This window comes from Camellia sinensis, chromosome 1 (assembly GCF_055761805.1).
Source record: "Camellia sinensis isolate YWXY chromosome 1, ASM5576180v1, whole genome shotgun sequence".
NCBI lineage: Eukaryota > Viridiplantae > Streptophyta > Magnoliopsida > Ericales > Theaceae > Camellia > Camellia sinensis.
Window position 1 is genome coordinate 124,568,871 of NC_138961.1, and position 72,089 is coordinate 124,640,959.

At 35.7% G+C, this 72,089-nt stretch overlaps 3 protein-coding genes across 5 annotated transcripts in view; 2 read left to right on the forward strand and 1 right to left on the reverse strand.

Moving 5' to 3' along the window:
* Window positions 1-31,642: 31,642 nt before the first annotated feature.
* LOC114279527 (topless-related protein 2) lies at window positions 31,643-36,607 on the reverse strand. 3 transcript variants are annotated; one of them, XM_028221782.2, is made up of 6 exons: window positions 36,355-36,607; window positions 35,495-35,547; window positions 34,408-34,451; window positions 32,567-32,702; window positions 32,330-32,439; window positions 31,643-31,817 (listed from the first exon to the last, which is right to left on the reverse strand). In XM_028221782.2, exons 2-6 carry the CDS (start codon window positions 35,520-35,522, stop codon window positions 31,683-31,685), a joined length of 453 nt encoding a protein of 150 aa, XP_028077583.2. In that variant the 5' UTR covers window positions 35,523-35,547; window positions 36,355-36,607; the 3' UTR covers window positions 31,643-31,682. The 3 variants fall into 3 exon arrangements, with proteins under 3 accessions (XP_028077583.2, XP_028077581.2, XP_028077582.2); XM_028221780.2 differs by having other exon boundaries at window positions 31,643-31,977; XM_028221781.2 differs by lacking the exons at window positions 35,495-35,547; window positions 36,355-36,607 and adding an exon at window positions 34,722-34,860 and having other exon boundaries at window positions 31,643-31,977; window positions 34,408-34,490.
* A 6,237-nt stretch (window positions 36,608-42,844) lies between these two features.
* LOC114279526 (phospholipase A1-IIgamma) lies at window positions 42,845-44,819 on the forward strand. The gene is made up of 2 exons (XM_028221779.2): window positions 42,845-43,494; window positions 43,780-44,819. Exons 1-2 carry the CDS (start codon window positions 42,910-42,912, stop codon window positions 44,485-44,487), a joined length of 1,293 nt encoding a protein of 430 aa, XP_028077580.2. The 5' UTR covers window positions 42,845-42,909; the 3' UTR covers window positions 44,488-44,819.
* A 25,441-nt stretch (window positions 44,820-70,260) lies between these two features.
* LOC114285463 (phospholipase A1-IIgamma-like) overlaps window positions 70,261-72,089 on the forward strand; it is a 19,774-nt gene continuing 17,945 nt past the window's right edge. The window contains exon 1 of the mRNA XM_082913633.1: window positions 70,261-70,352. Within this exon, the coding sequence (XP_082769759.1) occupies window positions 70,261-70,352 (92 nt within the window). The remainder of the gene's footprint in view (window positions 70,353-72,089) is intronic.

Sequence of the window (72,089 nt, forward strand, 5' to 3'; positions counted from 1 at the left end):
CTAAATTACATTAGTTGGACTTATCTACCATTTTGCCACTTAGTAGGCCACTACCTTAGACAATGTTGAAGCTTTATTACACTTGATCACACATCACTCTTCAGCCATATTGAGGCCATTTCGAGAGAAAGAGTGAGAATAGGGAGAATTGGTTTTAACTAGGAGATTACTTAGAGAATTGGAAGATTTGAAGGAACTTGCAAAATTTGAGCTTCTATACCTTGAATTGGAGACTTGAGATAGGAGACTCACCTTTTTAATTGTGAGTTTGAGTTGTTCTTGCATGATTCATGGTAAGGTTAGTGATTTAAGGCATGAATTAGCTTAATATGTTGAATTGAGTAGGAATTCATGCATGCATGTATACATTGTTGAGTTTTAAGGTTTATTTCATGGAAATTTTAACATGCATGTCCATATTCTAGCTTTGGTCCATGAATTCAGCATGTTTTTGGAAGGATTGACTCATTTGTTCATGTATTAGAAGCTTTGAAGTTGATTAAATTCATGCATGTTGCATGTACATCATGTTCTTGAAGTTTTGTTTGGAAATGGGTTCAATTGAACTACCTTTGGGTTTTGATTTTGCAAATTGATCTTTGAAACATGTCATATTATGAGTTTTAAAGTGTTTTCCAAAAAATTAGCCTAAAATGATCGAATTTGATGCTTTAAATGTTGAGTTTCATACTTGGAGACAAATTTGGAAATTCCAGATTGTGGATCCACGCTTGAGCGGGAAACTCCACGCTCGAGCGTACACTCTGAGTTCATGCAGTCCGCTCGAGCGGGGAAAGTAACGTTCGAGCGTGAAATGCGTGTATCCAGTACTTTGCATGTGTTTACAGTCCGCTCGAGCGAGGGAATGCACGCTCGAGCGAGGACTTGTGTCTCACGCTCGAGCGGGGGTCGAGCGCCCGTCGAGCGTGAATTTCAAGCATCCAGTACTTTTGCAGTCCGCTCGAGCGAGGATAGTCACGCTCGAGCGTAGCTCTTTTGTCTGCATGTCCGCTCGAGCGGAGAAAGCCACGCTCGAGCGGGACCCCTGTTTCAGCAAAAATTTGAAAAGTGTTTTAAAGTGCATCTTTGCATCCTCATTCTATCCTAGGCATTCCTAGGCCTAGTTTAAGGCATCTTAATGAGGATAATGCTATAGAACCACATCGAGTCAAGATAGGGACTAAGTTATTGTTTCCCAAACATGCAACTTAGTGTGTGTTCATCCCGTAACTGTGTAGGGTTGGCATCCGAGGACGCTCACTAGCCTATCTGTAGCCCAAAACTCTGTGAGTAACAATGTTGTAAAGATATATTCAATCATGAATATTTTCTGAATGACCAACTGTACTGCTTTCTAAAATGATATTTCTTACTGAATGAATATTTGTCCTGTTTGCGAACTGTATTTGTGGCATCCATAGCAATTAACTGTTATTGTACTGTTACTGCTACTGTTGCAGAGATCTCTGTCGGTTCCCATATTGAAACCACTACTATTTACTGATATGATGGCCATCAACTGACTGTTCGGTCTGTTAAGACCTACTGTACTGTTTTGCTATGGGATGTACGACATATGATTGCTATGACTGAATGACTGATATATTGTTATAATTGACTGTTTTAAACACTGAAAGGACATTCATTCTTAACATCTTTATGCATATGTTATTCACTGGGCTTTAGCTCACTGTTTATATATATATGTAGGTGTCCAGGCACCGGATTGAAGCTAGGAGCATTGGGTTTAACTCCCTTTTTGTCAAGCCAACCACTATGTCTCACTGAGAGGTTCAAAGTCCTTCAAGCTAGGGCTTTTTGGGGTGTTTTAGATTCATCCTTTCTATCTCTGTTTTTGTATAGACTGATTATACCTGTACTGTACTGTTCTAATAGGGATTAGGTCCCTGTCCTGGATGATTATATATGTATGTATATACTATTTTGGTTCTGAATGTGAATATGTATGAAAAGTCTTTTTTTGCATACAGACTGTCACAGCTCATTGGACATTTTTTATTACTATTTTGGCTTCCGCTAGCCCCTGTACTCTGTATTACTATTATTACTATGAAGCAGGCCTTCGGTAATCACGGATTACTGGCCAGTTACGGTGCTAAACCCATAGGAGCGGGTTTGGGTCGTGACACTTTTAGAGTGAGAGAAGGGTTAGAAAATGAGGTATTTTCAGCCTCAAAATGATAAAAAAAAATAGAGTTTTTAGACTGCTAGAGTGCCGCACGTGTGGCACCCATTCCCGCACATGCGGGGCCCCCTTTCCCGCACGTGCGACCTTCATCCCCGCACGTGCAGGGCTCTCTCCGCACCTCCTTTCGCACGTGCCTTTTAGACAAAATGGAACACCCTCAAACTCCCATCTTCTTGCACGTGCGGCTTGACCTCCTGCACGTGTGGCCCAATCCCGCACATGCAGTCCTGGGCCCCCGTACGTGCGGCCCAATCCCGCACGTGCAGTCCTGGGCCCCCGTACGTGCGGCCTTGGCCCAACATCCCAGAAAATTTTTGCATCGCTCCCGGGCACTTCGAACCTGACCCCACGCTCTCTAGAACTGGTGAAAATCGACAACCAAATAAAACAAGATCAAGGACTCTACTTAGAGAACTATTTCCCATCATTTTGAATCCAACAAAGTAAGAGGAGAACGGGACGACGAGGGAAAGAAAGGCAAAGAAAAGAGAAGGAAGGACTTGGTCGTCACAATCTTCCCACCTTAGGAAATTTCGTCCCTGAAATTTAAACAAACCATCAAGCTAAAGTATCCTAGCAACAATAATCATTTTAACAACATTCTCAAATCACAACATCTATGTTCAACCAACATTTACCCTTTTCCTTTCAACATCATTTCATCAAAACAACATTTGTTACACAAGGCATATGAATAAAACACTTATAGCAAAATGTCATTCCTTCACAACCTCATGCTCAATTTAATAATACATACAACAACATGTAATCAACAATTTAACACTATCCCCTTATCACTAGGGGACATCACAATTAAAATAAAACAATTAGGCATGCTCAAAAAGGTTTGGATACTTGGAGCGGACCTCCGCTTCCCGTTCCTAAGTCGCTTCCTTAACCTCATGGTGTCTCCACAAAATCTTCACTAGCGGTATGATCTTACCCCACAATACATGCTCCTGGGTATCTAAAATTTGAACCGGTCGCTCCTCATAAAAGGCATCATCGTCTACCTCCAAATCAACCCAGTCTAGCACATGAGAAGGGTCGGGCTTGTATTTCCTAAGCATAGACACGTGAAACACATTGTGAACCCCCGAAAGTTGTGACGATAAAGCTAACCGGTATGCCACCTCCCTAATCTTCTTCCAATATCTCGAAAGGCCCAATGAACCTCGGAGACAATTTACCACTCTTACCGAACCTCATCAAACCTCATCTAGGTGAGATCTTAAGGAACACATGATCTCTTACTTCAAAGGATAAAGGTCATCTCCTCTTATCGGCATAACTTTTCTGTCGGCTTTGAGTTGTGGCCAACCTCGTCTGAATGAGAGCAACTTTCTCGGTTGTCTCCCTAACAATCTCTGGACCCAACAATGGTACGTCCCCTACTTCGGCCCAACAAACTGGTGACCTACAAGGGCGGCTATACAAGGCCTCAAATGGTGCCATCCCGATATTGGCTTGATAACTATTGTTGTAGGCAAACTCGATCAACGGTAGGTGCCTTTCCTAAGACCCCTTGAAATCTAGGACACAAGCTCTAAGCATATCCTTCAAGATCTGGATGGTACGTTCCGACTACCCATCGGTTTTAGGGTGATTAGCGGTGCTAAAAGTTAACTTAGTCCCCAATGCCTCTTGAAGGCTCTGCCACAACCGAACGGTAAAACGAGGATCCCTATCTGACACAATGGTTACCGAAACCCCATGAAGCCGAACAATCTCCCTAATGTACAACTCTGCCAGGTGCTCAACTGAGTCGCTAGTACGTAAGGGAATGAAATGTGTGGACTTAGTCAACCGATCGGCAATTACCCAAATGGCGTCATTGCCCCGCTGCGTTCTAGGAAGCCCAACTACGAAGTCCATGGTAACGTGCTCCCATTTCCACTTGGCTATAGGCAAGGGTTATAACAAACCCGCTAGTCTCTGGTGTTCGGCCTTCACTTGCTGACAAGTAAGGTACTCGCACACAAAGGACGCGACATCCCGCTTCATACCCCTCCACCAAAACTAACGGCTAAGGTCTCGATACATTTTGGTGCCTCCCGAATGTACCGCAAGGCGTAAATAATGGAACTCCCGAAGCACTTCCTCCCTACAAGATTCGAGCATAACCAGACGATCTAGGTAGCGCACACTCTGATCCGAGTGAATGTTCAAACCCTTCTCTTCCTTTCCATTGGAGATCTTATCTCGAATCACCTCTATTTCATGGTCTCCCTGTTGTGTCTCTACAACTTTGCTAATCAAAGTGGGTTGTGTACTCGATGTAAACAGTGTTGCACCCCCTTCGAACTCACCTAATTGTAATTCAAATCTACCGACTTCGCCCAACATAACCCACTCCCGAATGGCCACACTCGCCAAGCTACTCACAGTTTTTCGGCTTAAGGCATTGGCCACCACATTAGCCTTCCTCGGATGATAGTGTAACTCAAAATCATAGTCTTCTAAAAACTCCATCCATGTTCGTTGTCTTAGATTCAAATCTTTCTGGGAGAACAAATATTTCAAGCTCTTATGGTCGGAGAAAACTTCAAACTTCTCACCATACAAGTAATGCCTCTAAATTTTCAAGGCAAACACTACTGTTGCTAGTTCTAGGTCATGGGTAAGGTAATTATTCTCATGAGTTTTCAAATGACGGGAACCATACGCTACAACTTTTCCCCCTTGCATCAAAACACAACCAAGCCCATCCCGAGATGCATCACAATAGATAGTATACCCCAAACCTCTCTCCGGAATGATCAACACTGGTGTCGTAGTCAATCTAGTTTTTAGCTCTCGAAAAGATCTCTCACATGCCTCGCTCCACACAAATTTAACCCCCTTTCTAGTCAGCCTAGTCAAAGGTGCGGCTAGTCTAGAGAAATCTTTTACAAAGCGTTGATAGTACCCCGCCAATCCCAAGAAACTCCGAATCTCAAAGACATTCTTAGGTCGCTCCCAATCTTGTACAGAATCTATCTTCGAAGAATCTACCGCACCCCTTCACTTGATACCACATGACCCAAAAACTTCACCTCAGTGAGCCAAAACTCGCACTTCTCAAATTTGGCATACAACTGATGCTCCCTAAGTAAGTCAAGCACTATCCTCAAATGAGCCTTGTGTTCCTCCTCGGAGGTCGAACAGATTAGGATGTCGTCCACGAAGATGACCACAAAATGGTCCAAATACTCCCTAAAAATACGGTTCATTAAATCCATGAAAGAAGCCGGTACGTTAGTCAACCCAAATGGCATTACAAGGAACTCGTAGTGGCTATAACGCGTGCGAAAGGCCGTTTTCTGGATGTCCTCCTCTCGGACTCTCAACTGATGATATCCTGACCTTAAATCTATCTTCGAAAAGCAACAAGACCCTCTAAGTTGATCAAACAAGTCATCTATTCTGGGTAAAGGATATTTGTTCTTAACGGTAACTTGGTTCAATTTACGGTAGTCAATACACAATCTCAACAACCCATCATTCTTCTTTGCAAAGAGGGCCGACGCTCCCCAAGGTGACGTACTAGGGCGAATGAAGCCCTTGTCTACAAGCTCTTGGAGTTGAATCTTCAACTCATGCAACTTCGCAAGTGCAAATCTATACGGCGCCATAGACATTGGTGCCGTTCCAGGCACTAAGTCGATGGTGAACTTAATCTCTCGATGGGGTGGCAAACTAGTAAGGTCCTCGGGAAATACGTCCGGGTATTCATACGCTACCCTCGGCAACTCAACTCGAGTCTCGTCACTCTCATTATCCAGAAGTGTAGCAAGAAGACCACTAAGTTCATCCCTATTACATGGATCAAATATTAGCGACAAGACCCGATCAACCCGGTCCCCCAGAAAATAAAAACAATCACCATTCGGGGTGCACACTATGACCCTTCGCAGAAAATAATCAATCACTGCCCGATACGAAGACAACCAATCCATGCCCAAAATAACATAAAAACTTGACATGTCTAACAACACAAAAACAAACGGGAGTCTATGCCCGACAACCTCTATCTCACAACCACGACATTCCCGATCTAAGTCAACTGTACCCCTAACTGGAGACTCTACTTTGAGTGGAGACACTAATCGTGCCATATCTAATCCCAATGCAAATGCGAATGTAGTAGATATGAATGAATGAGATGCACCCGTATTTATCAACACGCTGGCCAAAGAATTACACACAATAAAAATACCTCTCACAATCGAGGGTCCCAGCAACTGCTCTGGCGCTGTAACAGCATGTACGTGCCCCTGTGGTCTTTGATCAACCTGCTCATCCCTCAAAGCATAGGTCTGCTGTACTAACTGAGCCGAGACGGCTCCCTGATGAACTCTCGAAGCCTGAACCAACTGAGCCTGCTGGTGGCTCTGTGTCTACCTAGACCCTGAAGCGCCAGACGCGTCTCCCAACTGAAGGCAAGCTCTCCTCATATGCCCTGACTGACCACATTGAAAGCCAGTAGGCCCCTGTCCTCTACTTTGAGACTGAGACTGGCTCTGGGATCGATTAGGTGGTGGTGGCGGCAACATCTACTGTCCTCCTCCCTTCTGTGGACACGCAAAGGCCTTGTGACCCGGTTGGCCACACTTGAAGCAAGAAAACCCACTCGGTGCACCTCTCCCCGAGCCCACACTAGGCAAGGGAAAAGTGGATCTAGACTGTTGCTGCTGGGGCTGGGATTGGGATGAAAAGGTGCTTTTAGTCTTCTTATTGGGCCTATAATCTCCCTGCGATCCATGGCCCCTAGACCTCGAATTTCGAAGTCTCTCCTCTTCGGCCTCCATCGTAATCTCCACATGTGCGGCCGCCTCCACAAGGCAATCATAATTCCGGATCATGTTCCCGGCAACCTTGAATAAAATCTTCATCCTTAGCCTCTACTCAAACTCAATACAACGGCATTCCTCCGTCGCTACTAGTTCCGGTGCAAACCGGGACAAATTGGAGAAGGCTGCTTCAAACTCGGCCACAGACATAGTAAGTTGCTTAAGGTCTTTGAATTCCTGCCTCAACCTCTCCCTAGCCATGGGAGGTAGATACTTGTCTTGGAAGGCCACCACAAACGCCTCCCATGTTGGTGCTACTCAGCCTTTGGCATACTTCCACCATTGGCCTGCGTCGCCCTTGAGATAATAACTTGCTAGGGTTACCCTCAACTCGCTGTCTTCTATATGAAGCATTTCGAAAGTCTTCACGGTTTGTTCTAACCGTTCATCTGCCTTCTTTGGATCAGGGCCGCCATGGAATTCATTCGGCTTGGCCCTTAAAAACTCCCTCGTGAGGAAGCCAGCTCTAGTTTCTGCAATATTCTCCCTTGCTTGGGTCTCCGCCCTCAAAATGTTCATAGACTCCCTCAATGCCCCAGCCATCTCCCGGGCTAGAGCCCCTATTGCGGCTTGACCGGCTTGCCCTGGCACCTCTGCTTGCCCTACTTGTTCGGCCATGTCAGCTTGGCCTAAACCCTCTTCTTGTACCGAGACCTTTTGAACCGGTACCTTATATACACCTTGGCGACCTCGACCTCGCCTTCCACCCCTACCTCCTCGAGTTCGAACTCTTACTGACATCCTAATTAAGGAACAAAATAAATAATTTAGCACATAATTCCAAATGTGCTTACAACTTACCTCACACGTTAAACTATAGCAATTTTACACATACTCTATCACACAATAATTTAATTCACTCCACATAAGCAAGTAGTCACATAAACACATACAAATTATCCTTTAGTGATGAGATTTGTCCCATCAGAAACCAAGAACTCTTAATAGAATGAGTATTGATCAAGTACCCTTCTAAAAAAGTTTCAAGGAAACTAATAGGCGCAAATAACATCCCAAAAGTCTAATCCCATATCCACATAGTCACATAAGCATACTATCACATGGTCACAAATAAACAAGACATTCCTAATCATGCGAAATGAACCCATTGTGGTATAACAACCACATCCCGCGAGCCCCAAGTATTCAAACCCAGTAGCTTTGATACCAAGTTATAACACTCCGAAATAATTCGACATGAAAAACATAAGATATTAGCCAAATCCCACTACATAAGATCAAATGTTTTACAAAATACTCTCACATGCGGTTATACATTCATTGATAAACTAGTACATGAATCTATAGCATGTAAAATCATCAAATCAAAACGCATAAGGCCCTCAGGGCTTACAAGTCCCAAGGCAATAGCCTGGCTACACAAAATAGTCTCTTGGACCCATACACATTAGCCCTTGGCTTTACAAGAATTTACACAAAAATATAAGAGCAAACATTCTTCACAATCATGTCCGCGCCATCAACTCAACGAAATCACACATCCAATATTGCGGCTTGCCCTGGCACCTCTGCTTGCCCTACTTGTTCGGCCATGTCAGCTTGGCCTAAACCCTCTTCTTGTACCAAGACCTCTTGAACCGGTACCTTATATACACCTTGGCGACCTCGACCTCGCCTTCCACCCCTACCTCCTCGAGTTCGAACTCTTACTGACATCCTAATTAAGGAACAAAATAAATAATTTAGCACATAATTCCAAATGTGCTTACAACTTACCTCACACGTTAAACTATAGCAATTTTACACATACTCTATCACACAATAATTTAATTCACTCCACATAAGCAAGTAGTCACATAAACACATACAAATTATCCTTTAGTGATGAGATTTGTCCCATCAGAAACCAAGAACTCTTAATAGAATGAGTATTGATCAAGTACCCTTCTAAAAAAGTTTCAAGGAAACTAATAGGCACAAATAACATCCCAAAAGTCTAATCCCATATCCACATAGTCACATAAGCATACTATCACATGGTCACAAATAAACAAGACATTCCTAATCATGCGAAATGAACCCATTGTGGTATAACAACCACTTCCCGCGAGCCCCAAGTATTCAAACCCAGTAGCTTTGATACCAAGTTATAACACTCCGAAATAATTCGACATGAAAAACATAAGATATTAGCCAAATCCCACTACATAAGATCAAATGTTTTACAAAATACTCTCACATGCGGTTATACATTCATTGATAAACTAGTACATGAATCTATAGCATGTAAAATCATCAAATCAAAACGCATAAGGCCCTCAGGGCTTACAAGTCCCAAGGCAATAGCCTGGCTACACAAAATAGTCTCTTGGACCCATACACATTAGCCCTTGGCTTTACAAGAATTTACACAAAAATATAAGAGCAAACATTCTTCACAATCATGTCCGCGCCATCAACTCAATGAAATCACACATCTTTACCTGCACCAAATCCCATAGGGGTGAGCATAAAGTCCAGTAGAGAATTCTCACAAAGTATATACAGTTATGCTTTTCCCTCAACATAAAAATAAATGTAAATGCAATGCCATGTCAAGGTTAATAAATGAGGAAAATATTCATTTCCATTCACTACTTCAAAGTCACCATGCTCTCAACATTATCTTGTAATCTCATCAATTTCAAACTTTCAATATTAATTCAATAGGGGCGGTAAATACGACACTGGTAATCCCTAGCCTGGTGTCTGCAAGTAGACTCTACGAGTACTACCAAACTGTCATTTTTACCGGTATTAACCAGAAGGCTCGACACCTATCCGCACAGTTTTTTGGTTTTTCACCATGGACACTCAGGCCAACTTATCAAGTTCAACTACACCTCCTATCTGGACTTACCACGTATTTACTCCATTCACATCACCGTAGTTCTCATTACAATATAATCCTTCTCAAGGTAAACGTTTTTCAATTCATTTCATGATGTGCAAGAATGACAGTAATTCAAATGAGAACATGATGCAAAGTATAATATTTCATAACGTTTCTCCTTTTCAAACATCCCTACAACAATCTTAATTTACCACTTTTATCATTTCTTCTTCTCAACATTATTTCACGAAGAACCAAACCATCAATCCATAGCAATAATAAACTTCTCATCATGCCCAAATCTCAACAAGCTAGCCTCTCAAGGCAATATAATGTTTTCAACAAAATTCCAAGATCTTACAATTTCCATATTATTGATACATAGTCATTCATCAATTTCCAATAACACATGTTCAAATATTTTTAGCAATTATGCTACAATAACATTTCATTCATCTTCATGACACAAAATAACAAGGATTTCACAAGTAACCACATGTTTTCTCAAAATCCCCAATTTCTAGGGTTTTTCCCCAAGACAAACACTTCCCATTTCTTTGTGAAAAACCTCATCAAAGCATATTTCTTAGATCAACAAGATGGAATCCTCAAAGATTGACCAAAATTTTGAAAGTTTAAAGAAAAACCCTCTTTTTGAAGAAAATCTCTACATTTTAGAAATCACAAAGTTGAAATCATCAAAACTAGAAGAAAGCTTTTAAATCATCATCAAAATGGCAAAACTAGTATATATAACTTAAGAACCCCTACCTCAAAGTGTTAATGGAGAAATGGAGTAGAAACCCTAAGATTCAAGAATGAGAGGGAGCTTTAATCTCCACCACCACAAGTGGAACTCTTGCTATAGATCTTCAATGTTGTGAGAGATGATGATGATCTACCCCAATGATGTAAGAATCAAAGGTTTTTGGTGCTTTGGTTAGGGTTTGTAGAGAGAATGAGGAGAAAAAAGGCTTTTAGAGTGAGAGAGAAGGGTTAGAAAAAGAGGTATTTTCGGCCTCAAAATGATAAAAAAACAAAGTTTTCGGACTACCAGAGTACCGCACGTGTGGCACCCATTCCTGCATGTATAGAGCCCCCTTTCTCGCACGTGCGGCCTTCATCCCCGCACGTGTGGGGCTCTCCCCGCACCTCCTTCCGCACTTGCCTTTTAGGCAGAATGAAACACCCTCAAACTCCCCTCTTCCTGCATGTGCGGCCCAATCCCGCACGTGCGACCCTGGCCTAGTAGCCCAGAAAATTTTCATATCGCTCCGGGGCACTTCGGACCTGACCCCACGCTCTCCGGAACTGGTGAAAATCGACAACCAAATAAAACAAGATCAAGGACTTTACTTAGAGAACTATTTCCCATCGTTTTGAATCCAACAAAGTAAGAGGAGAATGGGACGACGAGGGAAAGAAAGGCAAAGAAAAGAGAATAAAGGACTTGGTCGTCACAAAAGTTGTCTTAATATCCATTTGATGTATCTCTAAATTATATGACATTGCTGTAGCAATAAGCATTCGAATGGATATTATTCTTGTCATAGGGGAATATTTGTCAAAATAGTTTAGACCTTCCTTTTGTCTGTAACCTTTTACCACAAGTCTTGTCTTATACTTGTCTATTGAACCATTTACTTTCATTTTTCTCTTGAATATCAATTTCTACCAAAGTGGTTTAGAACCGGGTGAATGATCCACCAATTCCCAAGTATGATTTTGTATAATGGATAATTTCACTATTAACAGCATTTTTTCACCAAAGTGCTTCGGGACCTGACATTGCTTCCTTAAAGCTCTGAGATTCATTTTCTAACAGGTATGTCAGAAAATCTGGGCTAAAGGATTTTGATATTCTTGCCCTCTTATTTCATCTTGATTTAACATCAGTTAAATCCTGTTGGTCGAGATCATTACTAGTCTCTTGCGTTTGATTGTCATTAGTCTCTTGACTTTGTGTATAATCATAAGTTCTTTCTTGTGAACTTAATTTTTGTCCTTTCTTGTAAGGAAAAACATATTCAAAAAACACAGTATTCCTTAACTCTATAATAGTGTTCACATGTATATCAAGTATTTCTGATTTATAAGTCAGAAACCGATATGCACTACTATTATGCGCATAACCAATAAACATACAATCCACTGCTTTTGGTCCTATCTTAGTCTTCTTGGGAACATGAACTTCTACCTTTGCCAAACACCCCTACACTTTTAAGTATTTGTAGGAAGGTGGTCTACCATTCCATAATTTATAAGGAGTGTTGTTAGTTTTCTTGTGAGGTATCCTATTGAGGACATAATTAGTAGACAAAATTGCTTCCCCCCACAAGTTCTATGGTAAGCCTGAACTTAGTAACATGTCATTTATCATTTCTTTAAGGATTTTATTCTTTATTTTAGCAACTCCATTTTGTTGTGGGGAATATGGTGCTATAGTTTGGTGAATAATGTCATGTTATGCACAAAATTCATTTAAAGGTTCATCATATTCACCATCCCTATCTCTTCTAACCATTTTAATGGTTTTACTAAGTTCTTTTTCAACTTCAATTTTATAGAGTTTAAACATTTCCAAGACTTCATCTTTACTTCTAAGTAAATATACATAACAATATATTGTGCAATCATCAATAAAAGTTATGAAATACTTTTTACCTCCTCTAATTTGAACAAATTTAAAATCACACACATCAGTATAAATTAATTCTAGCGGTTCAATTTTTCTTTCAACCGATTTAAATAGAGCCTTAGTTAGTTTATACCTCACATTTGTGATTAGGATCAATTTCAAATTTTGGTATATAGTTCAAACCAATTAGTCTACGCAAACTATCAAAATTCACGTGTCCTAATCTAGCAAATTCACGTGTCCTAATCTAGCATGCCATAAATTTGACTCAAGAATATAAGCAAAAGATGTGTATTCTTATTAATAATAGATTTTAGTACAACAGCCATTACATTTAACTTGAAAAGACCATCGCTTATGTATCCCTTACCCACACATTCCACTCTTTGTTAATACAAACTTATCAGACTCAAATACAAGCCTAAAACCAATTTTACTTAATGAAGAACCAGAAACTAAATTCTTCCAGATGTTTGATACATGTAGCACGTTGTTGAGGGTAAGTTCTTTTCCTGATGTCATCTTCAAGACAACTTTCCTTATCCAGCTACAGCAGAAGTAGGCAAATTTCCCATTAATAGTTGTTCACCATTTGCAACCTCATTATAAGTGGTGAACATCTTTTATCCTCGTAAATGTGTCGAGTTGCTCCAGTGTCAACCTACCATTCCTTGGGATTTCCAGCCAAATTAGTCTCAGATACCACAACAGAGAGATTAATGTCATTTACCCCGTTAGAGATGTAATCTAGTTCTGTCACATTGGCTTAATTGGTAGTCTTCTTACTTGTACTTCCGCGATCTTTCTTAGGGCGTCGACAATCAAAGACACGATGTCCAGTCTTGCCACAATTATAGGATTTTTCTTTGAACTTTTTATTGCCACTGCTGTCGCCTTGTTTAGAACAATCTCCAGCAAACTTCCTTTTCTTGTTATATGGTTTGGGCACTTGGCCCCGAGAGTAAAGACATATCCACTAATGGATTTTGAATCTTTAGTATCGAATATCCAATTCGCATCACAATAACCTTCCAATAGTGCAGGATATCGAGTAAAGTTTAAACCATGATCATGGATAAATCTTAAATATCTAAGAACCCGAATTATTGCTTTCTAATGATCTTTTCCGAGGTAACTAGTGTACCTACTCAATTTACTGGCAGCATAAGCTATATCAGGACAAGTGTAATTCATTAGGTATATTAGGGTTCCAATGATTTGGGAGTATGTGAACTGAGACACCGCATCTCGTTTATTTTTCGATATATAAAAACTGATGTCTACGGGTGTTCTTGCTACATTCACATCATCCTTGATATATTTACCAAGAACTTTCTCAATATAATGAGATTGTCATAATACATATCTATCAGATGTTTTAGTAATTTTCATTCCTAATATGACATCTACGACTCTCATATCTTTCATATCAAATTTTTTGTTTAGCATTTGCTTGGTTGATTTGATCATATTTTGATTGCTTCCAATAATAAACATGTCATCCACATAAAGACAAATGATGACATAACCTTTGTTAGTGTTTTTAATATAGAAGCATTTGTCATATTCGTTTTTCTTAAACCCATTAGTAAGCATAGCGTGATCAAATTTTTTCTGCCATTGCTTAGGAGCTTGTTTTAACTCATAAAGAGATTTTACAAGCCGACAAATTTTCTTTTCTTGCCCTGACACTACAACCCCTTCGGGTTACTCCATATAGATCTCTTCATTTAGTTCACCGCCTAAGAAATCTATCTTAACATCCATTTGATGTATCTCTAAATTATACAACGTTGCTATAACAATAAGCATACACATGGATGTTATTTTTGTCACAGGAGAATATGTGTCAAAATAGTCTAAATATGCCTTTTGCCTGTAACCTTTTGCCACAAGTCTTGCTTTATACTTGTCTATTGAACTATCTGTTTTCATTTTTATCTTAAATATCCATTTTTACGCAAGAGGTTTAGAATCGGGTGGAAGATCCACAAATTTCCAAATATGATTTTACATAATGGATTCAATTTCACTATTAACAGAGTCTTTTTCACAAAAGTGCTTCAGGATCTGACATTACTTCTTTAAAGCTCTGAGATTTATTTTTTAACAGGTATGTCAGAAAATTTGGGCTAAAGAATTTTGATATTCTCGGCCTCTTATTTCGTCTTGGTTCATCATCAGTTAAATCCTGTTGGTCGAAATCATTACTAGTCCCTTGCGTTTGATTGTCATTAATCTCTTGACTTTGTGTAAAATTTTAAGTTCTTTCATGTGAACTTAATTCCTGTCATTTCTTGTAAGAAAAACATGTTCAAAAAACACAGCATTCCTTAACTCTATAAAAGTGTTCACATGTGTATCAGGTATTTCTGATTTATAAGTCCGAAACCGATATATACTACTATTATGCGCATAACCAATAAACACACAATCTACTATTTTTGGTCCTATCTTAGTCTTTTTGGGAACATGAACTTCTACCTTTGCCAAACATCCTCACATTTTTAAGTATTTGTAGGAAGGTGGTCGACTATTCCATAATTCATAAGGATTGTTGTTAGTTTTTTTTTTTTTTGAGGTATTCTATTAAGAGCATAATTAGTAGACAAAATTGCTTCCCTCCACAAGTTCTATGGTAAGTCTGAACTTAATAACATGACATTCATCATTTCTTTAAGAGTTATATTCTTTCTTTTAGCAATTTCATTTTGCTTTGGGGAATAGGGTGCTGTAATTTGATAAATAATGACATGTTGTGCACAAAATTCATTTAAAGGTGTTTGGAAAGTTGCTATTTTAGTTTATGACTATTTTAGTAGATTAAAATTTTTGTGTTTAGAATGATGATTAGATTTTTTTGCAAATAGATGTGATATTTGTGAGAAAAAAAATAAAATGATTATAAATTTTAATTATTTTAATTTATTTTACTTTTTTTATAAATTTTAGCTAAAAAAATAACCTAAACCTAAGCCTAAGCCTAAGCCTAAGTTGTCAAACACCCCCGGCTAGGTCCTAACTTCTTGGAGTGATCACATTTTTATTCCCACCGCCACCTCGTGTTTTGAAAATACCAAAACTAATATGTACATTTTAGTTCCTACCAACTATTTTTTTTTTACTTTATCACCACAAGATTACAAATACAAACTACACAATTTTTGTCTTTTGACAAAAACCTCCAATTAATTAATGTCATAAAAAAAAAAAAAAAGAATACTCTTGTGTTGAATATTGTTTACTTGAAAGTTCCACGAAATCTATTCATATTGTACTTTGTAATTTTTAGGTGGAATATTGTAAGGGGAATTACAATCTACCAGTATTTTGAAAATATATTTATAGGTACAAGAAAAAGTTTAAAATTTTAATTATTAATGTTTGTAAAATTTATCATTGATGTGTAATTTTTTTTAAAAAATTTGCATTGAACTATAATTTTCCCAATATTGTACTTTATTATCATTCCGTTAATTATTTAAACACTTCATTTTAAGCTGAACTAAATTTATTCAAATTAAAAAATTTAAGGAAAAAATTAATAAAATTAAAACTTAAAAAGATTAAGGTGATATCCTACATAAAAAGTACAAAATTTTGTTTATCACAAAAAAAAAAAAAAAACTTTTTGCAAATCACAAAAAGTACAACTTTATTAACAAAAAGCATAATTTTGTTATTCATAATCTTAGGAGTGCATAATATAATTTCTCCATTTATAATTTTTACTATAAAAATTGTAACTTTCAGTACAAAAATTCGTAACTTTCACCGCAAAAATCATTACTATTCTTACAATTTGCACCTTTTTTTGAATGCGTACTATAACATTCCCCTATATTATTTATTTATTTATTTTTATCTCCCATTCCTTATAAATTATTTCTAAAATAGAAGTAATCATGAGCATTCACACCGTTAGGCGGTAGAATATGGCATCAAAAGTCTGGGAATAGTTAATATTTTTAATTATTCAGCACATAATAAATAGATTGGATCAGGATGCTTTCTCATATATATTTTTTTTCCTGCAAAATAATATTAATATAATAATTCAACGATTCAAATTTAAGTACAATCAAACCACGTCTTTTTAGAGTGTGTAGTTTAAAATAAAAATAAAAATATTTAAATATTATTTTGCATTGATTTCAAACTTAAACAGTTAAATTATGTCTTTTGTTTACGCGAGCTTTGCATAGAAGAATGGCAGATAGAATGGATATGGATGCATGAACTATGTGCTTGTTATTATTATATTCTTCAACATGAGGTCCTGCCTAACCTTCCATGAGGCCTATGACGAAAATTTAATGGGAGACTTTTTATATTTAAATGTAAATTTAAATAATATTTATCAGTTTTTGTGTGTAGTAATTTATTATGTAAAATTCAATTTTCTCTTTGATTCTTGTAACTAAAATTTTAGTAAGTTATTTAAAGCCTTTACAACAGTTATGAAATGAAAAGTGTCATAAGTTACTCAATAAATGAAATTTATAGATTCAAAGTGAAGATTATCATTAAAAATAAAAGAAAAAAAAATCAATAGTAACCTATGAAATATGTGCACTTTTGACAAAAATTATTTATTTCATCCATATAACTAATTACATCACTATTAATACTATTATTATTTGAATTACTTCATTATAGGAATGTCAAGCCCGAGACAAATAGTAGTAGCTTATGAAGGCATTTTGACAAACATATTATATTCGTGCCGAGTATTATTAAGAATCGATACTTTGTATGGTCGCTTTTATATACGTATTGGATATGCAAAACACATATTTAAAAAAAAAAATTCTTAATTTTTGTTGTACCTCAAATGTACTTAGTATTTACCCAAGCAAGCCGTACCTCATTCGAAATAGTGTTTTCTTTTAATATAGGGGTAAAATTAATTTTATTGAACTTTTGTTATTATTATTATTATTATTATTATTATTATTATTATTATTAAGATTAACATGAATTTAAAATTAAGTAATAGTTTGTAAGTTATTTAGTATAATGACATTTAATTTTAGTTTATACTGTTACTTTTGACATTACTATGAATTGTAGGTTGAATCGTACCAAAGTAAATCATTTAACTAACTTTTGCATTACTATAAATTAAAAATCAATACTTTTTTATAACCATACCTAGTCATACGTGTACTTATTTTAAAAAAAATTTATGATATTAACATACTCATAACGTAATTTATCATACATTATATGTTTTCATCAATAAAGATTTTCTTTGTCAATAAAAAAATAATAATAATAATAAAAAAAAAAAAACATACTCATATCGTATCAATTTCAGTACCTGAACCCACACAAGTGCTACCAGTTTCTCCATTTTTAATTTAATTTATTTTGTTTTATTTTTTACCTCTTTGAGAAGCATTCTTTATGTATAGAAAAAAAAAATTACGAATTCAAAAAGTTTATTATGAGAATTATTGGAAAAGTAATTGTATTTTATGGAATCAAATTTAATTTATTGTAGATCACAGTTAAAATGAGTATGGTTCACATTTTAAACCATGGATATTTTTTAAGTATGTAACTTTAGTATAAGATGGTTTTGTGTACCGAAAAAAAAGAGGAAAAAAATGAAGAGGAAGAGAGATTTCGACTTTTTTTAGTCATTTTATTTTGTATATTTTTATTTTTATTATTTCATATTTTGCTCAAGTTTCTGTTTAATACATTTAACCTAGATGTACAAGTGGAGCTGCAAACGAGTCGAGTTGAGCTGAGACGAGATGAGTTTTAATATATTTGTGTTTGTTTATTAAAATTTTAATGAACTCAAACTTGAACTCAATAAAAATTTAACGAATCGAGCTCGAACCGAGTTGGTTTAGGTTTGACTTGAGCTCGACCCTGTTCACGAGCCTTAACGTGCCAAAAAAATTATAAATTCATACTTCCGTATGAGACTAAAGTTATAATTAAAATTTTGATTATACAATTATATATATATATATATAAACATTCTAAAAAAAAATTAACATTTTATCAAAATAGTAATGTCTACCACCGCTATTATATAAATGCATTATCTATAGTTAACTATTATTTACATTAATATTTTTTAAATATATAAATAACATATTTATCTTATTTTTTATACATATGTTTACGTTATTTAATATATAAATAATAAATATTAAACGAGCCGAGCTTATGAGCTAAATTTTAGAATATTTGGACTTGTTTATTAAAAATTTAAAGTGCTTAAGCTCGAGCTCGAGCTCGAGTTCTAATGCAAAAAAAATTTAACGAACCGAGTTCAAATGAGCACTTACCAAGCTGAGTTCGAGCTGTTCATGAATGGTTCTGTTCATTTGTAGCTCTACGCACAAAAGAACTTTAAAAATTGACTATTTTTTTGTAAAAAAATGAAAGAAAGAAAAAAGAAAAATTTAAGACTACCAAATCTAGTCTTCCACACAACAAAGCACTCACTATACGACCTGCCAGGTCAAATATTTCCTTTTACATTACATTTTAATTTGGAAAAATTATATCGGTAGTCCCTATATTTTGATCTATTTTGGCAAATATGGTTAAAAGCTAGTTTTTTAATTTTGACTTTTTTGAGTCACATCATTTTTTTTTTTGCATGTTTCTGTGTGAGTGAATTTCTGACCACACTGTCAAATTAGTACTTAGCTGGAGAGCACTGACAGAATAGATTAAGCCCAAACGACCTGCAACAGAAAGAAGAGATTTTTGCGGTGGTTCGTCTACCTAGGGGCACTCCGACGATCAAGTCAGTTATCTCTTAAAGATATCAAAAATGCTTAATTCACTATTCAGAGTATAAATTGCGTACCTTAGACCCATTGGGTGTGCCTTTCTTTTATAGCCAACTCAATCCTAGTCCCAATAGAAGCCTAGCTTTAATGGACTTCAGCTCAGTGCTTATCCTGGACTCTCCAATAGATAAAGATAAACTCCCTGAGAGCTTTATCCTTATCCAAGCTGAGGCCCTTCATCATTCTAGGACTCTTGTCCCTTATCCGCTTATCCCGGACTCCGATATCTTTGGAGATAACCTCGGCTTAGCCGAGATCACCTCGGCGTTACGACCAGGACACGTGGTATCCCGGCTGACACGTCGGCGTCACCTTGGCCACGTGTTGGTACTCAGAAAATATATCCCCACAACTGCCCCCTAGGTTCTATTACCTTGGCATCCTGAGGTGATGGAACCTATATCGTCATATCGTATAACATGTCGGCTATTTTGTTGTATCATCCATTTATCGAGGTCATAATACGTCGGCTTCACACGACCAGGTCCTGTAGTCTATCTCATCAACACTTTTAGAACCAATAACCTAGTTTTCTTCGAGTTTAATAGCCGAGATCCTCCTACCAGCCGAAGTCATTGCTTCATTAAACCAAGAACTCCAAGAGTTTTATCACACGTATGAGCTGTCACACGAAATAAATTAACCGTTTTTGCTGCGCGTCTTCCCCTCACTGGATCCTACTCGATACGAGCCTGTAAGTCGTCTTGTGTCTGGGTGCATCGTCTGACAAGCACGTTGCCCTAGACACATTGATGGTATTTTGCCGCCATTCTCCGCATTTTGATCAAAATCAATTCTCTCTCTCCATCCCTTCACTTTTTGCATCACCGTTTCTGAAGCATCCAACTTTTTCTCTCTCTCTAATCTGTCATTGTTCAAGTTTTTCTTGCTCTGCTCACCTCCTCCGGCGTGATTTTCACTGCTCCATCGCTTTTGTAACCATCATCTGACTTCGGCGATCCTCATACCGGCCTCACTTTCTCTGGTAAGCCACTATTCCTCCTGGTTTTCAGTTCTTGATTTTACTGTGAACTTTATTGTTTTTTTTACAAACTTGCTTATGTCTTTGATCATTTTTAATTTGTTCCTTGATTTGCACCACATGTTTGAGTATGTTTGCTTCGTGATTCTGTTTTTTGCCCAATCCCTTCTTAAATATTCACACACTACTCACAAATTTGTTCACTTTTGCCACTGTTCTTGGCCTCGCACCCTTGTGCACACTTTGTCACAATGTTCTTGATAGTTCGTCACTGTTCTTGATTCTGAAACACGTTCTTGTTTTTTATTTTTTGTGTCTTTTCCAGATTCGTGCCTTCAATCTTCGTTTCCGTAGATCTAGGTTTGAGATTTGCTTGTAGAACCCACAAATTTTTAGAAAAAACTAAAACACATTCCCCTTAAGATCCCCACAAATTCTTACCCCAGCTCATATTTAGGTTTTAGCCGAGGTCCTTAAAAAACTATCACAAAACACTTTTTTCCGAAATCCTACACCTTCCCCTCAGGCCGACATCATGGGTATGTGGAAGCATAGGGTAGACACCCCGATCAAGTTAGAATACTTTAGACGGGAGTTTTCCATCCCTGCCGACGTCCACCTCAGGTTGGCAGGAGAGGAGGATTCTATTATGCCCGATGTGAACCTCATGCCTTTCCCAGTAATGGCCTTTATCGAGTGTGGATTTAGGTTTCCACTTGACACCTTTTTCCGAGAAGTCTTTCATTACTATAAATTAAACCCAATGCAGTTTGCCATCAACTCTTACCGAGTTATCAACGGTATAATAGCCTTAGCCAAACAAGAGAATGCTAGGGTTACTCTTGCCGATATCCAGTACTGCTACACTATGTGTCACCTGAAATTGGAAAAAGGCCACATCTATTACCTCAAGCTGAGGTCCACTGAGTACAAGCTCATTGCCGACCTCCCAGACTCAAACAAGGGTGCTGGAGATGATTACTTCATCGTCTCGGGCAACTGGGAGTTTCAACCAAACGATGACCTCCACCTTTATCCCCTAAGCAGAACAGTTTTCGGGGAAGGAGATGGTAAGAGCCAAGTGTCACCTTTTCTTGTTCTCTTTTTAGAGTTTTCAATACTTTGTTCTAACGTCTGTACTCTTCTTTTTGCAGTTCTTCCCCAGCCACCAAAGGGCTTTCGCAAGTCTTTCTTCCCCAGCAAGGACTTGAAGAAGCTACTGAATTTGCCCGTTCGCAAGCGGAGAGCCCCTCTGCTACTCAATTTCATTCCTACTTACAAGTCGGTTCTTCCCGACGTTTCAAAGAAGAAGAAGAGTCAGTCTCTTCCGTCTGCCACTACTCCTCCAGCATCCTCGTCATCTCGGCCAAATCAAGGGTTAACCTTTGATCCAGCAGAGCAGCCATTTCCTGAATCAATTTTTCCATTCTATCCATTTTGGCAGTAGAGGACTCCTCTATTTCATCACCTATTGTTCTCACCATCTGATTAGACTTGCATTATACTTTATACAAAAGATTCACAGGTATGCATATACTAAAGAGCATACATATTCAAATAATTTGCAATGTAAGCAAATCACAAACTTACAACACATAATCGTTCACATTAAAACATTTAAGCGTATTCTCGATACTTTCAAATTCATACTCATCACATGAATGCATCGTAAATCTTTTCTAGACGCTTATTGCTCATTTGGACAAGTGTGTGAGTTATTAACTCATGCTCTGATACCACTTTGTCATGACCCGAACCCACCCCTATGGGTTAAGGACATAACCGATCAGTAATCAAGGGATTACCTACGGCCTCAAACCAAACAAGACATAGCTCATTAGAGCAAAGGGGCCAAACGGAAGCAAATTTAAAACTTTTGTCCATAGAGCTGTGCTTACGTGGCACATCATAACAGTCCATATATACATATCTGTTAATAACTCACATCAAAGGGATAACAACACAAAGTTCTGTACATACTCAAGATCATTCAAGTCTTAGTCAGCCCAACCAAAACTTATATACAAAGGCAATCCAACATTCTCGCCAACATAACAAAATGTAACAAAATAGCAAAAGGGCAAAAACAAGTCTCGTGCGTGAGACGTATGGGCTGACTCTTTAAAACCTTGACTGTTTCTTACATATTTCACCGAGGCTGGGTTTGGACGTTCCTTGGCTCACCTACATAGACATGAATGAGCGTAAGCGAAAGCCCAGTGAATAATATCAATTAAGGAAGATACATGAACAATCTTTGAAACAGTTACATTAGACGGCCTTGGGCCCAATTCATGTTTCTATTTGATGTATTAATCGACTAAAGTTCTAGACATATCAAACGGCCTCGGGCCCAATTAATTCATACCCGACGGCCTTTGGCCCATCCATTCATGTCTAATGGCCTTTTTGGCCCAATCGTTCAGATCCGACGACCTTCAGCCCAATCGTTCATATTCGACAGCCTTCAGCCCAATCGTTCATATCCGACGGCCTTTGGCCCACTCATTCATATCTGACTATCATTCATGTCAGACGGCTTTTGGTCCAATCATTCATATGTCAGACTATTATTCATGTCAGACTATCATTCGTGTCAGACGGCCTTTGGCCCAATCATTCATGTGTCAGGCTATCATTCATGTCAGACGGCCTTCGGCCTATTCATTCTTTCATTCATGGAAGACGGCTTTAGGCCCAACCATATGGTATAGCAAACATTTGTCTACAATTCAAATTAACAAACTTATAAGACTTATAGGGAAATAAGTAATTGGACAAATAACATACTTCAAAATATCTTTATTAAGATATTACTCATTGTGTTCTGCCGGTGGATTTGCCTTGGAGCTCGACTCTACACATTACACAACACATATGGGTCATAATCAATTCAATCTGTTCTTAATTCATACATCCCTCTTAGGTTTCTTTCTTATTCTTTTAATTCATTCATAATGTTCAATGCATGCCTAAGAGTGGTTAGAAGTGAAAGAGAACGGAAAATGAAACACAGAACACTCTTACAAAATTTCTGAAATAGGGGTCCCCGCTTGAGCGTGGGTTCTACCGCTAGAACGGACTCTCATGGTCTGCAAAAGTACTGGTTACCTCATTTTTACGCTAGAGCGTGAATTCGGACGCTCGAGCTGAGGGTCACACTACATGGCACCCCGCTCAAGCGTGAATATCCCCGCTCGAGCGGACATCCATGTCTGTAAAAAGTTCTGGGAGCTCACATTTCACGCTCGAGCGTCGGTTCCCCCGCTCAAGCGGACATCATGAATTCTGGGTTTTCCAAAACTGTTCTTGAGGCTCAAACTTGCATTCAAACTCAAACAACTTGCATACCACGACTTATACTTCACATGCAAACCTTCTAACATGTTACAAATGCTAGATTACAACATTATGAAGCTTAATTTCCATGAATTACTTACACACACACACACGATTCATATCAAACCCATCATCAATACTTAAATTTCATGCATTCAACACTCATGCTTCTATGAATTGCACTTGCATGTGAACTATGACTTCCATTTTCAACTTAGATGATACAAATGATGATCAAAAACATGAATTTTAACCACAATTCTACATGGATCATATTTTTCATGCTCAATTATACCACTTCATGGCAAATTCTTACATGTATGTACATATAAGCTTTAAATTCTTTAATTTCATTTCAATTCATGTTCTTGATTACCCAACTAGCTTGAATACACAAATTTACAAACTTATACTCATGAATCCATGCTCAATTGCTCTCCTAGAGGTTCAATTCTTCCAATCTATAGCAAATTCTTGAGTTAGTCCTCAAGATTTCCAAGTTTCAAGATCAAAGCTCCAATCCTTCCACCCTCTCTCTCTAACTGACCCTCACTCTCTTTCTTTAGAGTGATTTTTCATGGTACTGGACGACAGAATGAGTTTGATGAGTTTGATGCTCTCAAAACTGTTGTCCGTGCTCGGATTGAGCCTATTTCCATGGTAGACTTAACTTCTCTTTTGTGTTTTGAGTCTCTTCATATAGACTTCAAACAGAGAAAATTGCAATCACATGAAAACACAGTTGCCTGTGTGTCAACCAGTGGATTTTTTTCTTCAAGAGGAAGACGATCCTCTTTTCGAAGCCAGAGAGGAGGATTTTGAGTCTCTTTTCATGGTACTGGACGACAGAATCCTCGAGGTAGAGGCCAATTCTATTCATCTGCTAAAATTTGTCAAATCTGTGGCAAAGACAACCATATGACTCTTGATTATTAGCACAGACTGGATATGAATTTTCATCAGACTGTGCCTCCACATGCTTCAGCTCAACCTTTTTCATCACAGTCTGTTTCTGAACTCTCTTCTGTTTATCCTTCACCAAGAGCTTATGTTGCTTCTGTTCCTCCTCCTTCTCTATCTGAGACTGCTCCCTGGTACCTTGATTCGGCTGCCTTTGATCATGTTACTCATGATCTCTCCAATCTCAACATGTCACAATCCTATATTGGTCCTGATCAGATCATAGTTAGAAATGGCACTTCTGTTCCTATTCATCACACAGGTAAAGGTCTCCTTTCCACTCCTCATTTTTCCTTTAAACTCAATAAACTTCTTCATACTCCTATCTCTTCCAATCTTCTCTCTGTTCATCAACTCACCAAAGATAATAACTGCACTATTACTTTTGATGCTTCTTCCTTTGTGGTTCAGGACAAGAACACCAAGGCCATTTTGCACAAATGCTATAATGCTAATGGCCTGTATCACTTTCCATCTCTGTTGTCTTCTTCTCATCATCCTACTGCTATGCATACTTCTTCAGCCTCATCTACTGCTTTCTTGACAAAGACCTCTGCATGTGCTTATGAACACACTTGGCACAAACGATTGGGCCATCCATATCAGTTGAAGTTTACTGCTTTAAAGAAGCATTTGCCTTTTACTTTCAATAAAACAAAGTCTAATCTTAGTTCTTGTACACATTGTAGTATGACTAAGAGTCATAGACTTCCCTTTAAACTGTCAAATTCTATTGTGAATAATCCATTTTCTCTCATTCATAGTGATGTATGGGGGCCTTTTCATTCTACTTCATTTGAATACAAGTATTATGTGCTTTTCATTGATGATTATAGTCGCTTTACTTGGCTTTATCCTCTATGTTACAAAAGTGAAGTTTTCTCCAAATTTTTAGAGTTTAAAGCCTATGTTGAGACTCAATTTTCTACTAAACTTTAAGTATTAAAGACTGATGGTGGCACTGAATTTGTGAACTCTTCCATGACTAAATTCTTAAAGGCTCAAGGAATAGTACATCAACTATCTTGTCCTTATACTCCCCCACAAAATGGTGTTTCTAAACGGAAACATAGACACATTGTTGAGACTACTATTGCTTTGCTTCACCACTCTTCTGTTCCCACTAAATTCTGGTTTGATGCAGTTGCTACTGCTATTCATCTCATTAATAGAATGCCAAGTGTCAAATTGTCTAACAAATCTCCTTTTGAGCTTCTCTATCATGTCTTACCTGACTATTCTTTTTTGAAGGTCTTTGGCTGCCAATGCTTTCCTTGGTTAAGACCTTATACTCATTCTAAATTGCAGCCTCGATCCTTTTTATGTGTTTTTCTTGGCTATCACTCCTCTTATAAAGGCTATAGGTGTATGGACATGACCATAGGTCAAGTCTATATTTCTAGACATGTAGAATTTCATGAAAATGTTTTTCCTTTTTCTACTTATTCATCTGCACCTACTCAATCTTTTTCTCATCTTCACTCTTTCTTTTGGCCTGCATCTACTATTTCTCAACCTTCATCACAGTCTGCTGTTGCTGCTACTTAGCTTTGTTCACCAACAGCCCCTTTGCTTTCTTCCTCTGGAGCTCCTCAGCTCTGTTCTTATATACAGACCTTCTGCTGTCCCTTCCAAAGTTCTTCGGCCATGTTCATCACCAGCACATATGTTTTCTTCGTCTACAGCTCCTCAAGTTTGTTCTCCTATCAGATCTGCTGCTGTTCCTTCTACAGTTCATCAGAACTGTTCATCTATCAAACTTTCTGCTCAACCTTTATCTAGGCCTTCCTCCCAGCCTATTGTATCTTCTCCACTTATTCCACCCATTGATCAGCCATCTTCTCACCCTATTCCTATTGATTCTCTTTTTATTCATTTGCCTTATCTACCTTCTTCAGCTTTACCTATTCCACCTTCTTCTTCTTCTACTAATTTTCATCACATGCTTACCAGATCTAAAACTAAGGGTCTTGTAGCTTGTACTACTCCTTCCTTTATAGATATTGAACCTTCTTCTCATCAACAAGCTCTTGCTTCACCTCTTTGGCATTCAGTTATGCTTGAAGAATATAATGCTTTACTTGCTCAGGGTACTTGGTCTTTTGTCCCACTTCCTTCTACTAAGAAGGCTATTGGTTGTAAGTGGGTTTTTCGAATCAAACGCAACAATGATGGCTCTATTGCCCGATATAAAGCTCGGTTGGTTGCTAAGGGATTTTTACAACAAGAGGGCATTGACTATACTGAAACATTTAGCCCTATGGCTAAACATCCCATCATCAGGGTTTTGCTTTGTATGGCTTTACATTATCATTGGCTATTAAAGCAACTTGACATCAGCAATGCTTTTCTCCATGGCACTTTGGATGAGGAAGTATATATGACTCAACCACCAGGTTTTGTTAGCTCTTCCTGTCCCCATCATGTGTGCAAGCTTCAGAAAGCTCTTTATGGCCTCAAACAGGCTCCTCGAGCTTGGTACTCTACTTTCTCCAAGTTCTTGTTATCTCAAGGGTTTGTAAATAGTCATTGTGATAACTCTCTCTTTATTCACAAGACTTCCACTACCATAACAGTACTTCTGGTGTACGTAGACGATATTTTACTTACAGGCAATAGTCCCTCTCATCTTCACGCTCTCATTCAGCAGATGCACTCTGCTTTTGCCATGAAGGAATTGGGTGATCTTTCTTATTCCTTGGGTATTTTTATTCAAGCTGTGGGTGACTCTTATTTTTTGTCTCAATCTAAATATGCTTCTAACATTCTTATTAAAGCTAGGATGACCTCTTGTAAACCATGTCTTACTCCTATGTCCATGAAACCTGTTGATACTCCTGCTGCTAATCTTCCCTTTCATCAGCCTGAGTTATACAGAAGTTTAGTAGGTGCTTTACAGTATCTAACTCTTACTCGTCCAAATTTGTCCTTCGCTGTCAATCAAGCTTGTCAATACATGCATGAACCCACTAATGCTCACTTTGCTCTGCTCAAACGCATTCTTCGGTTTGTTCAGAGTTCACTTTCTCATGGCTTGACTTTTTGTCCTAGTTCGTTTAAGCTCCAGGCCTTTTCTGATTCGAATTGGGCCGGTGACACTGTTGATCGCAAATCTACCTCTGGATATTGTGTTTTCCTTGGTTCTAACATCATCTCTTGGTCTGCTAAAAAGCAGCATACAGTCTCCAGATCAAGCACAGAAGCTGAGTATCGTTCTCTTGCTCATGCTACGGCTGAACTTGGTTGGTTACAAATGCTCCTTCATGATCTTTCTCTACCTCTTGTAACCACTCCTATTCTTTGGTATGATAACTTATCTACCATTACCTTAGCTTCAAATCCTGTGTTTCACACAAGGTCCAAACATATCGAAGTTGATTGTCACTTCATTTGAGACAAAATTGTTTCCAAGAGGCTTCTTCTTCACTACATACCCTCTGCTGTGGAAATTGTAGATGTCTTCACCAAACCACTGTCTGTTGCTCGGTTTCAGTATCTTCAGTCCAAGCTGCTGGTCACTTCTCCTCCCATCAGCTTGCAGGGGGATGATAAGACTCCCTCAGCATTAGCAGCTAACTTATCAAGTCCTACACCAGCTCACTCTGCATCAAGCTCAAGATAGTTAGTTAAGTAGTTAGTTTGTCAAACCCAAGTTAGTTAGTGATTGGAGTTTGTTAACTCAAGTTAGTTAGTAGTTAGGGTTTGTTATGGTTTGTTAGGAGTTTGTTACATGGCATCTGTATAAATATACATTGTATCTGATCATAAAATAATAATAATTGAGATTCAATTGTTCGTCAAAAAGGTTTGCCTCACAAGGTGGCTATAATTTTTTAACAGCACAAGTAGGCCATTGATATGAATTTCAAGGGATTGGCCTAATGAGTACAATTTGAGATTTGGGGATGTGCTCCTTTTAAATCCTAGGTTCAATACTCACTAGCTGTAATAAGTTTTTGGGACTAGTCTGTACAGGGTGTTTGTTCTGATTTTAAATAGGACGCTTGTATAATCAAAATGTACATAAACTGGTCTGGACACCTAATTATAAAAAATAAAAATTAAAAAAAAAGCAAAAAGAAAAAAGTAGGCCATTGATGTGCTACATGTATGCTAGATTAATTTTCTATTTGCATTATGAAACATTGACTGAATGAAATAGTTTTTTTTATCGACTTCATGGAGTATGCTTCCCACCATTTTCTCTCTTTTTTGTTGCTTGGAAACTAGTGAGCGTTACGCATTTGTATACATTAAATCACTAATTTATGCAAATGCAGAAGTTTCCGGTTAAATCACTTTGTGCCCACCATGTGGTGGTTTTTTGTGTTAGATTATATAAAAACTACCGTGCACAATTAAAAAAGGAAAAATTGGTCTAGGGTCCCTCTCCTACTTTTCGTAATGGAAGAGATCCACAAAATTATTTTTTGATGTCTAAGATCCCTAAACATATATCAGAGAAATTTCAGTCCTTTATACTATCTTCATCATCTGACCCACCGCCACCCCAACAACCCAACTCTGAGTCCTCATCTTCCAACACTTCCCAAGCTTTACCTAGTGGAGATTCCCACTCCCAAACTCACCGATCTCACACCACTCTCACCCACCACCACCACCATCGCTGGAATCTGACCCATCACCACCCCAAACCCACTGCCATTCTTACCCACAACCACCGCCTCTAGAACTCTTTCACCTCGCCGAGCTCCAACTCACTTCAGACTTCGATTCTGACCGACTCAACGCCCTCCACATGCTTGAATGTTGGCTCATTTCGAATCCCCCCATAGCTGCCGCGGCCATGGACGGAAGCGATGAGGTGGCCTGTTCGGCGGCAGATCAGGTGGAGGAGGCGCTACAGTCTGCAATTCGCCGACTCCATTTTCAACGATGATTGATGTAGCTAGACCCCACATACGATCTCTCTCAAGATATCGTCTTCAATTTTCTCTGCTTGCCATTGGGATGGGTCCTCCATGTGCTCCTCGCTGAAAATCATGCTCAACACCCACTTTTTCCATGTCATCGAATATGTCTAGAATAGATTAATCGGAGCAATGTTGTGGCAGAAGATTAGAACCTTCTCTTTCCTGATGATGCACCGAGGTATAAGGCTCATGACGAATCTCACTTTAGAACCCAACTTCAAATCGAACTTATATTTCTCAAGATCATCCAACACTTCCATGCAAGAGAAGGCTAAGTGAAGGCAAGAATTTCTCGAATTTCTCAAATTTCTCTGGATTCAACCCAGAGAAAATTCAAATTTCTCTGGGTTCATGATAACGGATACGATAGATGAACTACATAAATTTGTTCCATTATCACTGCTTCGTATTCATGGCCTGGACCAAACACCTCTCTGCATCTGTTTTTTGGAGGCTCCTCGGTTAGAGAAGTTGCCTTTCTTCCTCACCTTTGAGAAGCAAGGAAGTGAGTTGAGGTAGGGGAATTCTTATGTTCAAAAAAAAAAGAAGGGCAGAGAAATTTAGGAAGTTTAGGGAAGTCCAGAGAAATTTCAATTTTCTCTGACTTAAATTTTCTCTGGACCAATTTTCTCTGAATTGATGTTGAGGGACCTTAGACATCATGAAAATATTTGATGTCTTTTATAATATAAAATCATAATATCAGGGACCTTAAAAAAAAATACCCCATCAAAAAATCATGTGGATTATAAAATTTATAATCAAAGCAATTGAGAGTTCTTTTTATTTTTAGTTTTATTTTAAATCTATGGTATTACTGTTTATGAGTATTTATTTATTTATTTTTATTTTTATTTTTTAAAGTGACATATCTACACAAATTCAGGTATGGATTTTATATAATAGTATATATTTGTGTATGTATGTCAGTGTGTTGTGTATAGAGAACAAACCATGAGAGCAGCTTTTTTTTTTTGATAACTCGGTATCTAGTTCAATAGAACGATTAATCTATAGAAATAATTCTATCATCCACTAGTGGAGTGCTCAATTAAAATCAAGACAAAACCCTATACAGACTAAGTCCAATAAATTGTTTGCAACTAAAAAATTTTGAACCCAAGATCATAAGAGCTAATGGTGGTGGTGGTCCAATTATTTAGTAGCCAAAACATGAACTTTTTGTCGATTAAAATTTTAGTAGCAAAAAATGTAAGACTTTAGATGACCAAATATTTAATAATCAAAACAAAAACTCTGTCAACTAAACTTTTAGTAGCTAAAAATGTGGGACTTTAGGCCACTAAAAGTTTGGTCGTCGAAAATGTACTAATTTAATTTTATGTTCAACCTTTTGGTGACTAAAAATTTAGTCGAAAATTGAATACATTTGGTAGCTTTACCGACAATTCTTCGATGACTACTTCTGCAACCAAATAATTTAGTCGCTGAAACCCTTCGGCGACTAAAAATTAACTTTCGACGACCAAAAATTTAGTTGCCAAAAGTGAAAATTCTCACTACAACAAAATTAAATTTTTATGATTTGCAATGTATGTCGTAAAAACTTTTTCACGGCATGCACACAAATGCCGTTATATGACATGCCGTAAAAAGTTGAGCATCCTTTATGGCATGGAGATAAAGTTGTAAAAAGTAATAAATAAAACATCAATGACATACTTTGTATGTCGTATATAATTTTTTACGACATTTTTGTCATGCCATAAATTATCATACTTTCCATGGCATAATTTTGCATCTCGTAGAATGTTATTTTTAATATATTTATAGCATATTTTATATGCCGTATATAATATTTTACAACATTTTCTTGCATGTCATAAATCATCACTTTTCACGGCACGATTTTGTATGCCGTAGAAGGTTATTTTTAATATATTTATGGCATACTTTGTATGCTGTATATAATCTTTTACGACATTTTCTTACATGTCATAAATCATTACACTTTTCATGACATAATTTTATATGTCGTAGAAGATTATTTTTAATATATATATATATATATATAGAGAGAGAGAGAGAGAGAGAGCAAATTCAAAGTTTATTATATGTATAAACTCAATATATGAACACACAATATCATTAAAATGTCTATTTTAGTACTTTAAAAGCAAATTACAAGATCAAATAGCAAATTATCTGTATAAATGAAAGCAAAAAGATTATATACAACACAAGCATTATTAGGAGTACTAGAGAAAGCTAAAGAATCAATTAACTTGGCCACTACAGAAAGTCCCTGTCCCAATACCAATGGTAAGGATTTGACGAGCAGATGTTGCAGTTGCAGCAGCAGTAGTAGCAGTAGCAGTAGCAACAACAGCAACAACAGTAACAACAACAACAACAACAACAAGTGCAAGCACACATTTTAGAACAACAAACAAGCACCCAGCTTCCTGCAAAGCTAGGGCAAACTCAACAACTTACAGAAGATTAGTATTATAAATGTCCAACACACAAAGATTAGGGTTCCTACATGTTAACATCAATTGGAGACTTCTTTTCCAAATTATCACTTTGATCTTAACACTCCAAATGGGAATTTAAAAATAAAAAAAATAAAAAAAAAATTAATATTTGACGGCGGCTAGTTGAAGATTAGTATTATAAATGCCCCAAATCAAACAAGAAATAATCTGGTCACAATTAATTTGTACATGTCCATAGATATCTCATATCATAGGTATGTATCACATCATAGAATGCTAAGATAACAAGCAACAAGGAAAGAAAAGGAAGAAAATGAACCTGAAGCAGCATATAACAATTTGCCATGTCCCATATCTTGAATGGCTTTGAAACCAATTTATATCGCATCCCCACTTGCCAGAGCGTTATTTCACCAGTAGCAAAACCAACTGTTTAAAAGAGAATCTACATCAAATATGGGAAAGAAAAGGAAGAACTCGTATATTTATATAGCAAGAGCTCAACCATTGAAATCATTGGTGGTATGTTCAAATCATTGATCAAAGACCATCATACCAAGAAGCAATGTGTGATGACAAGGAAGAAAATCCATGCTGTTAACAGCAGATCCTTGATGCATGGTACACGCTACTGTTCTTGGCAAGTCATCCAAGGACCCAGTGGCATGTTGACGAGATGTTGGATATGTAACCTGGCAAGAGGAGCACCATTAGTAATGAATTCATTAGTAAGAGGAACCTGTTCAAAAGAATAAGTGAATCACTTCAAAAAAATAGTCACTGAGATATGCATAAACAAAAGTTGACAGCGAGGATCAAATATAGAGGATGAAAGGTCATGCAATCAACTGAATATCTTTTATGCTGCCACCTGTTGCAGCAGAGCAAAGTACACAACAAACAGTCCACCAGCATAGCATCTACAATATTCCTATAAGATGCAAGCAAGAAATTATAAGCTTCTCAATAGTTCTTTTCCATGGGATGGAAGTATTCAGGTTGCCTCTATGATTAGAAAACCAAAATAATGAATATAAAAAAACTCTTAAAACCTCTCATCCCACCCGAAAAAAGGAAAGAAAAAACTGAGAAAGAAATAAAATTAACAGTGAGTAAAAAATGTAGGTCTTAACAGTTAAAAGCCGTTAAGAGATTGTACTGCATTTTTCAAATGTTACATAGCATCTAAATATTCCTATAAGGTGCAAACAATAAATTATAAGCTTCTCAATAGTTCTTTCCATGGGAATATTCAGGTTGCGTCCATGATTAGGAAACCATCATAATGGATATCAAGACATCTTAACACCTCCCAACATTGCAAAACTAAAAATGCTGTGATAAATTTAGAACTTTCATTACAACAAGAATTGAAAAACAAACTTGGCAAGCACTTCATAGTGTGGTTCATCCTGGCTTTCATCACAGAACAAAATCCTGTCCAATAGTAAACGTCAAAGTATATTAAAAGTACTGGCATAAATTCAAGAAATAGACAAACAAGATGTCTGAGGTACTAACATCATCAACCTAGGGCTCATTAATAGTCATCAAGGTGACACAAACATAATGGTTATCCATGCTTTTATGATCAAAGTTTCTAATCCCTGTAGAATTCTTGTGCATAGTTTCCCAAGCAATGATTTCAACAAAATCAAAGCCCATCCTAGTTCACTTGCCTAGTGTCAGTAAATCAGCTCTATACTGATTCATTTAAAAAGTCAACTAGATATATTCATGGAAGCCAAGTGCATCAATATTAAGAGCACTCAATCTACGCAGGCACTTCCTAAAAGCCGCTGCACAATATCAATTGAGCCAGTTGTGGGTGTTCAAACAGTCTGATGCAATAGATACGCCTCATCAAAAAGGGTAAAGACAACAACCAAATAAAGAGAGGACGCAAAGGAAACGAAAATTATTAAACTAATAGTATATTATCCACTTAGAAGTTAATATGTTATTAAAAACTGTGCTGAAGAAAATTAGAATTTATCCAAATTATACTTAGAAGTGTTTCACAATTTCACAAGGTTCAGGCTGGTGTGGTAAAAAAACTCAAATGGCCTATCTTAGAAAGCACAAAACTGGGCAAAGATAAATGAACCTACAAGTTTGCCCCAGCCACCCTACAGATCTAGAAATTTGCCCAATCTGCTTTCTGTCACAGTAGGGAATTGAGTTGAAAGGCCTACCTTTTGTTAGCATTCTCCATTAAATTCTTGACCATAAATTTGAATTCTCCAAATTTTGGAGCAAGGTGAGAACAGCTTGCAAGAAGAGATAAGGGAGCCACTTATACTAGAAGACAAGACTCGAGCTGATGAAGAAGATGGCTATGGTCCCAAAGATCAGAGCCACAAAAGTAGTTCTACGGAGCATGATTGGATGGTTTACCTTAGTACCTTTGTCACGGTGCGTGGTTCTTATGCATTTGGAACCTGTGTAAGTGCCAATCATTTAATCAAACTTCATATTCACTAAGGCCTCGTTTGGGAATAGGCTAATTTAGTAACTTTTTGGCTATTTGGCTAAAAAGGTAGGTAAAAAAACATGTATGTTTGGGATGACTTTTTAGCTAATTACGAAAAGATGTGCAAAAAGTAGAGAGAAAAGAGAATCTTTGACTTTTTGGTATGAGTTATTGGCTTTTTGGCTAATTTGGTAACTTTTTGACTAATTGGCTAAAAAAGTAAGTCCCCAAACGGGGCCTAAAGCTGAAAGAAACAGTTGGAGACATTACAAACCAAAGCACAATTCAGAACAAGTTTCTTAGAAAAGTAGAATTTTTTGGTGGCAATTCTGAGGTGTCATAATTTGTTGGTTTTCAGGCAGGTTATTCATCACCTACTTAATCGGCCATGAGGGACAATGTCGATCTATCACTAGCAGAGGTTTGTTAAACATTAATTTTCCTTCCTGTGAAAGAGGTTATCCTGGACATATTTCCATTATTCACAAATCCTATCAGAAAAACCATAATTACAAAGGCTAATGAAACAATATTCATAGATGAGGATGATAAATGGACATATCTAGTTTCTGTTCATTCAGAATAAGTCAACACAAGGCAAATTTGACTGCTCAACTTTGAATATTAAGTTAACATTAGTTTAATTTTATAATCAATAACTTCAATCATTGCATATCTAATCTCACAGGATTTCCTTCCAGCACTGGAACTATAATTTATGCATGTATTCAGGTTATCAGCATTCACTCCCCCAGTTCCCTGGAGATCCATATGGGTTAAAAAAATCTCTCTGAAGTGTCAACTATTGAATTATATAAAAATCTCAAAACACATAAATCTCATAACATACACCAATAATTGAGTGAAATGAAAGACCAAAAAATTTAAAAACTTATTCAAACAGACTTAAAAACATGAAAATAAATACACAAATAAAATAGATGCATCAATCAGAAATGGTAGAAATGAACAATTCAAAATTCAGTGGAAGTGTGAGAATACACTCCTAACCTTGAATGCAGCCGAATCCAGAGACCATAGAAGAGCATAATCCACTGGCACCTCTGTCATATCATCACCACAATTATATGATCATATTTGTTTTAAGGAAATTGATTATAATTTTGGATGAAATTGTGACAAATTTGATAAAATGAAATGTTGAAACCACAAGAATGAGTCCACAATAAACTTCAGACCAAAAGGCAAATCAAGAGGTTGCTGTGACTTGGACGCAACAGACAACGCCAAATGGGTACAGATAGAGAGAGAGAAAGAGAGAGCAACAAATTGAAGCTTTAAATTACAATTACATTGAAGTGAACGCCAAACAGAATTGCCGCACACGGCTCTGCCTCCACTCCATCCATAAATGAACCAGATTTTTCAGCAAATTGTTACAATAAATGAAGATTATTGATGAATATCATTTTCCTAATATCTAGTCACAAATAGTAATCCTCTACACACAAAATACAACTAAAATCCAACAGACAACAAAGATAATAAAACTTTAAGTCTTCAAAGTCTTCAAATCCATTCATAAAACAAGCAAAGGAAACAAAGGTCCATAAAGTTTTTCAGAGAAACAGAGAATTTGTCAATCACTACAACTAGAAGAAATTTTGTTAAGGAAAAGGCATGTGCAGTGTGCACAAGAAGCATGAACATGAAATAGGAAAACTGGAGTGAAATTTAATCGAGATTCCATCAACAAATTATTATACAACAAATTGCTCAAACAACGAAATTCTTAAATAAAATGCACTGGTTTCATTATCTGACCAAACCCGACGGGAAGGAAGAGTTTGAGAGAGAGAGAAAGAGAATATGAAACTGAGAGAGAGAGAGAAAGAAACGGTGGTGCTCACCTTAGTAGATGATGGTGCTCGCTCCCCTCGCCGGTGCAGATGGTGGAGGCGGTGGAGCTTTAAAATCTCAAAATCGAAATTGCCAATCGCTCTGAGATTGGACCGGAGATGAATCACCAATCGCTCTGTGATTAGATCAAACGGGGCTGAAGAAGGTTGATTCGATCGATTGAGAGAGATTAGGGTTTAGAGAGGGTTGAGATATAGAGGTCGAGAGCCAGAGAGCGAGTGAGAGAGTAACGAGTGAGAGAGCGAAAGGGTATGTTTGGTTTGTGTTTGAGAGATGTGTTTTAGAGATAAAAAGTACGAAAACATGTTTGGTTTGGTTTTTTTTAAAAGATGTTTTGGAAAATTATTTTGAGATAGAGTTTTGGAAAAAGTGATTGATTTGATGTGTGTGAGAGAGAGATTTGCTTGGAAAACTTGTTTGGTTTACAAGTTTTGGGAAATTTTTTTGGGAAAATTTGTTTGGTTTGGTTATTTTTGAAAACTTATTTGTAGAGAAAATTTCCCAAATTTTTTTCAAAAAATCAAACCAAACGAGCCAGTTTGGAAAAAATTCTCTACAAATAAGTTTTTAAAAATAATCAAACCAAACAAATTTTTCCAAACAAATTTTTCAAAACTTATTTGGTTTACAAATTTTTCAAACAAATCTCGCTTTCATACACATCAAATCAATCACTTTTTCTAAAACTCTCTCTCAAAATAATTTTTCGAAACATCTTTCGAAAAAAACCAAACCAAACAAATTTTGGTACTTTTTATTTCAAAACATGTTTCTCAAATACAAACCAAACAAGGCCATTGCTTTTTAGTTTTCTGTTTTAGATATTGTGGGTATTTGGGAAGTGAGTTTTTATGTGGGTTTTTTTAGTTGTAAGATATTATTGAAGAAATTTTTTTTGGTGTTTGAAAAGATAGTTGGCTTTTTTTTGTGGTTAAATTTGATGTTTGTGAGAGAAAAAATAAAATAATTGTGGAGTTGAATGTGATATTTTATTTGGATTTATTTTTTTTAGTTTTGCAAAAAGTTTGCCTTTTAGTGGAAGAAAAATGTTTGGTGGCTACAAATTCTGTGGCTCAAATGGCTTGAAAATGTCAAAACGACGTCGTTTTGGCATTTTTTGGAGTTGTTTTGTACTCAAAACGACATCATTTTGGCATTTTCAGGCCATTTGAGTCACATAATTTATGGCCACCAATCATTACCCTTAGTGAAAAAAATCAAAAAAAAAAAAGCCAACAGACAAACTTCTCAAACACCACCAATTGTAAGTTTTTAAATATTTCAAATAATTTTTTTTACTTTTTAAATTCAAATAATTTACATATATTAAAAAGAAAAATATTTTTAAATTTTTTTAAAAAATCAGTAAATTCAAAAAATATAAAATTTAATACATTTTATATATATATTATATTTTATTAATTTTTTTTACAAATATTCTATTTTTTAGTTGTACTCATATTAGGCACATTTAAAAAGTAAAAAATAAATAAATTGTTAAAAGAAGGGAAAATATCAAATCAAAGTAATTTTAAAAAAATAATTACAAATTAGTGAGTAGTTATATAAATATTAATCATTAAAATTATAAACTTTTCAATCAATATGTAATTTTTTTCCCCAAAATCCAACTGGGTGCAATTATCCCTTAAAAGAAACACTAAATTATAAAATAATATATAAATTATTTTTTACGTTGTCCTCAATTACAAAAATTTAAAGTAAGAAGCTTGGTTGGAAATTGTTAGCTTTTTTAAATAAAAAAAAAATCAGATTGAAATTTTTTTTTAAAAAAGTTTTTATGACATGCTAATACATGCCGTGTAAAGTTATAATATTTTACAACATGAAATGTATGTTGTCTTAAGTACAAATATTTTATGACATATTTTTGTATGCAGTGAAAACATACATTTTTTTCGGCATGCTTTTGCATGCCATAAAAAAATTCGGATTGAATTTATTTTTATTTATTTTTTCAGAAGTTTTCACGACATGTTAATGCATGCCGTGTAAAGTTGTATATTTTACAATATGAAATGTATGTTGTCATAAGTGCAAATATTTTACGACATATTTTTTGTAAGTCGTAAAAACATACATTTTTTATGGTATACTTTTACATATTATAAATATATGAATCAACGACTTATATGGTATGTATTCTGTTATTGACAAAACATTAACGACTTGTAAAAAAAACAAAAAATCGTAGAATGTACTAACTACGACATGCATTTAATGCATGTCATAAACACAATGCCGTAAATAGTTAGTTTTGTTGTAGTGTCTTGTAGTGATTTCGTGAGATGTATAAATGAAAAAAATAATATTGTTATATATTTTTTATTAAAATATATATTTACCTTTGTTTATTCCAATTTCTACTCATTATTTATTTTAATTTTACTCGTTTTAATCTTAGTAAAAAAAAAAGTTAATGTAATTATGTCAAACTTCTAAAATTAACTATATTTTCTTAAACTCAAAGAAAACAAGTATAATTTATTATACCTCCGTTTGAGAAGTGGATTGATTTTTTGACTTTTTGATTTTTTTTAACTTTTTTAGCCTGGGCTAAAAAGCTTGGTTTGGGAAGGACTTTTTGACTTTTTTTGCCTGGGCTAAAAAGCTTGGTTTGTGAAGGACTTTTTGACTTTTTTTGTGAGAGAATAGTGTAATGATTAAGGATTGGATGTGATGTTTTGTTTGTTGTGGCTAAAATAACCTATTTTTTCTTTTGTGACTAAAATAGCCCCAAACCTTTGTTTATTCCAATTTCTACTCATTATTTATTTTAATTTTACTCGTTTTAATTTTAGTAAAAAAAAAAGTTAATGTAATTATGTCAAACTTCTAAAATTAACTATTTTCCTTAAACTCAAGGAAAACGAGTATAATTTACTATTTTTTTTTCTATGCATAACTTACAATAATCATGCAAAATGATACCCAATCTATTTAAAATGGCGAGTCCATATATGAAATTCCTTTGCCAATTCATCTTTGAAACCTACAATCTTGATTTAAAAATAAATAAATTACGTTGATCACAAATGAAATTAAAAAAATACAATTTAATATAATTATATTAATCTTTTGTTTTACTAAGGCCAAATTGATCATATTTTTTAGTGTAAAAAGTATGACAAAAATATTTTTTAACAATACTAACGAATGATTAATAAAAATGAGACAAAATATTTATATAGATTAAAATCTTAAAAGAGTACATTCTAATTTAAGAAGAAAAAACACAAAAAGAAAACAAAAAACAAAAACATAACTTTACCACCACAAGACTTTAAATATAAGGATAAATTGCAGTAAATTCTCTCAAATTATGACTCATTTATATTTTGCCCCTTAAATTTCAAGACTCAACAGCTAACCTCTCAAAATATTATCTTATGACAGTTAACCCTTTTTGTTAGTATTCTGTTTAGAATTATGGAAAATCAGATTATGTATAACATACATAACACATTTATTAAATTTTGAAGGCAATAATTAGGGATGGCAATTTAAAACCGGCCCGACGGGGACCCGACCCCCCGTCCCCGATAAAAGTGGTTTTTCCCCGAAAAATACCCCCAACGGGACGGGGATGGTATTTAAAATTGAATCCCCGATCAAATTCGGGCCGGGGACGGGAATCACTTTCACAGCCCCGGACCCGGCCCGTCCCCGGCCCCGTTCCCCGCCCCGTTTCTCCCCCGAAAATCTATTATATATCTATAATATTATCTCTGACTCTAATCTATTATATATCTTTGAATCTAATCTATTATATCTATTATATATTTCTGACTCCAATCTATTATATCTATTATCCTATCTCTGACTCTAATATATTATATAATATCTCTGACTTATATATCTCTGATCTCTCAAATCTTCTATTATATCTATTACTATTATATTATATTATCTCTTCTCTGACTCTAATCTATCATATATCCTATTATATATCTCTGATCTATCTTCTATTTGATCTGTCTCTCTTCTCTCTCTCTCTCTCCTCTCCACAGACGCCTCTCCGTCGCTTCCTCCTCTCATCGCCTCATCCGTCGCCTCTCACGGCCATCTTTCTCCGCCAGGTCACCGTCAGATCTGAAAAGATCTGAGAAGATCCGTCATCTCGGCTCCTCCCTCCCACCAGATCTGTCTATTTTATTTTATTATTATTATTTTTTTTTGATGATGTTACCAGTTCATGGTATTTTTGTTGATGAAACTGATTTTGTTGATGATCGATGATGTTGGTGTTGATGATCGATGATGTTGTTGATGATGATAAGCTAAACAGAGACGGGGATTTTCCGGGGTCGGGGAAACCCGATCCCCGTTGGGGGCGGGGCCGGGGAGGGTGAGGGGTTCCCCGCCGGGGATCGGGGCCGGGGACGGGGAAGTTTGTACTTTCGGTGATCGGGGACGGGGAGGGTGATCCCCGGCCCCGCCCCGCCCCGTTGCCATTCCTAGCAATAATGCCCTTATTTGGTGATCATGTTTGCAGTTTGCTACTAAAATAAGAGAGAAAAAGTACACATAAAATCACCAGATATACGTATTATTATCCTAAAATAATTAATAATGGGTATTGTTGACCTAAAAATTCAATAAATGTGTCATGTGCTTTACCCAGGAAGTGGGGACGTTGCTGCGCAGCCCGCGCAGCAGCGTCTGCCGTGCAGTGATTTGGGCCCATTTTGGGGCCTATTTTGATAATCCAAACCGTTCACATTTTAGAATATGCCAAATCGAGCATGCATGCAAAAAATCAAGTTAATCGGATATCGTTTACCCATTCATCGACTCACATTTGTATCTACAAAAATAAACACAAATGTATTTTAACTTGATTAAAATGAATACAAATGTGAGTGGATGAATAGGTAAACGATATCTGATTAACTTGATTTTTTGCAGGCATGTTGTACTTGATGTATTCTAAAATGTGAACGGTTTGGATTATCAAAATAGGCCCCGAAATAGGCCCAAATCGCGCACAGTAGACGCTGCTGCGCGGGCTGCACAGCAATGTTCCCAGATCTGATTTTTTTTGATAAAATTATAACAAAAAAGATTAATTGTAATAAGATAATATTTTGAGTGGTTTAATTGCTGAGTTTTGAAGTTTAGTAGATAAAGTGAAAATGAGTCATAATTTAAGGGAATTTTCCTAAATATAAAAGCTTTTGATGAAACCTCCTATAATGTCACAAAAAAATAATAAAAATAAAGTTTTTTTTTATTATTATTTTATTTAGATAGTTGTTTCAAAGTGAAAACTGTATTTGAATACTATTTGCTTGCAAGCTCCACGAAATATATTCATTTTGTACTTTGTACAGTGTGTATTGTTTGGTGAGTTCAAAAGATTAAACTTGAAGCATCTTTCTACTTTGAAACTTCAACGCATGGACATTTGGTTTTCTCAAATATTTCCCCTTTTTAATTTAATTTAATTTATTACATTTTTATACCTTCAGTTAGTTGACAAGATATTATTCTCGGTGATCCATTTCTGTACGTTGTAATACAGAAAGACAAAAAAATGATAACATGTTGTAATGTTATATACATACTAAGTTGTCAGTAATTTTTTTTTACTCCTAGAGATAAATGTAGCAAAATCTACATTAATAAAAAAATGTAGAACGTTGCCATTATATTTTATGATAAAAAAATAGATAACGATTCTCTTCCATTGTTTCTTACAGTGAGTGATGTTAATCTAATGACTCAAATTTAAGATTAAAATAACACTAATATTAAGCACCTTACAATAATGCAATTTTACTTCAATTTTAAACATAAACAGCTGGATAATAAGTGTAAGGCCATTCTAGGGAGATCTATTGCAAAGACTCTAAATCCCAAAAGAAAAAATAGAAAGAAATCTATTGATGTATAACCTTTTCTATGTTTTTATTTATTTATTGATAAGCAAAAGTAAGTGATTAGTAGTTAAGTTAGTACCTCGGTAGAGTTAACACTTACACCCATGCACATTATAAGAAAATCTTACCCTTCCATTCCAGTGGAACCCAAAGTCTCTGTCTTAAGAGAGACTTGGTGCCAAAGGGCTAGCTAACTAGGTTAGAGAGATAAAATGAATAACCACACGTTTGTGCATATTCCCAAATAAATTTGAACGAGTATGACATAGTCCAGGTCTACCTCAAGTTAATTACCAAACACATTCCTGCACGTAATTCAGAAAAATCAAACTCATTGCGACTGAGCCAAACAAATTATTGTTCTATTTTTGACTAAAACTACTTATCCAATTGTTGAATGGGTTGAATCATCCAAGCAGCCTCCTTCTTGAATACATGAGACGGTCATTTTGACAAGAATCTATTAACCAAACAGTCATGCATTGAGACTAGACGTACCAAACAGTCAATGCAACCAAACACAGTGTACCATGGTACCTCTCAAGCACACTATATAAAGCATGCAGCCCAACCACAATGAGTATAACTTTCATATAAACAAACTGATATACAAATTGGTTTAGAGAGAAAAATAGAAACAAGATGGACACCAATAGCAACATTGCTAAAAGATGGAGGGTTCTAAGTGGTGAAGAAAACTGGAAGGGCCTATTGGACCCTCTAGACATTGATCTCCGGCGGTATATCATTCACTATGGAGAAATGACTCAAGTAACTTACGACAACTTCATCTCTGATAAGTTGTCAAAATATGCAGGAAGCAGTAGGTATGCAAAGACGGACCTCTTTGCTAAACTGGGTCTAGATCCGTTGATGTATCGCGTGACTAAATATTTGTATGCAACATCGTCAACGCAAGTCCCCGATGCATTCATCTTGAAGTCTCTATCAAGGGAGTCATGGAGCAAAGAATCGAATTGGATGGGATATGTCGCTGTGGCCACAGACGAAGGGATGGCTAAGCTGGGGAGGAGAGACATTGTGGTTGCCTGGAGAGGAACACACCAGGCCTTGGAATGGGTTAATGATTTGCAAATTCTTCTCGTTTCACCTTCAAAGATACTTGGAGAGCAAGATGATGATACTAAGGTGCATCAGGGATTTTACTCTATCTACACTTCAAATGATCCAAGATCACCATTCACCAAGACTAGTGCTAGAGACCAGGTAATTTTGATAAACTATTTACTATATAAGCTTATACTTCTGCAGTAAGGAAAAACATACCCAACCTAAAAAAGTTGATCAAAAAATGAATCATATAAAGTCTCAAACTTTGTGTGATGTGAGCACACTGCGAAGACATCTAGTGCACAGCACTTCATTTTTCAGATAACTTTTTCGGGCTTCCTAACATTGTAGTTTAAGAAAAGATAGTACATAATAATTTCTTAATTTGCAGAACAATGCCAAAACTAATATTGTTGTTTCATCATTTATAATATATTTTAGGTTCTTGAAGAGGTCAGAAGGCTTGTTGAGGAATACCAAAATGAGGAAATCAGCATAACTGTAGTTGGTCACAGTTTGGGTGCAGCAATTGCAACCCTAAATGCATTTGACATAGCTGCCAACGGATTGAACATTCCTAGTAACCAACCAGACAGGGCGTGTCCTGTGACTGCCTTTGTGTTTGCTAGCCCAAGAGTTGGTGATTCAGACTTCAAAAAGGTCTTGTCTGGGCTAAAAAATCTCCGTGTTCTACGTGTTCGTAATGCCCTAGATATTGTTCCAAAGGTTCCATTCATAGGCTACAAAAACGTGGGTGAAAAATTAGCAATTGACACTACGAAGTCAGAGTACTTGAAGAAACCTGGAACTCTGAAAAGTTGGCATAACTTGGAAGCCTACCTACATGGTGTTGCTGGTACACAAGGATCAAAAGGAGGGTTCAAGTTGGAAGTTGATCGTGATATTGCGCTTGTTAACAAATTGGTGGATGCTTTAAAGGATGAATATTTAATTCCAGCTTCGTGGCGGGTTGAAAAGAACAAGGGCATGGTTCAACAGGCGGACGGCACTTGGAAGTTGATGGACCATGAACCAGATCATCTCAAAGATGATTTCTTGAACTCTTGGAAATTGATGGACCATAAGCCAGATCATCAAGAAGATGATCTCTCAATCTTTACTAAGGCTGAGAAAATTATGAAAGCTTAAGAAGATGATCTCTCAATCTTTACTAAGGCTGAGAAAATTATGAAAGCTTAAACTCTACTATGTAATTGAAGTTGTTTCTATGCTCTTAAGTAAATGTTTCCTTAAATTAAGTTTTATTAACGTAGTTATGAGTGTATGTTGGAATCCTGTTTAGTGGTTTAAGTCTTGGTTTTGATATTGTTGTCAAGATTTCCTGAGGTTTGCTTGTCGCTCTTTAGGTCTTTGTCTTGAGCTATCTTGCATACTTTGTTCTTTTTTCTTTTTTTCTTTTTTGTGGTAATAAATCTCACTTACCCCAAAGAAAAAAGTTGGTGGTGGGTATGTTACATTCATCCAATGGACATGATCGTATTTAACGAATCATATCTGTTTGGTGTTGTGTTTTGCTTTTTCTTTTTCTTTTTTTTTTTTTTGAAAACACAAAAAACTTATTTGGCAAACTTTTTTTTGTGAAATTTCCGGTATCATACTTATCCTCGAGCAAAAGTGCTACCTCCATTTTAATTAGCAATTTAGGCATGCAGGGCACTTGTATGAAATACATGTAACTGAACTTCATTAAGGACATCCAAGTATTGCATCCCACATATATATATATATATATATATATATATGTGTGTGTGTGTGTGCGCGCGCGTTTTTGGTGCAAATAAAAGTCTATTGATGCAGAACAATGTAGTAAAATTCATGGGATGTTAAAATTTAATTTAAGAACATCATGCATTTCGCTACACGTAAGGGGGAGGGGAATGCAAAGTCATGCCTAGGCAGGGGAGGAATGCCCGGTCATTAGGCTAGTTGAAAAAGTGACCTCTAAAATGGAGAATTTATTTTTTTAATCTAAAATCTTAAGAAAATTTAAATTCAAATTGTTGTTGGAGAGATGTTCTTAGTCACGAACTAAACGATGCAAAATTGGCCGTCACAGATAGTTTTGCCGGTGGACTACTTGTTGTCGCAACTTTTTGCGAAGTTAATTTCAGTTTTTAGAGACGAAATTTAGTTGTAAGTAATTAGACCCAAAAAAGTATTTTTAGAGACAAATACAACTTATTTTCACTTAAAGTAACAATTGCAATGATGTTTAGGACGTGTGATCTTTTGGACTTTGCAAAATTTACAATAATATTTGACCCAATGCTACTTTATCTATTTCAAATGCTGGCTTCATATTTATTCTATTATGTGAAATTGTTACTATCTAATTTAAAAGTTTAGTGATTAGAGAAATGAAAATTTTATTATTTATTAAAAGGGGAGGCACACATATTGTGTGCAAAGAAAAAATACTTGTAACCACTTTGTAATTGAAGAGATATGATCTTTTTATATAAAAATAATAATAATTGAATTCATTGAAAATCTTGTTCTAAAAGTGGAGTTAATAGTCGAGGTGTTTATAGGTCAGTTTGGTGTTAAATTTGGCACTATGCAATTTGATTGGTTTCAAATTTTTGAATTCAGAACCAAACTAATCATGTACTAGAACTAACCCAAACCAACCTAATGTAACTTCGGTTGGTTCGGTTTAAAACCAAGTTCCATTATATTAAAAATAATTGAATATATCAATAATAAATAAGTAAATAAATAAATCTTTAACATTGAAATAATTTTTTTTTATCGGTAAAAAAAAACTTTATTAATTACTTCAATAGCAATCAAAGATACAATTAAAAAAAAAAATGATGATCAAAGATACAATTAAAAAAAAAATGATGCAAAGAGCATCAAAGCTGACAAACTAATTCCAACAAAGTTCGCATTTGAGAGAGAGCATCAATTTGCATGCCACCAAGTTGGTAAGGAACCAACCCAAGTTGACACACAACACACTGGAAGCATTTAAACATGATATAAATAAAAAGTAAAATATTATTTAAAACTTGAAAATCAAAATAAAATAGTTTAAGTAAATTATATAAAAAATAATAATCATTAACAATAAAATGTACTTTGAGACATATATATAACCCATGTTTGAGAGAAGTCCACAAACATGTGGTGAAGCAAACTCGTTGGATTAAGCTGCTAGTCAATACATTTTTGAACTTTTGTTTCTTACTGCCGTATAATTCCAAGTAATCTCTTGCTATGGTCATGACAATAATTTGAATTTTGGTTGCATAACGCTATAAAAGGGGGGATTTGGTGATAGCCCCCTCACTATCTAATTTGTCTTTCAAAAAGACAAGAATTATATAAGTACTTTCAAAACCTCCTAATATTTTAAAATTTGTTTCTTTTACTATATTACCCTCATATCTATCAGCTCTCCTATTAAGTCATCTTCACTATATATTTCAGAGTAAAATTTTACTCTGTATAAAAGTAAAATTTTACTCTGTATGAAAGTAAAATTTTACTCTGTATAAAAGTAAAATTTTACATTCTGAAACTAAAAGTAAAATTTTACTCTGTATAAAAGTAAAATTTTACTCTGAATAAGAGTAAAATGTTACACTCTGAAACTAAAAGTAAAATTTTACTCTGTATAAAAGTAAAATTTTACTCTGAAAAACTAGTAAAATGTTAGACTCTACACAAAAGTAAAATTTTACTCTGTATAAAAGTAAAATTTTACTCTGGCTCTGTCAAATGAAAAAAACAGAGCATTGTCAAATGAAATTAGATTAAAAACAACAAAAATAAATAAAAAACAAACAAACAAACAAAAACAAAACAAATTAATCAACAAATCAACATATCTAATTGAGAAGAAAAACTTCTAAAACTCGATCAACAATCACAAATCTCAATGAAAAGAATACATGTGTTCAACAACACTCATACACACAAATATATATATATATATATATATATATACATATTCAAAACTCAAATCTGTGTTTAAAAAAATATGTATAACCAAACAACTCCACCCGCACTCTTCTCCACGTGGTCATTGCGAACTCAATGGATCTTCAAATTGCAATAGAAGCTTCAAATTGAGTCTAATTTCGCTTCAAGATAGCAAACACAAGTCTGATTTCGATTCAGTTAGCGAAGTCGATCTGCAAGTCGTTCGAACTTAGAACTTGCAACCTTTAAGCCAGATGCAAACTGAAATCGCAATTCCAATTAGAACTTGAAATCCAAAGTTCTCATCGAAGTTGACTCAAAGAACAACGAGTCACAAGAGAGAACCCAAGGTCAGATCGCGAAGGACTCCAGTTCGTAATCGCGAGTTCCAGAAGCTTGAATTCGGGTTGATTGTCGAATCGGATCAATTTTGCGATGAAGTCCTTGGTTTCTTAACAGACGCAAATTAGATTAAAGCTTCAAACTAAGCTTCAATTCAAATACACAGGTCAGGTTGTAATTGCTTGAACCAGGTCAGTGTTCTAGGTCAAAGATTGAATGAATCTTAGGCTTAGATGAACTCGATTTTGGCTGGCCAGAGTCATAGAGACCAAGAAGGTGGAGAGAGAGTGGGTGGAGAAGGTGAGAAGATTTTGTTAAGGGTTTAATAGTCTGAAAAAATATTTAAATAATAAATTTTGTCCTTTATGTAAGATTTTATAATTATGAAGGGGTTTAGAAAATTTAATTTTTTTCTTAGTCCTTTTAACAATGAAAGGAAGGTAAATGGGGTTTATAGCCAAATTTCCCTTATAAAAGTGCCTAACTCTTTCAATATAATTTTTTTAAATATATATTGTGGGGACATAAATTTTGAATGACGACACGTGGCCGATGTGTCACTGAAGTGCCAACCGGGGTGCCACGTGTCCTGGTCATGATGCTGAGATGATCTCAGTTAGGCCGATGTTATCTGCGAGAATACCGAAATCCGGAATAAGCAGATAAGGGAAAAGAGTCCTAGAATGGGAGAAGACTTCAGTTTGGGTAAAGATAAGACTCTTAAAGAGTTTATCCTAATCTTACTGGGAGTCCAAGATTAGCAGTAATCCTAAGTCCATTAGAGTTGGGTTTCTATTAGGACTAGGATTGTGTTGGCTATAAAAGGGAGGCACCTCCATGGGTCTAAGGTATGTCTTTTATGCTCTATCTAGTGAGTTAAGCATTATTGATTATCTTTGAGAGATATTTTACTAACTTGATCGTCGGAGTGCCCTCGGGTGGATGAACTACCGCGGGATTCTTATATTTCTGTGGCAGGTTATTCAGGCTTAATCTATTCTGCCGGTGCTCTCCAGCTGAGTTCCCCCTTTTGATTGTGTAGTCGAAAATCAACACCCACAATTTGGCGTCGTCTGTGGGAAATAAAGGAGAATAGATGGCGAACGACGGACAGAATGAGAAGGTTGGGGACTACACCCGTACTGAGAGTGGGAAACATATTGACCTTGACGTCGAAAAAGACAATTGCAACGAAGAGACTCGTGATAAGAATCACAGAGGAAAGGACGTCGGCTAGGAGGGCAGCGTACCGAAGAAATCGGATCGGAGCAAGTACTATAACGAGGACGACCTCCAAGTACGGAAAGATAGATACCTGCGGAGGGATGATGAGATGAAGGGAATAGCGGACAAATTGGCAGACCTACAAATAATCGTCAATTTCATGATGCAGAACAACGTCATGCAACCATCGTTCCCGTTACAAGATACGCCGATTCCAACGGCCAAGAAAGGTGCCCAGAAAAGGGCGCAGACAATGGTCCTACAGTCCCTCAGCATGGCGGGACCAAGGAACATTCTCACCGACCTTCGCGAGAGGTCGGGTATGGAGAATTCCAGAAGACAAGATCTCGGCCTAGATGATTAAGTCCGAGAAGAGAAAAGCTCAGCCTGAGTTAAAGACTCTTTATATAAGGTCCACAAAGGAGTAGGTGGAAACCATGCAGAGGACTGGAGAATGATGCTTGGGAGTTCGAATTTTCAAGCCAAGATCGGTTTAACACTTGTTGAAATTTTTAAGAAAAATTTACAAGTTGAAGTTAAACTGAGGTCATGTTTAACACTTGTTGAAATTTGAGAAAAATTTACAAGTTGAAGTTAAACCGATGACATGTTTAACACTTGTTGAAATTTTAAAAATTTACAAGTTGAAGTTAAATCGAGGTCATGTTTAATACTTGTTGAAATTTTAAAAATTTACAAGTTGAAGTTAAACCGAGGTCATGTTTAACACTTGTTGAAATTTGAGAAAAATTTACAAGTTGAAGTTAAACTGATGACATGTTTAACACTTGTTGAAATTTTGAAAATTTACAAGTTGAAGTTAAACTGATGACATGTTTAACACTTGGTGAAATTTTAAAAATTTACAAGTTGAAGTTAAACCGAGGTTATGTTTAACACTTGCTGAAATTTTAAGAAAAATTTACGAGCTGAAGTTAAACTGGGGTCATAATTAAAGGAATGAATGATATAGGTTCCGTCACCTCAGGATGCCGAGGTAATAGAACCTATGGGGCAGTTGTGGGGACATAAATTTTGAATGACGACACGTGGCCGCGGTGTCACCGAAGTGCCAGCCGGGGTGCCACGTGTCCTGGTCATGATGCTGAGATGATCTCAGCTAGGCCGAGGTTATCTGCGAGAATACCGGAATCTGGGATAAGCGGATAAGGGACAAGAGTCCTAGAATGGGAGAAGACTTCAGTTTGGGTAGAGATAAGACTCTTAGAGAGTTTGCCCTAATCCTACTAGGAGTCCAAGATTAGCAGTAATCCTAAGTCCATTAGAGCTAGGTTTCTATTGGGACTAGGATTGTGTCGGCTATAAAAGGGAGGCACCCCCATGGGTCTAAGATATGTCTTTTATGCTCTGTCTAGCGAGTTAAGTATTATTGGTTATCTTTGAGAGATATTTTACTGACTTGATCGCCGGAGTGTCCCCGGGTGGATGAACTACCGCGGGATTCTTATCTTTCTGTGATAGGTAATTCGGGCTTAATCTATTCTGCCGGTGCTCTCCAGCTAAGTTCTCCTTTTTGGTTGTGTGGTCAAAAATCAACACCCACATATATATATATATATATATATATGTTGGGTTAGCAGGTTGGTTTGATTTAAGTAAGTCCTAAACCAAGAACCAACCTAATCCTATTGGTTTGACAATTTGAAGATCTAGAACCAAACCAATGAATTCAAAAACCAACCCAACCCAACCCAACCCAAGAGGTCGATTTAATTCAATCATTTGGTTCACTGGATAATTTGAATACCCTAATTAATAATACAAGAATTTTCGTATCTGTCCATATATCATGGTCTTTTAAATGGTTAAAAACATAATCGTAAATTGTTGCTTTTGAAAAATAAAAGTACACACAACTTCATCAATATCAAATTGGTTTCTCCCTTGTTACAGTAGTTATTAGTAGAGGTGCAAATTTGGCCCACTGGCCCGTGGCCTATTTGAAAACGGCTCACAGCTTGGTGCTACCCAACCTGACTAGGCTCATCTAAGCCCGAGGCCATGGCCAATCATTTTGAAGCCTGGCCCGGCCTGTGGGCCAACCCATCAGCCTGCTTAAGGCCTAATGTATTTTTTAGTGAAAAATAATAAAATTTTAGTAGAAAAATTTTAAAAAAAACAAAAAAAAAAATCGTCAGGCCCACGTAAGCCAGCCCAAGCTTGAGTCCAGGCCCAGGCCCAGGCCCACTATGCCTACCCGAGTCCCGACCCATTGGCCCGAATATCCCTGGGCTTGGGCCAAATTTTTTGGCCCGTGGCCCGACCTGAATTTTGGCAGGAGCCTACAAAGCCTGACATGGGCCGAGCCAGATTTACACCCCTATCTGCTTAGGACCCTAGGTCCTTTGTTTTGAAGCCTAGCCCAGCCTACGATTTGGCCTAATTGGCTCGAAAAATAAATTTTTAATAATGGTTATCTATTTTATTTAATGATATAAATTTTTGTAATATTTTATTTCATTTTGAAATAAAAATTATTCATTAAATATTATCTATTTAATTTAATGATTGTAATATTTCGTTTCATTTTGATATATATAAAATTATTCATTTCATTTCAATTTTTTTTATTTTTTTTTATTTTTGCAGGGAAAGACTATGTACGCACCGTATAACTAAATTTAAAAAAAATGATATAATTTTATACTTTATAAGTCATAACTACAAAACATAACATAACATAACTAAATATTTCACTAATCATAACTAAAATAATGTCATAATTTAAGAAGAAAATTAATTATAACTAAAGTATAAAATGACATAACTTGATACCTAGTCATAACTATATAATAATAATAATAATAATAATAATAATAATAAGTCATAACTAAATATCACCCGAGACACAACCAAATAGCTCTCATAAATCATAACTAAAACAATATCATAACAAAAGAAGAAAATTACATAATTTCATATTTTTTTTAGTCATAACTAAAAAAACATAAGTCATAATAACTAAATATCTCATTAATCATAACTAAAATACTTTAGTACAAATTTTCTTTTATTTTTTTATCCCTCATAAATAATCTATCTATATAATATCTATCAATTATTTTTAGCCAAAAAAAAGGCCCACTAAACTCGGCTTGCGGCTCGAGCCTAGGGCCGTGGCCTAGCCCCAGCCCTATTTTGAGTGGGCTTGGGCCTAGATTTTTGCCACGCAAGCTGGCCTGACCCAACCCTAATATCGGTTGGAACCTGCATGGCCCTACAATGGGTCGGCCTGAGCTTGAGCCCCGGTGAGACGAGCCAGTTGGATCGAGCCAAATTTACACCCTTAGTTATTAGGTAGGCCGGTTAAGATCTCTTAAAAAAATTATTGAATACAAAACTAAAAATTAAAAAAATTAAAAACTTTTAATATATTTTGATATTTTGTTGTATTTATTAATTTTTAAAGATTTTTATACAAATTTTAATCTTATGTTATTGCCATTTGTGCTCAATCCAACTACTTATGCATTGCCTATTTTAAAGTTTGTGTATTTTATCACATCACATCTTGTAGACGTCCCCGAACGCCCCGGGAGGGAAATCCCGTTCTGTTCATGTGGGCTCACTACAGTTCAGGACTCTAAAATTGTCACGGTTCTAAATCTGAACCAAAGAGTCCAAATCCGGCAAATTATTTTGAGAAAACAGATTTTGAAAGAAGTGCCAAACATGGACTGCTTTGCCAGATACAGAGTCGCCACCTAAATGTTTTATTTTGGGGAAATTTAGGAAACCCTGACTCGTTTGCCTAAGGCCATGTGTCCGTCATCACCAAAGTTGCCTCGGCTCGGGAACTTGGGTACGATTGGGGAAGGTCACTTCGTGAGCACCCCCGCTCGCCCGATCAAAGATCGGCCTCTACTAACCATGATATTTATTTTTGAAAACATTATGCGTTCTTATTCCGGTTATTAGCCTAGATTTACTATGTGATGCGCACAGCATACAAGTATAGACTGGATCGCCTGAATTGGAACAAAACATTTCATGTTTGTTTATTTGAAAATGGTTTGATGGTGCTACCCGCAAGTAGGCTAAGACGTGGATTTGCCACCCTCGGGTGGGCTTAGAAAAACATGATTTTGCCACTATCTAGTGGGTTTAAAACACACATTTGATGAATTGTTCCAATTCAAATAACCCAACCTTCACCCACAGGCATTTAGGTAGTTATATCACATAAGCATATAGCCTCATGGTAAGCATGCTATTCATGGCAGTCACTCACACGCATGCAAGGATGCTAAAGCATAAAACTTACCGAGTACTCCAAGCCAAAACAGAAGCTAATTAGAAATCCATGCATGATCCTAACTATACAGAAGTGCCTAATGCAACACATGCAAAAATGCAACTATAGCAGGCTCGGCTATTCTAAACATGGCATATGAAATGCTACAGCTAACATGTATTCAATTTGGAATTGAAAATACAATGCAATTAGTATGATGCGCCGAGCCCGGTGCATGCAAAACAGATGAATGAATGCAAACATGCTATCATACTGTATGCTAATTGAAATATGCCCTAATCTAACCATCATAAGCTGGTAAATAAAAGGGAGAAAGACGTAGGGTTGGAAGACATACATCACACACACGCACACTTATTACAGTTGTGCCCTCGCACAGGGGGTCCGAATAAATATACAGTCCCAAATAAATAATTACAGTCCCGAATAAATACAAAAATCCTAATTAATTTATAAATTAATCTAGGAAAGCTATAAACTGGCATGCAAGCCAAGGACTGCCTTGACTCTGATGAATGATGTATGTTTGGGCTGCCTTGTGCGGAAATCCACTGGGATGCCCCAATTAGCCTCTGTTTTGCAATGATTTCTTGGAAAGCGCGCCAAGCCCCGGAAGACTGCTGATTCTTGATTTGCTGCAACAGAGAGTAGGAAAGGGGCATAACAATGTATTTTCACATATGTATGCATGTCTCGATCCACGTGCCACCAATCACGCATCTCGATGCATGATGGCCGAGGAGTCGAATTATGCAACTCAATATAGAATGAATGCATATGAAAACACAACAAGACCTAACTCCATCATGGGCAATCCAGAGTGTCGGTGACAGGGAATTGAGACACGTTTCGTCACTCGAAGTACGAAACGCCCCTCGTTTCCCGTGCTTGGGCTAACTCCTATCCCAAGCACGATGCAATATGCATGAAATGCAACTAAGATACAACCTAACATACACAATGCTATGAAATGGCATACACGATGCACGAGATAACATGGCATACACAATGCGCTAACATACAACCTAGCATACGCAATGCTATGAAATGAAATGGCATACACAATGCATAATGGACTTACACCAACATGAGTGGACCTTAGTCACACTCACATAAGAGGCCATTAGATGAAAATGAGACACTCGAGATGCGTGCACGCATGGACGCAAACCGAGGACCGACCCTAAGGCACCAAATGCCACTCTAACAAGACATGGCAAGGTATGGGATATGGCATACAAGCATGCAAATTTCAGAAGCGAAACATGACCCGAAACAGCCCCGAATCATGGAAACATGGCACCCGATGCATGAAATGGTCCCGAAATGCAAGATTAAGCACATAAAATGACTTGTAGCTACATCAAGCATGCATTATTTGAACATGAGGTATGAAGAAAGATTCAAGGAAGCCCCAAAAAAAGAACATTCACAGTTCTAAGCAAGGTCAAAAAATGAACACAAATAGGGCAAAACTAGCATGCAAAAATGGCCCTAAATGTGAGATAAAGAAGAAAGTCACAGCTTCTTTCCCCAAACATCTGAGGGCCCTTCAACAATGTTGAAGAGGGGCCCAAAATATGACCTTTTACATTTTATGGCCGAGCCAAAAACAGTGTGCATACAAGCTCAAAATGCTATGCAAAATAAGGCCAAAAAGAGAGATATAACACAAAGTATATAAAGAATGCCTCAAAAAGTAAAATATCCTTAATGAAACATGAAGAAAGGGTCAAAATAAGACCATTTTCAGTTTGGACCAGAGTCCAAAAACAAAAGAATAAGAGGCTAATAAATCGTGCAAAAAATGGAGCCAAAAGAGAGATATAAAGACAAGTGATAAATGAAAGCCTCAAACAGCAATGAGCCTTTCAACAATGTTGAATAAGGGCTCAAAATAAGACACTTTTCAGTTCATGACAGAGCTCAAAACAGTTTATACATAGGCCAAAAATACTACACAAGAAGATGGCATACAAGGGAGATAATGAAGCAAGTGCAACAAGGAGACCTCAAACAGGTAAATACCCTTAAACAAACATGAAAAATAGCTCAAAATAAGCCTAGTTCTAGTTAGGGTCGGAGCCCAAAACAGCAAGCAAATGTGGCTTATAAAGCATGCAAAATATGGACCAAAAAGGGGGAAATGGAGCTTACCCTTGTAGACCAATCTTTTGGCAACTCTTGGACCAAAATGCAGCACTCTTAGGCTCTGGAGAACACCCTCAAACTTCTAGAATGGAGGATGGAAGGGTGGGGCTATGGGTTGATGAAGAAAGGGGTGTAGGACTTGAAAGGTTTTGAGCTTGGGATAGAGAGGGAGAGAGATATAATGCAAGAGGCTTGGAGGCAAATTTTGTAACCCTAGTAACAGAGCTGGAGCTCCTGTGTTATAGGCAAAAATGGGGGGAAAAAGGGGGGAAAAATGGAGGGAAAACAAACCAAGTTTCCCTCAAAAAATGCACCCCCCCGGATACACAATCTGGGGGGAAATAGAATATACAGCTGTAAGGAACAGGGTGCAAGGATCATGACCGGCCAGCTATCTAGGGTTTAGATGGCCGGCCGGCTACCTCCCATGGCCGGCCAGCCAGGGGTCAAAACGGTCAATGAGAATTAATGGCCGGCCACCACAGAAAGAGGGCCTCCTATGTGTGCACAACACAGCCCTGTGGTCAAAAACTGGAGAAAGTGAGCCAAGAGAGAGAACAACCCACTTTTTAACGGGGTTCAAAAGGTTCAAAAGCAATTACTGGCCGGCCACCAAATATTGGTGGCCTCCCAGATGTGTACATCACAAATATGGGGTTTAGGGTGCAAGAAAATGGCCCAAGGGTGGTCAACATTGGCTTTGAAGTGAACAAAATCGGGCGACAGAGGGCGATGAAGGGATAAATTTGGCTGACAGAACAATTACTGGCCTCCCATCCTTCCATGGCCTTCCTAGCAATGAAACAGAGGTCCCTGCCAAAAATGAACCAAAACCGATGCAAAATGACGGTTCGGGGGCCGAAACGCGCAGTCCGAGGCCCCGAAAACTAACTGTTAGACACCGGGAGTGGTGTTTGACCACGAAGTTGGTCTCTCGGACCACAGTGTCCCTCAAAAGGGAGCAAATAAGATGTATGCCAGAAACCGGAGCAAACGGAGATGGTTAAGCGGTCCCGAACCGAGGCACACGGCCAACGGCTCCGAAAAATCGGAAACCGGGCTCCAAACGGGCAAAATGGCCTACGACCACGAAACGTAGCCTACGACCACTGAGAGATGATCTACGAGACCTCTCCCTCCCTTCGGGAAGAGAAAACAGAGAAAACAGAGCCTGGTTCGCAAACCGAGGCAAAGCACAAAAGAGCTCGGAAATCCGGAGGCAAGGCTCGCAGTCGAGACTCTGAAACTTCTGAACAAGCACAATATGTAATATCACCGAGTGCTCAACTGGTGACGTCTGAGTCTCAGGGTCGGTCAAAAATGGGGTGTCTACACATCTATGCATTTTTTTTTCTTGTGTTGCCTACAATTTCCGCTGATGAGTTTTGGCATTCAGTATAAGAATTGTGCGTGTTGTTCCCTACCTTTTATTTTTTTCTTTTTATTTACTTGTTTATATCAATCAATAAAATCCTTAAAACTGGTCTAATCTGGGATCTAATTAATAGTTCATAACTTTTAAAAAAAGATTCTTGTTAGATTTATTTATTGTTCTCTTCATGACATACTTCTCTTCATGTACCAAACTAACTCAATTTTTATTTTTATTTATTTTATTTTATTTTATTTATTTATTTTTATGTACATACCTTGCAACCCAGACTTATTCCACCCCTACCTGCGTGGTTAATCTTTATTTGTTCAATTTTTTTTTCCTTCTATGTTTTGATTTTATGTGATATGTAGAACTATGGACGCATTACTTGGTTGATGATTGGTTTGTTCCTATCTGGTCAAAATTAAATTTTCTAAGACTTGATTTTTTTTTTTCTGGGTACTATTTGGGTATTTAAATATGGCCTCCTTGGGTATGTTGGTTGATGAAAAAAGTGATTGAAAACTTTGGTATTACTTGGGAGAAATTAGTTTTTTCACTCGTTGAAGATTAATCAATATTCTTTTGTGTAAAATTTATTTGGTTTCATATTCCTCTGCTTTCTTAGCAATTCCCATGGGAATGTGGAATCTTAAAGTTCGAAGTTGTATGAAAGGATTTAATTGAGGTTTTTACCGGTAGGATTTGTTCATCTTTAGTTGGAAATTAAAGCTTTTTGGAAAAGAATTTGTTGCTCTTACCATCTAAATTGCAGAATAGAAAAGATAATAGAACTTAAATAAGGTTTAGATAGTTGGATTTTTGTTTTTGATGACAATGGATAGTGGAATATCTACATTTTCACTATGAATAAGCAAAAATAATCGCCTTTATTCGTCAATCATTCATGTGAACGTTTAACATTAAATTTGATGCATGATAGATGACTATCTACCCTACTATGATCCAATTGAGCTGAAATAATTTCAGAGGCCATGCTTGGTGTACGGTGACCCCATTGAACTGAAATAATTTTTATTTTATGAATAATTTCATTTATTTGAGGTTGGTTTGATATAATTCTAACTTGGGGCCCTCAGACAAAATTCCTAAGAGTATTGAGAGTAGTCGGTGGCTATGGAAAGCCAGAATTGCTATTTACTCATCATAAAAACTATCTTCTGCATAATTCAAGTAACTAACAAATTGGAATAATGATCTTTTTACCAACTCTTAATGTTGGTATATATTTACATGTATTAGAGATTGTGATTTGAGTGAGAAACCCAAATTTGCTTTCATCATAAATTCATGATGTGGAATTTCCAGTGATTATCTTGTCTTTTTTCCTCTAATTTTAATTGTTTATAACTTTCTATAGTTTCATTTTGGATTTTATTTTTTTACTTAATGATTCTTTACAAATTCTTGTTGTTGGTTTATTTGTGTGTTGCGAGCCTGCTAGTTAAAAGTGCATACCATGGTGTTTCCATGGTGCTTCAAAATTCAAATGGCTCAAGGTCAGGTGTATTGAGGTGGTACTGACGGAACAAGATCTTCTACAGATCTTGTTTTTCCAATCCAACCATCCATGCTTAAAGTTGAAGCAAAATGACACAGTTTTGAAATGTGTAGTTTAAAATAAAAATGCATCATGTTAATATTATTTTATTTTTATTTTTAAACCTTCGCTATGTTTTTTACCACAAAAAGATTATTGGAGAGAAAGAATGGCAGAGTGTTCAAATCCAGAAACGACGATGCTGAACCCTTTCTTAATGTTATTTCTCATATTCCGACCTCTGAGCTTATAATTCTAGATTTGGGTTATCTAATTTGAGCTACTTTGTTTTGCAAGCATGGTTAAGTATTTATTAAGAGGATGGTTTGACTGAATTAAAGCTAAACAGAGAAAATATGTTTGATTGTCTCAAATTTTCTATTTTGGCTATTTAAATTATGATTTCTCCTTTATCTTTTATTTTTTGTTAGTTTGCTTACTAAACTTCGAAGTTCACCCATTAACTTAGTAGCATGCTTATATACTCCTAATTTTTGTAGGATCAAAGTAATGTCAAATGTAAATTGTTGCATTGGGAGGGGACAAACTTGGTGATTTATGATTTATAGTTATGCTTTTTGGATGTTTAAAGTTGTGTTTTAGAGATTAGTGAATCTTATGATTTGGATACTTTTCTTGGTTTGTATGTTTGAAGTTGTTGTCAACTTGATATGATAGAAGTTGAGGATAAAAGTTAGCATGCAAGTTGTTTGGTGTATGGATATTAGTTGTTTTTGCTTACTTCATAGTTGTTGCTTCTGCTTGATTTGTTCACAGGTTGCATTTTATAAGCTACTGTCTACTTATTGTTACGTAAGGTTATATTTTGGTATATATATATTATATATTAAAAATAACATTCTACGGCATATAAAATCATTTCATGAAAAGTGTAATGATTTCTGACATGCAAGAAAATGCCGTAAAAGATTATATACAGCATATAAAGTATGTCATAAATATATTAAAAATGACCTTCTGCGGCATGCAAAATTATGTTGTGAAAAGTGTGATAATTTATGACATACAAAAAAATGTCGTAAAATATTATTTACGACATACAAAGTATGCCATAAATATATTAAAAATAACCTTCTACCGCATACAAAATTGTGCCATGGAAAGTATGATAATTTATGGCATGACAAAAATCTCGTTAAAAATTATATACTACATACAAAGTATGTCATTAATGTTTAATTTATTACTTTTTACAACTTTACCTGCATGCTGTAAATGACACTCAACTTTTCACAGCATGTCATATAATGACATTTGTGTGCATGCCATGAAAGAGTTTTTACGACATGCATTGTTGTAAAAATATACATTTTTTTATGGCATACTTTTTGTAACGCCCCAAAATTATTATAATAATCCATCCACAATAGCTAATATGACAACAACAATAATAAGGGTATCTTCCATTAAATCTGATATGATATACAAAAGAGAAACATATGCTTTATACATTCATAAAGCCTAGCCCTGAATCTATAACATATGTTGCAAGTTAAAAGAGAAAAAAGGAGACAAACAAATAAAAATGCCCTAAGAGCTTATATTTTTCTAGGACGAGACTTGGTTACAACAAAAGTGAAGTTTAAGTCCAATACAATTAAAGCCCTTGGCTATGCAAAACAAACTTAATAAAGAAGCTCTTGCTTCAAATCCTCCCAAGCTAGTGCCTTGGCGGAGGTATATCATCAACACCTAAAATGTTTTTCCCACATAGGGTGAGCCAAAGCCCAGTAAAGATAATCTAACACAATATATAAATCTTAACAAATATATAAGTGTAGTAAGCACATACAATGCCCGTGATAAAATCATTTATAACCTTTTTACAAAATCAAGCTATATCAAACTCATATTCAATCCATGTTATCTCAATTCATGAGTCTTTTCCATTCTATTCAAACAACCAAGCTGAGGATACAACTCAGTGGGTCTCTAATCAATACAACCATCATACAAAAAACTTCTATTTACCATTTTACGGATATTTCATCCGCAGGAATCAGCACCCATGTATATTCCTAGTTTTCGAGACTTTCACCCTAGACACTCCGGCCAACTTAATTCAACAGAGTACATCTCCTTTCTCCTCCTAAATACGGAGTACATCATATTTCTTCTCCCAAACATCATACATGTGCAATGTATTTAAGATGTGACAAGGCTTAAAATAAATGGATGAGAAAATTAGTTTCAATTCATTTAATTCTCATACAATTTCTACAACAATTATAACTATCTTCCATTAATAGCCCAAAACAAATATCTATAAACAGATATACAATCTCCAAGACAAATAAATCATCCAAATTCCATAGGTGAGTAATAATACATATCCTACTCTACCATTTATATAACCATCAATCCAATTTTGCATTTTTAACACCAATTTCATTTTATTTATACAAAATAAACATTGGAGGCATTTTAAGGAAAACTACATTTTCTTCCAAAATTCAACCCAAATGTCAAAATCAAATCGACGATTTTACTACAACACAATCTCATACTTACTCCCATAACCATTTCCAATACATCCCTTTGTAAACGTCTCTTTTGATTTTAACCAAAAACTCTAGGTTTGTTTAAAACTTTCCAAACATCACAATATTGTTTATACAACACAAATAGCTAAGTTAAAACCCATAGAAAAGTGTAGAAAATCCCTACCTCAAGCTTAGAAGATCAAAGAAGCAATGGAGGAACTTCAAAGACGTCGAAACCAAGCTTTATTTGGATCAAAATGGATCTCTGGGGAAGTTCTACCTTTTTCCCAAAGACACTAGGGTAGAGAAACCAACGGATCTAAGTGTTTTAGAAGAGAGAATGTGAGTTTTGGAGAGAGGAACTCTAGATTTAGGATTCTTGAAATGTTTAGAGAGAGAGAGAGAGAGATATGAAAAAGTGATGTAAAATGATCTTTTTATGAACAAATATACGCACAATCTGCTCGAGCGCAAGAAATAACGCTTGAGCATCAGACACAATAAGTTGATCCGCTCGACATAATAAGTGATGCTCGAGCACAGAATACACACTTCCAATAGTTTTGCAAACAGTAAACCAACCCTCAAGCCCAAGAAGGGTCGCTCGAGCGTAAAAAGCGGCGCTCGAGCGTAGAATACACTCTCCCAGTAGGTTTGTAGACTGCAAAATACTGAGAGTTCACAAAGCCTGCTTAAGCGCAAGAAGTGTCGCTCGAACAAAAGAGTAAAGTTCTGGGCAACAAAAGTTTGAAACTAAGCTACCAACATGTTCCAAACGCAACCAATACAATCCAATAGCCAAACTAAATGAAGTATAAAGGAAATATGACATGAACAACAATACGAAATCATGAAACTCGAGTCCATACTATAAAATAGGTCGGGTCTAAACCAAAATCACTATACTTTTGTGTGTCATAAATATATGAATTAACAATTTACATGGTATGTATGCTGTTATTGACAAAACATTAACGGCTTGCCAAAAAAAAAAATATGTCGTAGAATGTACTAGCTACTACATGCATTTAATGTATGCCGTACATATGATGCTGTAAATAGTTAGTTTTGTTGTAATGTTTTTATTTTTATTTTTTATTTAACTAATGATTGTATGAGGTTTGATCAAAAGATACATGATGTATTTGTAGTCTTGAGTAAGTCTTTTTTTAATCATGATTTTAGGAGGTTTCATCAAAAGGTAAAAGATGTAGTTTATATTTGTAGTTTTGTGTTAGTAATTTATTTTTAGAATAATTATTAAACAAAAATAGCAGGATAGGAGCGTTTTACCAAAATAAAATTGGAGTTATTAATTTTATCAATTTAAAATCTTATATTTTGATTTGTTTTTAATTTAAATCATGGGAAAATTAGTCTAAAGTCCCTCTCCCATTTTTAGTAATGAAAGAGATCCGTAATATTATTTTATGATGTCTAAAGTCCCTCAACCCCACACCACACCCATATATCATAGAGAGATTTGACTCTCTCAAATTAAACCCTATCTCTCTCTCTCTCTCTCTCTCTCTATCTTCCATATTTCATCTCTCTCTCTCTCTAAATCCAAACCTCACTTCACTCCCTTCAAGGCACTTCCTAATCTCAAGACTTCAATCCAAACCCAAATCCAAATTCAGAATCCCCAAAATTAGAGACCCATCAAAATTCTGAACAAACCCATTTCTCAAAAGATGATTTGAGGAGTCTAGACGAGGTCTACCATCATCATGTGAATAGGATCAAGTTCGACACCAATCCCGCCTCTGCGCGAGTTGTCGGAGAAGCTTCTGACAAAGATTCGAAAGTCGGCGAGTGCCAAGTCCATTTTTGCGCACTTCAAGGAGGACGAAATCGTGGAGGTTCGGCGAAGGTGAAAGAGGGTAAAGTCTCGACTGAGGCTGTACAAGATGAACAGGTTGAGGCAAAAGGTTAATGATTTCATCAACAAGTTCAGGCAACAGTTGAAATAGGGATTTGGAAGGGATGGGATAACTTTGAAGTTTTGGTTTCGTGCAAAGGGGAAATGTTAGATGTTGTTTTCCCTTCTGTTTTTTCGGTGGCAATGGATGCTTCAATGGTTGATTATTTGCATAGAAAGGGCAATCAAGTTTTTTTAGACATTTTTTGACCTAAAGGAGAGAGAGATTGGGACATGGAAACACTTATGGGAATAATCCATTGAGAGGCTAGCAAAGAGGGACTTACTGAAATAGAGAAACTGTATTGATTCAGGAAGCTAGAGTATTGAAGAGAAGAAAGGAGTTGTGGCTTTTGATCATTTTATGCATTATATGGATCATTTGGGAGCAGAACTATAGACTTTTGATGGTATAGAGGTTCCTTTGAAAATGGAAAATGGTGTTTGTTCAATTTTCTCTGGTTTGTTGTTGTCTGAATATTTTACTGTCTAGAGAAAAATTGGTCAAATGAAAATGGTGGTTGTTTAATTTTCTCTGGTTTGTTGTTGTCTGAATGTCTTCCAGTCCAGAGAAAATTGGTCAAAATGAAAATGGTGGTTGTCCAATTGTTTTTCGGTTACTATTGTCTGAATGTCTTACAGTTCAGAGAAAATTGGTCAAAATAAAAATGAATGTCTTACAGTCCATAGAAAATTGCTCAAAATTAAAATGGTGGTTCTTCAATTGTCTATAGTTTGATAAAAAACACGGAGAAAATTATGATTAAATGAAAATGGTGGTTATTCAATTTTCTCTAGTTTGTTGTTATCTGAATGTCTTACAGTTCAGAGAAAATTGGTCAAAATGAAAATGATGTTTGTTCAATTTTCTCTAGTTTGCTGTTGTCTGTATGTCTTACAGTCTAGAGAAAATTGGTCAAAATGAAAACGGTGGTTGTTCAATTTTCTCTAGGTTGTTGTTGTCTGAATGTCTTACAGTCCAGAGAAAATTGATTAAAATGAAAATGAATGTCTTACAGTCTTGAGAAAATTGGTCAAAATAAAAATAATGGTTGTTCAATTTTCTCTAGTTTGATAAAAAAAAAAAAAAAAACACAAAGAAAATTATGAGCAAATGAAAATGGTGGTTGTTCAATTTTCTCTGGTTTGTTGTTGTCTGAATGTCTTACAGTTTAGAGAAAATTAGTCAGAATGAAAATGGTGTGTGTTCAATTTTCTCTGGTTTGTTATTGTCTGAATATCTTACAGCACAAAGAAAAGTGGTCTAAATAAAAATGGTGGTTGTTTAATTTTCTCTGGGTTGCTATTACAGTCCAAAGAAAATTAGTCAAAATGAAAATGCGAGTTTTTCAATTTTCTTTGGTTTGATAAAAAAACACAGAGAAAATTGTAAGCAAATGAAAATGATGGTTGTTCAATTTTTTTTGGTTTGTTGTTGTTTGAATATCTTACAGTCTAGAGAAAATTGGTCAAAATGAAAATGGTGTTTGTTCAATTTTCTCTAGTTTGTTGTTATCTAAATGTCTTACAGTCAAGAGAAAATGGGTTAAAATGAAAATGGTGGTTGTTCAATTTTCTCTGGTTTGATTAAAAACACAGAGAACATTATGAGGTATAGCGATTCCAATTTTGACCTAACTTTTTTTGTAATCTGGATATGGGTTTCTTGGTTTTGTACTGTTGAATATGTCTTACTTATCTTCTTTTCCCTTAAACTTGGCTATTGGATTGTTGTGGTTGTGTTTGGGATAGGTTGGTTGTTCGGTTTCCCAACTCTTGTTGCCCAAAATTTTGTTTTTCCGCTCAAACGGCACTTTCTGCACTCGAGTGAGCTTTGCAAACTCTCAGTACTTTTGTAGGTTTGCTAACTACTAGGAGAGTGTATTCTACACTTGAGTGGTGTTTCCTACACTTGAGCAGGTGTGCACTCGAGTGGTCATTATGTTCTTCTGTCTGCAAAAGTACTGGATGTGTGTATTCTACGCTCAAGTGGTCATTTCTTGCACTCAAGCGGAACAACTTATTATGTCTAACACTCGAGCGTCAACTCTTGCACTCGAGCGAACTGTGCATATATCAGTTTGCAGTTGCCTTCTTTTACATCACTTTTTCATATCTTTTTCTCTGAAAACCCTAGATCTAGAGTTCCTCTCTCTAAAACTTACTCTCTCTACTTTTGCACCTAGATATAGTGGTTTCTACACCCTACTTTCTTTGATAAAAAGATAGAGCATCTCAAGGGCTATATTCCCATTTGAATAAAGTTGGATTTTGGCATGTTTAAAGTGTCTCCATTCTCTCTCCCATCTTCTAGACTTGAGGTATGGATTTTTCTATACTCTCATACGGTTTTTGACTTGGTTATTCATTGATGTGTAAGAAACATTGGAATTTGAGGTGATTTTAAATAAACATAGGGTTTTGGTTTAAAATCAAAAGAAAGGTTTTCAAGTGTAGGTGATGAGAATGATTATGAGTGTAGATATGAGGTTGTGTGGTGTTAAGATTGTTGATTTTGGCACATGGGTTGAGTTTTGGACGAAAATGGGGTTTTGCCCTAAAACTTTTTAAAGGATTATTTTGTACAAATAATGAAATTGGTAATGGAAACACGAAATTGGATGGGTGTTTATATAAATGGTGGAGTTAGGTATGTATTACCTCTCATTTATGGAAATTTGGATAATTTATTTGTTTTAAAGATTTTATATCTGTTTAGAAATATCTGTTTTGGGCTATAGGTGAAGGATAGCCATGATTGTTATAGAAATTGCCTGAGGATTATGGGAATTGAAACTAATCTCTTATTAATTGTCATTGAATATGATTGTGTTTAATGCATTGTATGTGCATGATGTTTGGGAGGAGAAAGGGGATGTGCTTCATGTTTAGAAGGAGAAAAAGGATGGACTCCATTGAATTAAGTTGGCATGTGCGTCCAAGGTGAAAGTCTCGAAAACATTGTGTGTACATGGGTGTCGATTCTCGCGGACGAAATTTTCGTAAAATGACAAATGGAAATATTTGTGTGATGACTATATTGATTCGAGAACCTTTAAATTGTATCCTCAGTTTGGTTGTCTGTAATAAATTGAGGTAGCTCATGGATTGAGATGAAATGAATTGAGTTAGAAAGGGGTTAAGATAACATGGATAGTGTTATAAAACTTGACATTGCATGGTTTTGTGAAAGAGTTGTAAGTGATTTTGTCACAGGCATTGTATATACACTTCATATTTATATCTTTGCTAAGATTCATATATTGTGTTAGATTGTCTTTATTGGGCTTTAGCTCACCTTACTTGGGAAAAACCATTTCAGGTGCTGGTGATATGCTTCCGCCAATGACTTAGCGTGGGAGGACTGTGGAGCTGAAGCTCACTTTTGTTCATTTTGTATTTACTTTTTTTCAAGCTTAGGGCTTTATGTGTGTTAAGCTTCTGACTCATTTTGTTGTAACCAAACAAAGTCTTTGAAAGATGTAAGCCTTTAGGGCATATCAATACCTGTTTAGCTTTCGTTCTTTATTACCACTTGTAACATGTACTGTAAATTCAGGATGAACTGTTTATGAATGTACGCTGCATGTGTCACCTTTTGTATATCAATTCCAATAAATGATAGCTTCTTATTCCATCTATATCACTTACAGTAGTTGTTCGGAGTTGTATTGTGTAATTATTTCGGGGGCGTGACACGAGCAAACCAGAGAAAATTGGTCAAAAAACAAAGAAATTCTTCAGGAAGTCTAGAGAGAATTTTCTCTGAATTGATGTTGAGAGACCTTAGATATTATGAACTTATTGGGTGTCCTTTATATGATAAAATCTTAATACCAGTGACCTTAAAAAAAATCCCCTTATATCATTCACTTATTTTGGTTAATTAAAACCAGTGGAAAAAAATTATTTTAATTATTAAACTCAATGTAGATATACATAAAATGCTTAAAATATCCCTTTTTATTGTGTTTAATGAACAAAATACTCAATTTTTTTTTATCGATTTTACTTCACGAAAAGAAATAATGGTTTAGATTGAACATAAATCAAAAGTTTAGATTTTAAATTGAAAAAATTAAGGATTTATTTTGTTAAAAGAGTCAAACTTTAGTTTTTTTTTTTTTGGTGATAATTTTATCTTTATTATTTTATTGTTTTATTTTTAATAAGAAAAATCATGCAGCTACAATGTTCTTGCTACTTTTGGTATTTCGATGTATGAAGTATGAGGTCACCCCGGTTAAAAATATAAATAATAAAGTTGTTTTGTTTGAAAAAAAGATTGAGAGTTCTAAATGGAAAATGTTTGGTAGCTCAAATTTTTGTGGCTCAAATGGCTCAAATCTGTCAAAACGACGTCGTTTTACACTCAAAATCTGTCAAAACGACGTCGTTTTGACAGATTTGAGCCATTTGAGCCACAAAAATTTGAGCTACCTAGCATTGTCGGTTCTAAATATAGAGCTCTAAAAGAGCTCGAATGTTCTACCCTCACTTATGATGTGATGTTTGTGCCTTATTTTTCTATTTTCTTAATTTTTTATTTTTATTTTGCCACATTACTAAAGTTCAATTAGAGCTTTAGATTTAGAGCTCTGTATCATTTCCCATTTTGTTTGATTGGTAGTTTAGACAAAATTGTGATAAAGTCATTAAATAATTGGAATTAAATTAAAGGAGATTTACGTGTAGGTTATAATAGGTGAATTTATTATCTAATAGGTCCTATAATAATTAATAGCATTTTTCATCAAATAATATTAAAAAACGTCACAAATTATTAATTTTCAACGACAGTTTGAAAATTGTCACAAAAAAGTCACTATTTTTCAACTTTTAACAATAGTTTGAAAAATTCGTCACAAAAAAATATCACTATTATAAATTTTAGCGACAATTTATAAAAACCATAATAGAAAAAATAACACTAATTGTCAATTTTTAGCAACATATGCAAAAAATCGTCACAAAAAATTATTTTTAGTGATAATTTTTCTAAAACTTATTTTTAATAAGACTTTATAGAAATTAAGGTCTCGTTTGGCAAGCGTTTATTTTAGCTTAAAAGTTAAAAATTTATCAAAAAAATCAAAAGTCTACAATTTTATCCTAGATGCCTACCCTATGTTGCAATCATGTGATCTGTGGCCTTGGTAGAGGTCAAATGACCTTTTTACCCCCCTTTATGTTTTTGTTTTTGTTTTGTTTTTTTTTTTTTAATTTCTGTCCAAACCCCAACCTTTATGTTAAAATCTGTGTTCAAGTACAAAAGTAGTTACTGTGTTCAAGTACAAAAAGCCTACAATTATACTGTTCGTTTTTGGTTTCCGTGTTTTTTTTTTTTTTTTTTTTGAGTGAATACACTTACAATTTATGCTGTGAAAAAATGATTCGGACCCCTTTCCCCCACTCCCTTTGACCTCTCTCTTTTTGATTGGTCAATTTTTTTATTTTTTATTTTTTATTTTTTTTCATTCTCCTCCAATTACCACCCGCCATGTATACGTGGGGTGATAATTGGAGGGGGTCTCAATCACATCCCTTATGTTGTGTTTGTCCTCAAAAACAAGTTTTATGTACTTTTCTGAAAAGACTTGTTTTTGTACAAGTTTTCAAATATCAAGAATTAAAAAAATATGAATTTTTTATGTTATCTTTTTTTTTTAATTTATTAACAACACAAAAAGTATAATTATAACAATTGATATTTCTTAAAAAATTTACTATCAAATAGTAATTTTAAAAAATTAATTTTTTAAAAATGTAATAATTGTACTACCAAAAAAAAGTTAAATTTCTCAAAAGGAACTATTATTTTGGGACAGAGAGAGTATTTTATTTTCTCATGATTCTTTTCACACATATTCTTTTTTTTTTTTCTAGTGTTTTTATGCTAAGTGTATATAATACTTAAATAAATTGTTTACAATATTAAAATAATTCAGTGCAAAACCAAAGTACGGAATACTTCTAAATATTTGTAAAAAATTCTTTAAAAAATACACTAAATACCAAAAAAATACCAAATATATATATATATAAATTTAGTTCATTTTTCATATTTTTGTATATTTATTAATTTTTTAAAATTTTTTTTATAAATATTTTATTATTTAGATATATCTAAGTAAGGTGCATCTAAAAAAGTAAAAAAATTACTTAAAATTTAAAAAATATTCACTAAAAATAAAAAAATACTAAAAACAAAAAATACAATTTTCAAAAACATGAAATTAAACACATTTTATGACTCATTTTTCCGAATTACAAAATTGGTGAAGTTCAATTTGTAGATTTTTTTTTTGAAAAAATATTTTTACATAAAAAAATGGGTCAATGTAGCAATATGTGTTCATTTTCCCATATCACCTAAGCCTATATAAATGACATGCTGCAATAATTTCTGCTGCATCACTTGTCATTGTCAGGTGAAGTCACATGGTGATGGATCGAACACCAATTTGAAGGGCAAAAATATAATATTACCTGTTTTTTTATTTTATGTATATTATTTTATTATACATTTTTTCGTAAAAAATTAAAAAATTCTTTCCAAACATAGAAGTTTTTTTTTACATCATATTTTAGTTAAAAAGTTAAAAAATTACTAAAAAACATATTCTCAAATGAGGCCAAAGTCAAACTATTAGAACTTATTGATTGTTTACCCTTAAAGGAATAAAATTACATAAAAAAATCTTATTATATAAAATACGTTGTTTTTTGTTGTTGTTGTTGTTGTTAATTTTGTAAATTATAAGGAAAATGATGTTTTCACTTCTAATAGTATGAGATTGAATTGTTAATCCCAATCCCTCATGACAAAACTTATTCCACCCTTTTGAAGATTAGCGATTTTTTAAACCAACTAATATGATTTACATGAGCATTAAGGGGTGTTTATGGGTGGGATGTAAGCATAGGATTGATTCCTATATTTAGTAGAACCTCTAGTTCAACATTTGGTTGGCAAATAACCTCCGTACAAATTGTCCCATTTGAGAAATGTATCCTCTACTTCTGGGATAACTCAATCCTAGGAAAAGAGATGGGACACAGATCAATGGCATGAGAAGGGGTCATTCTATTTGCGCACCACGCATTTTCTCACTATCCACCATTTTTCAATTTTTTTTAATTGCCATTTTGTCCCTTAACAAAATTACCATAGAGGACTTGAATACAATAGTCAACAACATCGACCAATTCACAACTCCTCTTCGTCACCTCTTCCACCAACCCTTCTCATTCCCCTTTGCAACCCCCAACTGTTGTAGGGTGAGAGAGAGAGAGAGAGAGAGAGAGAGAGAGAGAGAGAGAGAAAGAGTGAGAGAGAGAGAGAGAAATCACAGGATAGCGCTACTGCAGCCTGACGACAACAACCCATCCTTGCCTATTTGCAGCGCTGCCACTGATGAGGTCGTGATTGAGAGAGACAAAGATCGCAGATTGTGATCACGATTGTAAGCGAGAAGCAAAGGTAATAACTGACGAGGATAATGGTTGCGGTAATGGTGACAACGATGGGGACTAAGGTTTGTAGTTGGCGAAGATGAGGGTTTTGTATTAATTGATAGGCAAGGGAGGGGTAGTGAGGGTCTCCGAAGAAGAAGAATGAGGAAGAGGATGAGGAAACTGGGGAGGAGGACGATGATGGGAGGGATGGTAGCCGCTGGCGGTGGACGATCAGAGGAGGAAAGAGTTGGGTAAAGTGGTGGACGACAGTTGCAGTGGAGGTAGTTAGGGTTAGGATTTGCTAGAGAAGATAAGGATAATTTGGTATTATTTGAAAATTAGTGGGGTGTGTTGAGACAAAATCAAAATATTCACGTTGTGTGACGTGTGAACTAAGCAAATGGTGTGTAATGAGGCAATTAGTGGTGTGTAAATAGAATTTCCCCATGAGGAGACCTTATTATTAGCTTTCTAAATTACCAAAATAACCCCCAAGTGTACAAATTGTTCCATTTTTGCAATGTATCCTCTTTCTTTTTCTCTTTCTCTTTCTTTGGTTCTTTTTCCCTTTTTTTCACATAAAGGTTTATTTTTTCGCCATTCACAAAATTCAATAAACATGTAAATCTCATATATATATGTATATATATACATTTTTGGTACTCTTAATCTCAAATCGTAGGAATTCCTTTCACATTAAATTTTTATCTCTGTTGATCTAAATTTTTTATATTTTTTATTCCCATTGTATAGTAAACAAATCAAAAAAGACAAAACGGTCTAGCAATTATCCATCTATATAGTTTCACAATCAAACATAAGATTCTATAGAATAAGTCATTATAAGACATTTAATCTAATGAAAAAATAAATATGGAATTAACATCATTACCAACTAAATTATCAAGAGGGTATTTATTTGAAGAATAATATCCTACTGCATTACAATTCCTTCGTATTCTGTCTAACGTACAAACATGGCTATATTATATTACCAAAACTGATACAGACCCCCACTACCCCCACATACACGCGTGAGTCAAAGAGAGGGAAAATAAAAATAAAAATTGGACTAATCAACATTTACTGGGGTGGTGGGGGTCACCCCCAGTGGAGGTCTCACTCATTTTTGATTATTTTACTAATCCAATCCACCACTTGGAGCAAAACAAATATGGCCTAACAATTTAAGTTTTAATATCAAATGATGTTAACAATTTAATATGGTATCATAAAACTTTGTTTAGTTTAGAATTTTCAAAAATAATTTTGAGTTTTTAATCCATTTTTTTTAGTGATTTTCTTAAACATTTTAATCAATTTCTTTTACCTTTTAGATCAACTTAATCTGAATATACATAAAAAGTATAAAATTTGTATAAAAATCTTTAAAAATTCATTAAATACAACAAAATATAAAAATATACTAAAACTTCTCAATTTTTTTAATTTTTAGTTTTGTATTCAATAAATTTTTTAAGAGATCTCGATCGGCCTACCTAATAACTAAGGGTGTAAATTTGGCCTGGTCTAGCTGGCTCGTCTCACCGGGGCTCGAGCTTGGGCCTGCCATTGTTGGGCCATGCGGGTTCCCACTGATATTAGGTTCGGGTCAGGCCAGCTTGCATGGCAAAAATCTAGGCCCAGGCCCAAGCCTAAGCCCATTCAAAATAGGGCTGGGGGTTGGGCCACAAGCCTGGGCTTGGGCTGCAAGTTGAGCTTAGTGGGCCTTTTTTTTTGGCTAAAAATAATTGATAGATATTATATATATAAATTATTTATGAGGGATAAATAAATAAAAGAAAATTTGTACTAAAGTATTTTAGTTATGATTAATAAGATATTTAGTTATTATGACTTATGTTTTTTTTAGTTATAACTAAAAAAAGTATGAAATTATGTAATTTTCTTATTTTGTTATGGCATTATTTTAGTTATGATTCATGAGAGCTATTTGGTTGTGTCTCGTGTGATGTTTAGTTATGACT

Coding starts and splice junctions, on each gene's coding strand:
- LOC114279527 (XM_028221780.2), bottom strand. CDS start 35,522: ATGGTCTCTGGATTCGGCTGCATTCAAG. Junction 32,703..34,407: donor ACCGTGACAAAGGTACTAAG/GTAAACCATCCA, acceptor TCCTCTTGCCAG/GTTACATATCCAACATCTCG. Junction 32,440..32,566: donor TCATCACACATTGCTTCTTG/GTATGATGGTCT, acceptor TCTTTTAAACAG/TTGGTTTTGCTACTGGTGAA.
- LOC114279526 (XM_028221779.2), top strand. CDS start 42,910: ATGGACACCAATAGCAACATTGCTAAAAGATGGAGGGTTCTAAGTGGT. Junction 43,495..43,779: donor AGACTAGTGCTAGAGACCAG/GTAATTTTGATA, acceptor AATATATTTTAG/GTTCTTGAAGAGGTCAGAAG.